At 43.3% G+C, this 72,089-nt stretch overlaps 1 protein-coding gene across 1 annotated transcript; it reads right to left on the reverse strand.

Moving 5' to 3' along the window:
- Nucleotides 1–13,999: 13,999 nt before the first annotated feature.
- LOC139554802 (teashirt homolog 1-like) lies at nt 14,000–49,916 on the reverse strand. The gene is made up of 2 exons (XM_071367955.1): nt 48,920–49,916; nt 14,000–21,037 (listed from the first exon to the last, which is right to left on the reverse strand). Exons 1-2 carry the CDS (start codon nt 48,957–48,959, stop codon nt 17,631–17,633), a joined length of 3,447 nt encoding a protein of 1,148 aa, XP_071224056.1. The 5' UTR covers nt 48,960–49,916; the 3' UTR covers nt 14,000–17,630.
- Nucleotides 49,917–72,089: the final 22,173 nt, after the last annotated feature.

Consider the following 72,089-nt stretch of genomic DNA (forward strand, 5'->3'; position numbering starts at 1 on the left):
ATTATGTGGATATATTGAAGCAACATCTCAAGACATCAGTCAGGAAGTTAAAGCTTGGTCGCAAATGGGTCTTCCAAATGGACAATGACCCCAAGCATACTTCCAAAGTTATGGCAAAATGGCTTAAGGACGACAAAGTCAAGGTATTGGAGTGGCCATTACAAAGCCCTGACCTCAATCCTATAGAAAATTTGTGGGCAGAACTGAAAAAGTGTGTGCGAGCATGGAGGTCTACAAACCTGACTCAGTTACACCAGCTCTGTCAGGAGGAATGGGCCAAAATTCACCCAGCTTATTCTGGGAAGCTTGTGGAAGGCTACCCGAAACGTTTGACCCAAGTTAAACAATTGCAAGGCAATGCTACCAAATACTAATTGAGTGTATGTAAACTTTTGACCCACTGGGAATGTGATGAAAGAAATAAAAGATTAAATAAATCATTCTCTCTACTATTATTCTGACATTTCACAATCTTAAAATAAAGTGGTGATCCTAACTGACCAAAGATGGGGAATTTTTACAAGGATTAAATGTCAGGAATTGTGAAAAACTGAGTTTAAATGTATTTGGCTAAGGTATATGTAAACCTCCGATTTCAACTATATAACATCCCATTACTTAAATACACATCCAATTCTAGTTTTTCTCGTATTGGTGTTGTGTGGCACTTGGTGAAAAAATTGATTTGTTGGCTCTCCAAAATGTGGCTTGTGTGTGTATAAATAACAGAAGTGACTCGCCTATCAGTGATGTGTGTGTTAGCGGTGAGAGCGGTATGTGTGTGTATGAGTGTGTGTGGGGGGTGAAACGTGTGGATTTTCCCACCGCAGTGCTGTCTCGTTCCCCTCGTTCCCGGTGACAGGTCTGATCAGAAAGTGATGACAGCCTATGATTGTCAAACAGCCTGTCGCTGAGTGGCAGATTGGCTTTGGCATACGCTAACACTCTCCCTCACTCCCCCCTCCCTTTGCCCCCTTCTCCCTGTTCTTGTCACATCTCTGTTTCCTGGCAGTCGGGGCTTAACTTGGAGTGAAAGTAAAAAAAAAACTAAAAAAAACAGACACAGGCAGTGAGCATACCACCAGGGGACCTCAATCTCGGTGTGTTGTTGTGCTAAGGGAGTCATATTCAATGTTGCACGTCAAGGTTCCCACTGTTAGGTGAAATGAAAGCCATCGAAGATAGTGACAATGTGGGAGTCGCAGCTCGGGCTGAAGAAAGAGAGCCGGGTTTGGCGAGTGCCTTGCTCAACTCAAATAAAGGCCTACACCCATCACACTCAATGACTTGACAGGTAGGATATTTCCAGCACATTCTGATAGTCAGTAAAGAGTGTCAAACAGAGTGCATTTCCAGATGATGCACTTCCAGAGATGTCCACTGTAAAAATATAAATAAATAATACTGTATAGATATTATATATTAAAATAAATATTGAAATATTATAATAAGTGACCATGCTTAAGTGAATAATAACTTTGCCATCCCTAATTTCATTATTTACTGTACCTCGCTACAGCAATCAACCCGGTGTATTAGAACTCAGGATAAGACCCAGACGCAGACAGCTAGAATCACAGATGTTTATTGACCAAACAGGGGGCAGGCAAAATACAGGTCAAGGGCAGGCAGAGGTCCGTAATTCAGGGCAGAGTCAGGCAGGTACAGAACGGCAGGCAGCCTCGGGGTCAGGGCAGGCAGAATGGTCAGAACCGGGGAAACTAGGAAACAGAAACTTGAGGAAACAGGAATACAGGAAAGCACGCTGGTAAGTCCTGACAAGACAAGACGAACTGCCAACAGACGAACATAGCACACGGGTATACATGCACAGGGGATAATGGGGAAGATGGGCGATGCCTGGAGGGGGGTGGAGACAAGCACAAAGACAGGTGAAACCGATCAGGATGTGACATTGTGTGCAGTATGGCAATGTCAACAACAATATATGGTTTAAATCTACTATACTATCACAGAGGGCTCAACTTAATAAAAATGAGCTAGTCTTTGCTTCATGTAGAACTGGCCTTTGCATTGCTTCTAGTTATAACCAGGACACAGTGGCTTCACCATCCAACCAGCTACAAGGAGAATGATGGATATATTGGAATGTATCCTTCAGAAGGACCTAAGCCCCACCCCTAACCCTAACACTGACGATAGGAGAATCTCAATTGGTTTTGCTCGGCTTCTCACGCCCTCTCTTCTGTCCTCTCCTTGCCTCTTTTTGAAAAAGGCGAAAGGTAATCGAGGAGAGGTGGCGAGGAGAGGAAATGTAGAAACAATTGCGCTTGTATGAACTGAAACTATCCTTCTCCACTCATCAAGCAAATGACATTTACAGAGGAATCCCAAAATATATTTTTAAAGTGGTCAAATAAAATGTAGCTGGTTGTGCCAGGCATTTTATAGATAGAAGACAAGTAACATATCGTTTTTAAATTAGTGGATGCTTTTCTCCTCTGAGAAAACAACAGCTGATTTAAATGGGGTGTGGTGGATTTCGAAACGCTTCCGTGATAGGGAGTCGATAGAATACCGATGAGGTTCCTCGGCGGGGAGGAGGCTATCGAGGAGAAGAGGACACTCTTCCATTCACCTATTAACGAATTGACACTCTCCCCGACCACTCGGGTCACGGAGGAGAGGAGGACGGAGTGAAGGAGAGGACAGATTTTTGCCCAGTTGAGAATCTCAGCATCTACGAGACTGAGCCATGCCCACCACCCCTCTGATTGGTCCTCTGGTCAACTGGGACTCTATGGATGCATCTCTATAGTCAGAAGGGGTTTACTCTACTCTACTCATCTCCTCTCCTTATCTCCTGTTCTTGATCGTCACTGATCTGAAAACAGAAAGATGTGTTGTCTGCTCTTTCATTTCAGCACAGATGAAAAAGCACAATTAATAGAATTAAAATACTTAAATATTTGTTATCAAGCACTTCGAAACAAGGACTTAAAATCAGCTGATGCTCCCCTGGCTATTTACAGGGGAGCATCCCTGATTTGATTAATCCATTCTGCTGTAATAATATTCAAGCTCACAAAAAATATGATCACCTGGGAATCTGTTTGAAATAAAAAAAAGTATGTGTGACAAAGTATTCTCAAAGTGTGACAAGCTATAGGCCTCTGTCCCTCGCAAACTTTGTTGAAGTCAGCTCTGCTGCTTCAGTCGCAAGATCTGGGACACGGCAAACTCTCGGTGGAGATGTTAGGTAAGATGAAAGTGACAAGCCAGCATCCATCTTCAACTTGTCTATTTATATGTATATTCATATTCATGAGCTATCGGACCATCGCGCCACCATGCATTTAGCGTTATTGTTAAAGGTGAACTTCAGCCTCCCTCCTGGCAGCTGACAGAGAACAATGACTCTAACTGAGTGACAAAATACCGGCAGGCCTGCGTGCTAAATCATCCACCCTGACTTAGGTGCCTCAGAAGCAGAGGAATCTCATCTGGGGGACTTGTAAAAAATGACTCTCCCCTTCACTTTGGGCATTAAGTGTATTGTTTGTTCCCTTATTAATACATCTCTTTAAGATATATACTGTATGTATAGTAGTTACTGTAGAACAGTAGGCTGAGTTCCGAGGATATGTCCGTTAATTTACGGTCTTCCCGTTTTAACAGACCATGTGACTCCTGCAAACTTTTATCATTGTGTCAGTGTAGAGAGGTCCACGGGCTCGTGTTGGAACTTTTGGCGCGAGGGGGGGAAATGCACTCTTCATAAGCAGGAGAAGGCCGTTAACCTTTAAGCGAATGGATAATTCTAAACAGCACTGTAAAATTAATAGACTCTAAACATCAGCGTCGAAAGCAAGCAGCCTTGTCCACCACTCCATAATCCGTACAGCCGTATATCAGTGGCTCAACGCGTCCATTCATGACAGTTATGGGACATATGCTCTTAAAAAATAAACCATGACAGGACAAAGTGTTTATAGTCGTCTCTTCACACAACATCATGTGCTACGGAGTGAGCTGTGAATGATTGCCCTGTCTCTTAAAGTAAGCTATTACATTGTGTACTGGGATTCAATGAGAAGAGGTGAGTCAGGCACAGTAAGTTACAGTTCGTTTAACTAAACCACTAACATTTTCCATTAATATGGGAAAAGCACAATAATAAGGAAGTTGCCCTTCCCTTCTTTTCGGTTCAAAGGTCACCCCCTGAATTGTAATGGTGATCTTAGTTCTCATCATACACTCCGCTTGTTACCTTTGATGAGGTCATAACGAAGCCTCTCCAGTGCCCACAAAATACCCCTTCCCCCTCTAGAGTCTTGTTACTACATCAGATAGAGGGGAGCCAGCCATGTACGTGACCCCAGACATACATTATGCATAGATAGACTGATGGATGAGGATGGAGAAGAAACAGTGTGCCTTCAAAGTGACATGGCGGCAGGGATGTCAATGATGTCGGCAGCACCAGCGGCAGGGATACATATCAACATTGCTCCATCAATTTCAAATCAATGGGACATGTTTGTACATACTGTGAGTGCATCTGGTAGGATACAAGTGAGGTTCAGCCTGGTTCTCAGTATGGATGTATGACAATGTATCACCATTTTAGTTAACTTTTTGTGTGTGTGTGTGTGTGTGTGTGTGTGTGTGTGTGTGTGTGTGTGTGTGTGTGTGTGTGTGTGTGTGTGTGTGTGTGTGTGTGTGTGTGTGTGTGTGTGTGTGTGTGTGTGTGTGTGTGTGTGTGAATGCTGCACTAAATGGTGGGGGACAATTAAGTGAATGCGATTGTCGCGGTCATGACCAGTGAATGCTATGAACATGAGACGGATTGGGACTGCAGACTATTGCTGTTCCGATAGGGAAACATATTGCCAATTTGATCAGTCAAAGTGATTGTTGACTCTTAAGAAGGACACTGCAGTTATGGAAAGTGTGTATGACTACCTATCTGGGTTTGTATACGACCATCCATTGAAGAAGGAAGTTCTATCCGCCATCATCCCCCTGGAGTCCCTTCCCCGCGAGATTTCATCTGACAGCATTGCTGTACATAGAAACGCCTTCACCTCTCAGCATTATGCGGATGCATCGTCCGTGGTTCGAGTGAGCCTCGTTCGACAAGTGTCAGCAGCTTGCAGGTTTTTGGCTAATGATGCCGCACTGGCTAGCCCGCTGCCCCTCCGTAGGCTCCCGCAACCAAGAAACGTCCATCTCACTGATTAAAAACAAAACCAACCCCCACAAAAAAAGCAGGAGGGAACATGAACCACTGTCAAGTCAGACTTGACGAGGACACAAGATCTGTGTCACCTGAATTTACAGGCATAATTATGACAGCCAAGTTGTGATCGCCCGTCTAGGACGTGTCACTTTTTGGAGTTTGCGCATATTCTCATGCAAATGATGTCAGGAATCAGGATTGGACAGAATGTGAATGAAACTCTAGACGTTACGGGACCCACCACAATGTCCAAGGCTTATATACCAACCATGTGACAGCAGTTTCTCTTGTACCTCGGGGGGTTGGAAAACACATAGACATTCAAATCGGGCAACCTGTGCCAGGAATAGTCCCACATAACAAGGGAATGTCGACAGAATAATATTATGAACCTCAGACTACGAGAAAGTACGAGCCATCTCTTTTCCTCAGGCCCTAAAGGCTAAATCTACATTTCCTATACACAAATGGGGAAAGATAACTCTGTTATTACGGATGTACACAGGCAACTTTTTTCCTCTTATCAATTTAAGATTTGATTGCTAGAGGAATCCCACTGCAGCAGTAGTAGCTTTTGTTGCCCGTGGAGGCCCTATGCAATTACAGACTGAGGAAATATTATTCAGCCCGGGTGCAATTCAATCATTTAGTCTCGAACGCATGGAAATATATACCGATCTAACCACAATGCATGTGGACTGAGGGAAGAATACATAAATTAGACATAACAAATGTATTTCTACTCATTGTTTGTACATGAGACGGTATATCCCGTCAGTCAGAAATAATAATGGCTTATTCAGTCACTTCTAGGTAAACTAAGACAAAATAAAGGTAAAATAAAAAGTAAAGCTACTCAACGATGAAGAGGTATGCTTTCAGTTGCTTCCAACAGTGACTGATGCCAAAGCGAAGATGCCGTCGTCTGTCATCACCGCACACCTGCGGGTCCTCATAGAAGACGGGCATCATCAAGAAAAGCGTCTGATAGATTTCGAAAACACGGTTTGGCAGCAATCATTATTCTCCAAAGAGATTATTTTGTCACATCTCCATTCTTCATGAGCGTTAGACTCACCCTGATGAATAGCGGCTGCGCTCTATCTCTGAACACGGCTTACTTTTGACAGGGACACAACACTTTACAAGATGGCTCTCGAGTGACTGGGACGATTTCAGCAGGGGAAGATGTGTCAACTAGCATTGGAATTAACTCTCTGTCCGACATGAAGGGTCTTTTTGAGTTTTGAGTTTTGATTTCCTATCTTCAGGCCTAGAGGCCAGGAACTGGCAATGGATAGATCAGCCATATTCAATAGCGGTTCGAATCCGAACCCAGAACAGGGTCATTACAGACCACCGGTTCCAAAAAAAAAAAAAATGAGGGAAGAAAGATGGTGGTTTGTTACTATGGCAATAAATTACAATATCCATCCGGACCTTTGCCATGTATGTTTGACTGGGCCTTCTCAAATAGTAGTTGAGTACCCCTGGGATAGATGACAGAAGTAGAAAGATGTTAGCAACTAATCGTCTAGAATATGATAGGACCATAGCAACAATGCAGAGTGCGCGATGGTGTACATTTTAGGACATCCGTACTCTCTATGACACAAGTCCCTACTGAGATATAGGTGAGGTACATGTTGTTTAACACTGTGGTAAGGATTGTAATTCTTATGTACTTCTAAAGTCTTGCAGGTGATGAGAGCACAAAAATATAAGATGAGTGACATGGGGTTGTTGACATTATTTACAGTTTCCTTTTGTATTCATTTTGTAAGGAGGAAATGAATGTACAATGATATGCCTGCCACAAGTCTCAATCCTTTACATTCCCTGTCCAATTGTCTGGCCACCAATACATCATGGAAACGTGATATTTAAAATAAAATAAAAAGTCTAATTTGCAGTACACTGCAGTGCTCGGACTCAAGATTTTTCATTTTGATTATTGTAAGTCGTAAAAACAAATATAATTCATGATGCCTTCTGCTGTAAACACCCTTTTTTAAAACATCATATTTATGCTGTGGCCTTGTAGGGTAATGTTGATGACATCTAGCCAATTTATTTATCTGTTTTATTTTACAGCAACAACAAACAAATGGAATCGCAAGAGAACAAACATTGTCTGACTGACAGTCGTATTGAGGGGCTGTGTTTGTGTGATGACAGCTCTTCCACAAGACGAGCAAAGGACATCTAGGAAAACCTCTATTCATATTTCCTGTGGTTAAAAGCCATGCTGGTGCATGTGTAAACATCAGGATAGTTTCATTGTTAATTCTGTGATTTTGCTTTTCTATCATGTACGTGTGCCACAGGAGGTTGGTGGCACCTTAGTTGGGGAGGACGGGCTCGTGGTAATGACTGGAGTGGAATCAGTGGAATGGTATGAAATACCATTGGACCAAGTTTGGTAAACCCTGGACTAAACCACTTGACCAGCAACTTCTTGTTTAAAGGGAACTTGATAAGTGGACCGACCACATTTCAGAATTTCTCCAATATATTTGTTCCATTTAAGAATATTTCCACTTGTTTGTACCTACTGAACAAACCCCCAGATGTTAGTTTTCCAAAGCAGGGTTTACCCCAATGTTTATGTCTCATGTTGCCTCACAACTTTTCTTCTGTGACTTAAATCCCTTAGTACGTGTTTGTTTTCTTTTATGACTTCCAGGTACTGAACACAAGCTGCTAGGCACCCCGGTTCCTCATTGTTTTGTACGAAGCGCCTCAGGCGAATGTACAAGAGATGTGTGGGGTGGCAGTACTGTGTGTCATCTTAAATACCGTCCGGAAGAAACCTGCCATGCCCCCTTTATCAAGTCCCCAGGTGGCTCAGAAAAATTGGAGGCTTAATTTTATAATACACCTGAAACTGTTAAGTCCCTCACAAATCCTGATTTTAATGACAATACCCCTTATTCTCTGTATTTCGGTGAGAGAAGTGACTAAGCCTACTGTATATTCCCATTTCCTCTGGTAACTTAAATTTGAAGCTATTCCTACTAGGATTAAATGTGCTGAGCGTCAAGTCTTTGAGTTCTGATTTTCCCAAGTAGTCAGATGTTATTGACAAAGAAACTCATCTCTCACTGTAATATACAATGTTTATGTTACCAGTTCCATCTAACTCAATCATTGGATTGGGCAGAGGAATATTAGACATTGCAATCATCAAAATAACAAGTTTATTTCTCCACCAGTCAGACTGTGGTAAATGTGATACTATTTAACCAATGATTTGCCGCATATGACATACATAACACTTTTGACTATGTTATGACATCTGTCATTACCAATCCATGACATTCAACAGAGATTCGTAATATTATTCGATTGACAACTGTGTTTGTCCGTTCAAGTAAAAGAGCGTTTGAGATGATCGTGCACTCAATGCATATTTGCTCTCATACCCATTATTGTTATTTTTTCTGTGGCCCTGTGTCCATGACACATAATTTGTCCGTAATTGAGTTGACAGAAGTAAACGTTGGATTCCTGAAAGGAAACTGACATTTATCAAATAAGCGGGAGGCCCACGAATCCCCCCGGAATCCATTTGGGGATCGCACGAGGCAAGCCATGCACATCTGCTTAAACTGTACCTATCTCCCAATGTTGCTGTCTGCTCCACAGGTAGCTGCATTGTGGCGTTACTTACGATTACAGTGATTTACATAGTCTAAGTACTAGAACCATGCTAAGATCCTTAACAAGAGGGAGGCCATCACTAGAACCAACAAAGTGCTATCTGCTATGAGAAGATAGAGAAGATTAGCCCTTTCCAGCAGTCAATGACCAAAAGCGCCCTCTTTTGCCTCATGGGTTATGTTAATATTTTGTATAATTTCATAATTAATAAAGATGTTTATATATATATTTTTATATATTTCAGTCCTCTGTGATGTATATAAAGTGTATTATTGGTATGCAAACTCAAATTGTTATACATTTAAACTCTATATCTGACATGGTACAGGTGTCTTCTTTTTTTAACCCTCTTAAGGGTAAAAAATGACCCGCCACTATGTAAAACATCAGAGAAAACCCACCAACATTATATTTTTTCAACTTGAAATTTTATGACTTTTCCTAGTGACCCCAACATTAGAAAATAAGAAACATGGCCTTTGTTCATATTTCCATGACAGCTGTACACAACCAGGGTACAAAGATTGTCTTTGGGTCAAAATCATTTACACACCACAAAAACCACAAAGACACACACACAATGAGAAATTGAGATTTTGTGTGCTACTGATTGAACTCAGCAAGCAGCTCCTGAAGAGGAAGATCACCATGGCTGGCACAGTTAGAAAGAAAAAGCCTGAGCTCCCCCCTGCACTCTTCACAACAAAGGGGAGAGAGGCCTTCTCATCAAAGTTTGCCTTCACCCCCACCACCACTCTAGTTTCTTACCTCCCAAAGAGGAACAAGAATGTGGTCCTCCTGAGCACACTGCACAAAACGGCTGAGATCAGTCATCGTGAGGACAGGAAGCCAGCCATCATCCTGGACTACAACCACAACAAAGGAGACGTGGACAACCTGGACAGCTGTAGGATGATGACTGCCCGCTGGCCCCTGGTCATCTTCCATAACATAATTGATGTGTCCTCATTCAATTCCTTCATGATATGGAACAAGATCAACCCTACCTGGATGCCTGATAAGCGGAACAAGAGGAGGGTGTTCCTGGAGCAACTGGAAAAGGCATTGTAGCCCCACACATTCAAAGAAGGGAGCGCCTCCCTCGCACAGCAGCCTCTGCAGCGCTTGTGAAAGCTGTTCAGGGGGCTGAATCTTGTCCTGATCCACCTGAGGCTGCAGCTGGGGCAGGCAAGAGGAGGAAATGCCAATTTCCCCCCCAAAGAAGGACTGTAAAACAAATACTATGTGCTGCAAATGTCAGAAATACATCTGCAAAGTCCATGCACACACACTTGCATATTGTCCTACATGTGCTAATTAGAGTTGATTGATTTATGTTCTTCACATTTTTGTTTTGTATCTATTATCTTATTTTATTCTTATTTATTGCTGTTGTTTATACACCTCGTGGGTGGGGGCAATGGTTAAAAAAAATGGGATAAGACTAGTATTTCTAGTTGAATTCCTCATTGTACAGTATATAAGAATAAATCACAATGTTGCCAAAAAAGTTCAAGACTTGTTTCCCTTCAATAAAATGCATTCAAAGCTACTTTCTGCACATTTCTGCTACTTGCTTAGGCTATACAAGTGCTATCTCTTGCTAAAAAAATGAAAGTTTACACCTATGCAGTACCTTTAGCAATAATAATGATAATAATATTAAACCTAAAACAATTATGACAGGTGTGTTATAATAAAAATTAGTGGTGTCCACTGATTAAATGCAGTCTTTCTGCATTGTGAAGAGGGACAACTCCTCATCCGAGGAGGAGGAATTAGACAGCCATTACAGAACCACCCACCAAACAAGGATCAAGCAGCGTGAGAGGAACCAGCAGCAGCGGCCAAAAAAACAGGACTCGTGGACTTGGGAGGAGATTCTGGACGGAAAGGGACCCTGGGCTCAGACAGGGGAATATCGCCGCTCTTTTGAAGAGAGGGAGGCAGCTAAAGCCCAGGAGCGGTGGTATGAGGAGGCAGCAAGGAGACGTGGCTGGAAACCCGAAAAGAAACCACAAAAATGTCTTCGGAGGGGGCTAAAAGGGAGTGTGGCGAAGTCAGGTAGGAGACCTGCACCTACTCCCTGTACTTACCGTGGAGAGCGAGAGTACGGGCAGACACCGTGTTACGCAGTAGAGCGCATGGTGTCTCCTGTACGTGTTCAGAGCCCGGTGCGGTACATACCAGCTCCTCGTATCGGCCGGGCCAGATTGAGGATTGAGCCGGATGTCATGAAGCCGGCCCAACGCATCTGGCCACCAGTGTGTCTCCTCGGGCCGGCTTACATGGCACCAGCCTTACGCATGGTGTCCCCGGTTCGCCTACATAGCCCGGTGCAGGTTATTCCACCTCCCCGCACTGGTCGGGCGACGGGGAGCATACAACCAGGTAAGGTTGGGCAGGCTCAATGCTCAAGGGAGCCAGTACGCCTGCACGGTCCGGTATTTCCGGCGCCACCTCCCCACCCCAGCCCAGTACCACCAGTGCCTACACCACGCAGCAGGCTTCCTGTGCGTCTCCAGAGCCCTGTTCCTCCTCCACGCACTAGCCCTGTGGTGCGTGTCTCCAGCCCATTACCACCAGTGCCTACACCACGCACCAAGCCTCCTGTGCGTCTCCAGAGTCCTGTACGCACTGTTCCTTCTCCCCGCACTAGCCTGATGGTGCGTGTCCTTAGCCCGGTACCTCCAGTTCCGGTACCACGCACCAGGCCTATAGTACGCCTTGAGAGTCCAGTGTGCCCTGTTGTTGTTCCCCGCACTAGCCTGATGGTGCGTGTCCTTAGCCCGGTACCTCCAGTTCCGGTACCACGCACCAGGCCTACAGTGCGCCTCAGCCGGCCAGAGTCTGCCGTCTGCCCAGGGCTATCTGAGCCATCCGTCTGCCCAGCGCCATCTGAGCCATCCGTCTGCCCAGCGCCATCTGAGCCATCCGTCTGCCCAGCGCCATCTGAACCATCCGTCTGCCCAGCGCCATCTGAGCCATCCGTCTGCCCAGCGCCATCTGAGCCATCCGTCTGCCCAGCGCCATCTGAGCCATCCGTCTGCCCCGAGCCATCTGAGCCGTCCGTCTGTCCCGAGACATTAGAGCCGCCCGTCTGTCCCGAGCCGTCAGAGCCGTTCGTCAGTCAGGAGCCGCTAGAGCCGCCAGTCAGCCAGGATCCGTCAGAGCCGCCAGTCAGCCAGGATCTGCCAGAGCTGCCAATCAGCCAGGATCTGCCAGAGCCGCCAATCAGCCAGGATCCGCCAGAGCCGCCAATCAGCCAGGATCCGCCAGAGCCTCCAATCAGCCAGGATCCGCCAGAGCCGCCAATCAGCCAGGATCCGCCAGAGCCGCCAATCAGCCAGGATCCGCCAGTCAGCCAGGATCCGCCAGAGCCGCCAGTCAGCCAGGATCTGCCAGAGCCGCCAGCGAGCCATGAGCAGCCAGAGCCGTCAGCGAGCCATGAGCAGCCAGAGCCGTCAGCGAGCCATGAGCAGCCAGAGCCGTCAGCGAGCCATGAGCAGCCAGAGCCGTCAGCGAGCCATGAGCAGCCAGAGCCGTCAGCGAGCCATGAGTAGCCAGAGCCGTCAGCGAGCCATGAGCAGCCAGAGCCGTCAGCGAGCCATGAGCAGCCAGAGCCGTCAGCCAGTCCGGAGCTCCCGTCCCTCAGTCCGGAGCTCCCGTCCCTCAGTCCGGAGCTCCCATCCCTCAGTCCGTAGCTGCCCTACAGTCCGGAGCTGCCCTACAGTCCGGAGCTGCCCTACAGTCCGGAGCTGCCACTCAGTCCGGAGCTGCCACTCAGTCCGGAGCTGCCACTCAGTCCGGAGCTGCCACTCAGTCCGGAGTTGCCACTCAGTCCGGAGCTGCCACTCAGTCCAGAGCTGCCACTAGTCCTGAGCTACCTCTCTGTCCTGAGCTACCCCTCTGTCCTGAGCTACTTCTCTGTCCTGAGCTACCTCTCTGTCCTGGGTTGTCTATATTTAGGAGGGGCCTTGGTGAGGGTTCCTGGACCATGGTTGGGGGCGAGGGTCGCCACTCACGGGACGCTAAGGAGGGGGACAAAGACAATGGTGGAGTAGTGTCCTCGTCCTGCGCCGGAGCCGCCACCGCGGAGAGATGCCCACCCAGACCCTCCCCTTGAGTTTTAGGGGTGCGACCGGAGTTCGCACCTTGAGGGGGGGGTTATGTCACGTTCCTGACCTGTTTTCTCTTGTTTTTGTATGTGTTTAGTTGGTCAGGGCGTGAGTTGGGATGGGCATTCTATGTTTTGTGTTTCTATGTTGGGTGCAATGTGTTGCCTGATATGGTTCTCAATTAGGGGGCAGGTGTTTTACGTTTCCTCTGATTGAGAACCATATTAAGGGAGGCTGTTCACACTGTTTGTTTGTGGGTGGTTGTCTCCTGTGTCCGTATATGTTACCACACGGGACTGTTTCGTTTTGTCGTTCGTGTATGTAGTCTGTTCCTGTTCGTGCGTTCTTCGTATATTGTAAGTTCTCAAGTCCAGGTCTGTCTACATCGTTTATTTGTTTTGTAGTTTGTTAAAGTGTTTTCTTGTTTCGTCTTTACTTTAATAAACATCATTATGTCCACATTCAACGCTGCATTTTGGTCCGACCCTTACTCCTCCTCCTCATCCGAGGAGGAGGAATTAGACAGCCGTTACAACATAACCATATGTGTGAGGTGTATACTTTTGTTTCAAAGTAGATTTAAGACTACTAAGAATACCTCTGTGTGACCCTAATTTAGCCCACTGCAGTAAAAGGTTAACAGGCGCTATGATGCTAAAATCACTAGTATGTCGAACCCATTGTCATTTCAAATATCTTCAAAGTGCAGCTTGTTTTTTGTTGGTCCAGGAGACAAATTCCCTCGTTGCTGTGACTCTATTAATGCTCATTGGTGTGTGTCTTTAAGAGGCTAACACAAAATATACAATGTGAAATAGTCAATATGAGTGTCTCTAATCAGTGATAGACAAACTACATACGAAAGGTCATGTCTTGACCACTTAAAATACATTTTTGCTGAGGGTCTGGTTACCTTCAAGCCGAGAATTGATATATCCATTAAGAGTAAATCAATATTTTCCTGATGCTACATTGCCTTGTTAAAAAAATCTCCAAGATAAATAACAAAGCAGAATACAGGTTTAAAGTTTATTTTACAATTGCAGAAACAAAACAATACTTTCGTGATTTAGAGGATAGAATTTTGAACAGTATTAATGATACAACATTGAAATGTATAATTTCTTGTGCATTGCATGTTTATTTTGACATACAGTACCATGCACCAGAAGAGATGCCTGCGTAGTTATATTTAATTATGTAAACCACACTGAAGGACCTACTTTTCATTGAAAAAAAGGACATGTTCTGGCTCTACAGTATATATACAGTATACAGTGCCATCGGAAACTAATCAGACCCCTTGACTTTTTCCATTTTTTTTTTTACGTTACAGCCTTATCCTAAAATGGATTAAATAAATACAAATCCTCAGCAATCTACACACAACACTCCATAATGACAAAGCAAAAACAGGTTTTTCAATTTTTTTGCAAATTTAAAAATAAAAAGCTGAAATACCTTATTTACATAAGTATTCAGACCCTTTCCTATGAGAATTGAGCTCAGGTTTATCCTGTTTCCATTGATCATCCTTGAGATGTTTCTACAACTTGGAGTCCACCTGTGTAAAATTCAATTGATTGGACATGATTTGGAAAGGCACACACCTGTCTATATAAGGGCCCACAGAGCAAAAACCAAACCATGAGGTCGAAGGAATTGTCCGTAGAGCTCCGAGACAGGATTGTGTCGAGGCACAGATCTGGGGAAAGGTACCAAAAAAATTATGTAGCATTGAAGGTCCCCAAGAACAAAATGGCCTCCATCATTCTTAAATGGAATAAGTTTGGAATCGCCAAGACTCTTCCTAGAGCTGGCCACCCGGCCAAACTGAGTAATCGAGGGAGAAGGGCCTTGGTCATGGAGGTGACCAAGAACCCGACAGAGCTCCAGAGTTCCTCTGTGGAGATTGGAGAACCTTCCAGAAGGACAACCATCTCTAAAGCACTCCACCAATCAGGCCTTTATGGTAGTGGCTAGACGGAAGCCACTCCTCAGTAAAAGGCACATGACAGTCCGCTTGGAGTTTCCCAAAAGGCACCTAAAGATTCTCAGACTATGAGAAACAAGATTATCTGGTCTTGATGAAACTAAGATTGAACTCTTTGGCCTGAATGCCAAGCATCACTTCTGGAGTAAACCTGGTACCATATTTCAGCAGCAGGGACTGGGAGACTAGTCAGGATCGAGACAAAGATGAATGGAGCAAAGTACAGAGAGATCATTGATGAAAACCTGCTCCAGAGCGCTCAGGACCTCAGACTGGGGCGAAGGTTCACCTTCCAACAGGACAACGACCCTAAGCACACAGCCAGACAACGCAGGAGTGGCATTGGGACAATTCTCTGAATGTCCTTGAGTGGCCCAGCCAGAGCCCGTACTTGAACCCGATCAAACATCTCTGGAGACCCGAAAATAGCTGCACAGCAACGCTCCCCATCTAACCTGACAGAGCTTGAGATGATCTGCAGAGAAGAATGGGAGAAACTCCCAAAATACAGGTGTGAAAAGCTTGTAGCATCATACACAAGAAGATTCTAGGTTCTAGATTCTGTAATTGCTGCCAAAGGTACTTCAACAAAGTACTGAGTAAAGGGTCTGAATACTTATGTAAATGGGATATTTCAGTTTATTTGTAATAAATTAGCAACATTTTATAAAATCCTGTTTTGCTTTGTAATCATGGGGTATTATATGTAGATTGATGAGTGGGGAAAAAACAATTTAATACATTTTAAAATAAGGCTGTAACCTACCAAAATGTGGAAAAAGTCAAGGGGTCTGAATACTTTCTGAAGGCACTGTATATACTATTTATACCTATATATAGTTAATTGTATATTTTTTCCATATTTCTCTATAAAATGACAATATAAAAATGCACACAGTACAAATGTTGAGCTGCAGCAAATAGCAAGATATGACATACATTTACACACGCTTGCTGATCATTTATGTATGTATCCTTTTAAAACTTAATTTACAAGTTGAAACTGAAACTGCACATAATACAAAGAAACGTGGTATCAAAGCAAATATTTCAATACCAGCATTAAATAATACTTGATTAGTGAAACAAATACTGTATGCAGAGAAAAGCTAAACAAATGAGTATTCTGTTCTTTCTGTAGTTTGCCATTTGACCTACACGTCATCCTTTAAAATGTTATATCCCTTACGCAATGTTGAGGTGATCAGGAGAAGAGAGTCTAAATGTCTAAATGTCATCTTGCCATGGAGTTTATTTTAACAACCCTAATGTATACCTCATCATAGTACCCCAAAAGCACTCATGTAAAGTGCAGAAATCCTAATTCATTTTTGATTAGTTGTAAACAACTAAACACCTTCATATCGATCATATATTTGCAGAATTTGTGGTTTTGTTCAACATTTCTTTTAAATGTTAGTTTCATCTTAAAGGGATACTTTGTGATTTTGGAAATTATGCCCTTTATCTATACTGAACGAAAATATAAACGCAACATAAAGCAACATGCAACAATTTAAAAGATTTTACTGAGTTACAGTTCATATACGGAAATCAGTCAATTTAAATAAATTCATTAGGCCCTAATCTATGGATTTCACACGACTAGGCATGGGTGGGCTACTTGGAAGCCAGGCCCAGCCATCCAGAATGAGTTTTTCCTCACAAAAGGGCTTTATTACAGACAGAAATACCCCTCCCAGACGATCACACAGGTGAAGCTGTATGTGGAGGTCCTAGGCTGGCGTTGTTACACTTTGTCTGTGGTTGTGAGGCCAGTTGGACAAATTGCTAAATTCTCTAAAACAACATTGGAGGTTGGCTTATGGTGGAGAAATTAACATTAAATTATCTGGCAACAGCTCTGGTGGACATTCCTGCAGTCAGCATGCCAATTGCACACTCCCTCAAAACTTTGGACATCTGTGGCATTATGTGATAAAATGGCACATTTTAGAGTGGCCTTTTATTGCCCCCACCACAAGGTGCACCTGTGTAATGATCATGCTGTTTAATCAGCTTCTTGATATGCCACACCTGTTAGGTAGATGGATTATCTTGGCAAAGGAGAAATGCTCACTAACCGGGATGTAAACAAATGTGCGCACAACATTTTTGAAATTAATATTTTTGTGCGTATGGAACATTTCATGGATCTTTTATTTCAGCTCATGAAACATGGGACCAACACTTTACATGTCGCGTTTATATTTTTGTTTAGTGTACTTCCCCAGTCAGATGAACTAGCATGCTAGCAGATACTCACAGACCTCCAGTCATTGCGCTAACGCTAGGTAGCATTGGCTCGAGAAACTACCTCAAACTTCCTTCATACTGGACACAGAAGCATAAAAATGGTATCCACGAGTTCATCGAACTCTGGGGAAGTAGATAAGTAGCCTCATTGCCAAAATCCCAAAGTATCCCTTTAATTCACTGAAAAACATGCACAGACAAAAGATCATATAAATAATCTGCAAAATGTGTGTTCAATTTCAAAATTAAATAAAATCCAAAACAGAACATGGCCCAGTTTTAATGACAGCAGTTACTTCGGACTGATTCCAAAGTCTCAGTTAAGATGCAGTGCAGTATTGAGATATAGTGCAACGATTCAGTAATCAGTCATATCATCAGCTTTTGTCCAGCTTAATTATGCTTTATCAAACTTTTCTAGTTCAGTGACAAAGATCAGGTGGTCCTCCGGAGACTTGCCATGCGTTTTGCTAAGGTGCAGTTTGACTGCATGCTTGCTGACAAAGGTCCGATTGCACAGCTTGCACTGAAATACAGAGCATGAGTCTTCCTCATTAAGTCCCAGGGAACTGAACGTTTTCTCCGTTATCATTCTGGTAACTGCCTGCTGCTCTCTAAGGTGATCTATGGAAAGCTTGGAGAGGTCCTTCATGCTGAAGCCTAAGTGGGACTCCAAATGGTTTATGTAAGAGGAAGGAGTCCTAAACTGAGAGGCACAGTCACTGCACAGAAACAGGGTCTGGCCCGAGTCAATGTTTTTCAGGAATTTTGTCCCGCCTGTCCGCCTCAGCTGGTACTTGACATTGGCCAGCCAATGGGAGATCGTGGTCATGGAGAGACCAGTGAACTTGCAGATATGGACCCGCTCCTGGGGGCCGAGGTCAGTCATGACGAACTTGCCGTCAGACGTCTCCTGGAGACAGGAGGTAAACTGGGCCTGAAGGATGAGGAGGTGCTGAGGATTCCAGTTGGACTGCCGGCCTTTCCTTTTCTGGAATGCAGAGAGCTCCTCCAAGCCATCCTCGAAGGCGCTGTTGTCCGCGTCAGATTTCTCAGAGATGGAGGATGGGGTGGACGATTTCGGTGTCAGACGGCCGGTCAGGTTCTTGACCATGTCGGAGATGTCCATCAAAGCATTTTCCCGTAAAGGGGACGAGAGAGATTCAGACAAGCTTGAGAGAATAGGCCTGTTGCTGTTATTGGTATTACAGTTGTTATTGTTGTTCGGCGTAGTGGAGGTGCTGTTAGCGGTGCGTCCATTCGTGTTTTTGGATTTTGTCAAGTCCATGGGCTGGTCATCATTGTCATAGAATCGATTGATTGACTCAACTTGCTTGACCTGATTGGAGTTGTTCATGGGCTTCTCCATCATGTTGTTACTGATCTTGTACAGCATTGCCAGAGGGTCTAGAAAGGGGGTGGCTGTCTTTGAGGCCTTTCCCAAGTGATTGTTCATGATGGACTGCAACGCACTGAGAGGGTTGACAAAAGACTGCTCAGGTGAATGATCCGTGATGATTCCCAAGCTGTTACAGCCATTGCCGACTACCGTTTTTGGCACATCTGTTCCGTTCTTCATCGGCGGATCCGCTCTGCTGTCTTTTGCCTCTCCCTCTCTGCTTCTAGGCTCGCTCTTATCCTCTACATCAATGTTTTTCACCGGATTGTTAAAGCTATCCGGCATGGGTGACCCCTTCCTCTCCTTGGACAGTGGGGACGATGACTTGGTAGAGCTCACTTTGAATTTATTTTCTGAGGCCTTCTCGTCCTTCTCCTTCTTCACAGAGACCTTCCCTGTGACTTTTTCCACCAGCTCCTCCATGGCAAGCACATTGTTCTTGTGTCTTGGAGGTGGGGAATGACTGACCGGTGAATGGATCAGATTGCTGGAGTCAGAGGCCATCACCTTCAAGCTGCTAGTGCTGAACAATGGTTGAACCACCTGGACACTCTGCATTGAGGACTTCAGAGACCCCTGGAGCTGGTAGGCAGCGTGGATGCTAGGGTAGCCAGCACCACCCCAGGTGGGCGTCCCAGTCTGGGCCTTGCTGATTGCACTTGACACTGTGAACTCTAAGGACTTCAGGATATCCAGACCTCCTTTGGGAGTCTCTTCCAGGTCTTCCTCTGTGAGATACTTGTAATGTCCAGCCTTGCCAGCTTTCTCACTTTTCTCAGTCAGATCCTCTTTCTCTTCTTTGATCTTATTCTCTGGTTCACTCATCTCCATTTTCTCATGTTCCTCCCTTTTCTCTTCAGTGTGGGAGGAGTGCAGGAGAGGAGAATCGGGCTGTGACTTCACATTGGGAGCAGGCAGTCGTGTAGAGGTCGGCGGGAGAGGAATGGACTGTATCTTTTCCTCAACCAGGGGGTCAAACACCAACTGCTTCCCCTTTTTGGACGCTGTGTTGGTCACTTTCAAAAAGTGTCCTGTGACCATCATGTGGGCTGTCAGTTGTTGCAGGGTGTCGTGGGAACTCCCGCACTCCATGCATTTGAGGATCTGGGCCTTGCGAGCCTCAAACTGCCAGGTGTAACTGGCGCCATTTTGGTAGCCGTAGCGGTTATTCGCTGTGACATAGGGGTTAACCAGTTTCTGGTCTTTCGTGGTCTCCCCGAGGTGTACACCAGGTGTGTTGTGGACAGACTCTGGAGAGCACGGTGACACCAAGTCATGAAATGCTCTTTTTCTGGTAGGTGGCACCAGCTTTGAGGTGAGGGCTGGCATGGGTTCTTTGAGAGGCACTTTCTGGTAGTGTTTTGTTTTGATCATGTGGACGCTCAGGTCCTGCAGGGATTCAAAGGAGTGGCCGCAGTACATGCACTTGAGAACCTTTTGAGCGTCCTCCTTGCCTTCCATCTCCATGAGGGAGCGCTTACGTGGCTTGGACCACCTCTTTCCCCGCTCCTCCTCCTTGTCCTTGTTGTCATCACGGTAGTGGCCTGACTCATTCATGTGTACCGTGAGCCCCACCAGCGTGTCATAGGCTCCGCTGCAGTCCTTGCACCGGAACTTGCTGGCACCGGTGAACACCGGGCCGTAGAGCTTGTTGTGCTGCCGGTACAGCTGCACAGTGCTGAAGAGGCTCGGCTCGGGGAGGAGATTATATGGTGTATGCTGCAGGGTTTTGGCCAAAGCCGCTTGGTGCCAGTCGTAGGTCACTCCACCGGTGCTGCCAGTGCTGACACCAGTGCCATTGTTGTTAGTGTTAGCGGTACTTCTAGCGGTAGTGTTGCTGGTAGTGTTGGTAGGGGCAGAGGTGTTGCTGCTGCTGTTGGTGTGGTTATTATTGTTCACAAGTCTGATAGTATTACTGTTGGCGATACCATTGCTCCCCTTGTGGCTGCTTCCATTGCTGTTGCTGATCACACTGATGACCTTGTTGCTGTTGCTGTTACTTCTTAGCATGTCCTTGGTGATGCTGGACCAAGAGGCGTCCGAGATCAGGTTTGCATAGACGGCTTTCATCTGCGCCAGGCTGTCCTGCAGAGACAGGCCATTGGGGATCTTTAGGTGGTCTTCTCCTCCTCTGACTGCCTCCTCCTTATCCAGTCCGTCCTTGGAGCGAGTGCTCTGGAAGTCGGTAAGCTGGTCGCTGGTATCGCTGAGAGGAGAGGCATAGCCGGCGTCGGGGTTGGTGCCATTGCTGAACGGGGAGTTCTGGAAGCTGAATTGGTCCCCGGCATCGTCATCCTCGTTACAGAGGTACTCGCCGTCCTGTCCATCCAAGGAGAGCCCATCATCTTGCAGGTGCTCCTCATCGATCTTGTCATCAGCCTTAAACTCGTCCTCGTCCCCATAAGCTGAGAAACACAAGATGAGAGAAAAAAGGGACATCAGGCAACTCATTGGGGCAGAACATTCCTAGTGGCACCACTCAAATTGGTCAGATGTGTCCACCTGATGTGTATAAAGATTCTCGATGTTTGTATCCCATAATGTGTGTTTAATGTGTGTATACCACGCATCCATGCGTGTATCTCTGAATGTGTAAAGAGTGGGTGAGTGTCATGATTCTTAAGAGATTTTTGTCAATAGTCCTGGCGGAGGACACAGCTTTGCAATTACAAAGTGGCAAACATCGATATCTTGACTATGATAGATAGTCCCCTTCACTGTGCGGCCTAACGAAGGTATTGAACATTGCGGCTCAGCAAGGGTAAAGGAGAACACAGATGAGCAAGATAAATATTTCCCCTTGAGTTCAAAAACTAGGGACACAAGCAAAATTCTACATGATGGAAAACCAGTTCCCAAAGCAGAAGATGTATATTAATCACTTCTGTCCACTTGACAAAAAAGGTCAGTAGCCTACATACAGTATGTTAGAACTCTCATGTTTGTTGCTTTGTTTGTCTTAACTTCAAGTTATCATACACTATATATTATTGATGTACACTGTTGAATACAAATATACAGAAGAAAGTTCACAGTCCTAAATCCTATCCTTCAAATGATTAGACTGCCCAGGAAAAAGGTTACAACAACAGCCACAAGCCAGTTCATGTACTAAAATGGCTTCCTCTTCTAGTTGGAGGGCACTGACTCTCTGACTTTGATCCAGTCTCTGCTACCACTGTGCCACTCACACCCTGCCCGTCAAGTGTGCAATAAGTGGGTGAGCATGCCAGGCCCTCGGCCGTGCTGGCATAGAGTTGGCAGAGGCAGTGGACTCCTCACAGCGTGGCGCGTGGAAATCGCCGGTGGAAATGACATGACATGTTGTCACCATCCATGCTGTACTAGTTCTCAGGGAGCGGAGTGTGGCGGCTTCCGGGGGGGAGGGGAAACAGAATATTACCCGTAGAGGATGAGGGCGTGACTTTTGAGTATACTTTCTCTTTCTCCACACAGACTCTTACATCAAGGTTCATCTACATACTATTTTGAAGTACACTATAAAAAAAAAAAAATCTGAATTGAGGAAAAACGACACCAATTGTTTTTTCTTCAACACCAAAAAAATCATGCAGTCCTTATGTGGCCTTTCATCAGATAAAGCAGAGATAATAGGTAACAACAGCATGGCTATGGTATGTGTCTAACGAAACTGCCTTTTCCTCTAGCATTTACACTTCTAAGTGTTGTCAGCCTCGAAAAGGGAATAACGGAACTCTTTGTCAGGGCACAACAAGATAGAAAAGACACGGCATTTATTTAATGACCATTAAGGAAAGTGAATGAAAGCCACGTGACTGAGCACTTAACAAGGCACTACCTGTGTTGATCAGCTGCCTGGGTGGTTATCTTTAATGGAGGACAACATGAGATTGCAACCCCTGTAGCCATGCAGGAATCATGGCAGACATTTTACTTTGAGAATAAGCCTATAACCAGCGTCAACCGTCTAGAAATCCAGGCCCTCTGGACATTGAGACAAAGTCAGACTTCAACTGTCTCTAAACTGCACTAAGTAGCGAATAAAAAATTGTAGAGGAACAAATTTCCAACAATCAAATGTGTTCCAATTTCACAATACTATGTCACGTTTCACTTGATATGAAAATGTGCTGTATCTACATTACGTACGTTCCATATTGTAATGGTAATCGTAAAGGAGAAATACTGTAAATAGAGAAAAGGACAGAGAGAGCGAGGGGGAAAGAGCGAGTGAAAGCGATACAGAGACAGACAGATGGAGACAGTGCTCGGGCAGTTCACTCTATCCTTCCCCATAAGATGCTTGTCCAAGGTGCCAGTATCAGTCTCTAGCGAGGAGGCAGATGTGCTGTCAGCTCCTGAACTGTGCATGCCGCTCAGGCCCATAATCGGAGAAGACATAATACCTGATGTTTGTGAGCTGCCATTTACTGCTGCCTGAGAGAAGCTGGAGGGCCATAAGCAACTGTGACTACTGTGTGTGTTTGTGTGAGTGTGTGTGTGTGTGTCTCTGTCTGCGTGTGTGCTGGTACAAATGTGTATGAACATCCAACTCTAGCGTGTACCATATATACACAAAAGGTAATACTACTTTTCTCACATAATACCTGGAATCTATCTGTCCGGTACTACAACTAGGCTTATCCCAGAGCCCCACATCACACCCTTTCACATATAATCCAATTAAGTTTTTAGGGATAGGGGGCAGCATTTTCCCTTTGGATGAATAGCGTGCCCAGAGTGAACTGCCTCCTACTCTGTCCCAGATGCTAATATATGCATATTATTATTACTATTGGATATAAAACACTCTGAAGTTTTTAAAACTGTTTGAATGATGTCTGTGAGTATAACAGAACTCATATGGCAGGCAAAAGCCTGAGAAGAAATTCAAACAGGAAATGGGAATTCTGAGGCTGGTCGATGTTCAACTCATCGCCTATTGAAATCCCAGTGGGATATGGATCTGTTTACACTTCCTACGGCTTCCACTAGATGTCAACAGTCTGCAGAACGTTGAATGAAGCTTCTACTGTGATGTTGAGCCGGATGGGAGCTGTTTGAGTCAGTGGTCTGGCAGAGAGCCAGGTCCTGGTCACGCGCATTCCACATGATATCGACTTGCGTTCCATTACTTCTATAGACACAAAGAAATTCTCCGGTTGGAACGTTATTGAATATTTATGATAACAACATCCTAAAGATTAATTCTATACTTAGTTTGACAAGTTTATTCAACCTGTAATATAACTTTTGGAAGTTTTCGTCCGACGTTTGCCTGGACCTGCACGAGCGTTTGGATTTGTGTACTAAATGTGCTAACAAAAGTAGCTACTTGGACATAAATAATGGACATTATCGAACAAAACAACAATTTATTGTGGAACTAGGATTCCTGGGAGTGCATTCTGATGAAGATCATCAAAGGTAAGGGAATATTCATAGTGTCATTTCTGATTTCTGTTGATGCCAACATGGCGGAGAATTTTATTTCTTTTCTGAGCGCCGTCTCAGATTATTGCATGGTTTGCTTTTTTTGAAATCTGACACAGCGGTTGAATTAAGAACAAGTGTATCTTTAATTCTATGGAAGACATGTATCTTTCATCAAAGTTTATGAGTATTTCTGTTATTTGATGTGGCTCTCTGCAATTTCTTCGGATATTTTGGAGGCATTTCTGAACATGGCGCCAATGTAAACTGAGATTTTTGGATATAAATATGCACATTATCGAACAAAACATACATGTATTGTGTAACATGATGTCCTATGAGTGTCATCTGATGAAGATCATCAAAGGTTAGTGATTCATTTTATCTATATTTCTGCTTTTTGTGACTCCTATCTTTGGCTGGGAAAATGGCTGTGTGTTTTTTGGACTTGACGGTGATCTAACATAATCATATGTTGTGTTTTCGCTGTAAAGCATTTTTAAATCGGACACAATGGGTAGATTAACAAGATAATAATCTTTCATTTCCTGTATTGGACTTGTTAATGTGTGAAAGTTACATATTTCAAAAAAATATTTTTGAATTTCCTGCGCTGCCTTTTCAGTGGAATGTTGTCGAGGGGTTCCGCTAGCGGAACGTGTGTCCTAGAAAGGTTAAAGAACTGACCACAACAAAAAATTTCAAAAGTCCATCCATTGTCAAGAGCATTCCGTATTTCACTTCATTGGAGCGTTTGGTTGAGTACCTCAAAGCACTGACAACTCTCCCATCACTCTTACTCTCTCACTGTCTCCAAATAGCTCATCACACTAAGCAACACACCAAAAAAAATCAATTAGCGTCTCCACTATAATTACCCTTAGCTCTGACTGAGCAGAGTGGGTAAAGAGGGAACGCCTTGACAGAAGAGACAGACAAGAGAACCTGACACTTCTAAAAACAATGGCAGTCTTTTCCTGCACACACACACCTACACCTCAGCCTATATCCCCCCCCCCCTCCCCCATACTAGAGGTCGACCGATTAATCGGAATGGCCGATTAATTAGGGCCGATTTCAAGTTTTCATAACAATCGGAAATCTGTATTTTTGGACACCGATTTGGCCGATTATTATTATTATTATTTTTATACCTGTATTTAACTAGGCAAGTCAGTTAAGAACACATTCTTATTTTCAATGATGGCCTCGGAACGGTGGGTTAACTGCCTTGTTCAGGGGCAGAACGACAGATTTTTACCTTGTCAGCTAGGGGATTCAATCTTACAACCTTACGGTTAACTAGTCCAACGCTCTAACCACCTGTCTCTCATTGCACTCCACGAGGAGCCTGCCTGTTACGCGAATGCAGTAAGAAGCCAAGGTAAGTTGCTAGCTAGCATTAAACTTATCTTCTAAAAAACAATCAATCAATCATAATCACTAGTTAACTACACATGGTTGATGATATTACTAGTTTATCTAGCATGTCCTGCGTTGCATATAATCGATGCGGTGCGCATTCGCAAAAAAGGTACCTAACCATAAACATCAATGCCTTTCTTAAAATCAATACACAGAAGTATATATTTTTAAACCTGCCTATTTAGTTAATATTGCCTGCTAACATGATTTTCTTTGTGTCACTTCACTTGCAACAGAATCAGGGTATATGCAGCAGTTAGGGCAGCCTGGCTCGTTGCAAACTGTGTGAAGACTATTTCTTCCTAACAAAGACAGCCAACTTCGCCAAACGGGGGATGATTTAACAAAAGCGCATTTGCGAAAAAAGCACAATCGTTGCATGACTGTACCTAACCATAAACCTCAATCCCTTTCTTAAAATCAATACACAGAAGTATATATTTTTAAACCTGTATATTTAGCTAAAAGAAATCCAGGTTAGCAGGCAATATTAACCAGGTGAAATTGTGTCACTTCTCTTGCGTTCATTGCACGCAGAGTCAGGGTATATGCAACAGTTTGGGCCGCCTGGCTCGTTGCAAACTAATTTGCCAGAATCTTTGGTAATTATGACATAACATTGAAGGTTGTGCAATGTAACAGGAATATTTAGACTTATGGATGCCACCCGTTAGATAAAATACAGAACGGTTCCGTATTTCACTGAAAGAATGAATGTTTTGTTTTCGAGATGATAGTTTCCGGATTCGACCATATTAATGACCTAAGGCTCGTATTTCTGTGTGTTATTATGTTATAATTAAGTCTATGATTTGATAGAGCAGTCTGACTGAGCGATGGTAGGCACCAGCAGGCTCGTAAGCATTCATTCAAACAACACGTTTGTGCGTTTTGCCAGCAGCTCTGCTGTTTATGACTTCAAGCCTATCAACTCCCGAGATTAGGCTGGTGTAACCGATGTGAAATGGCTAGCTAGTTAGCGGGGTGCGCGCCAATAGCGTTTCAAACTTCACTCGCTCTGAGACTTGGAGTAGTTGTTCCCCTTGCTCTGCATGGGTAACGCTGCTTCGAGGGTGGCTGTTGTTGATGTGTTCCTCGTTTGAGCCCAGGTAGGAGCGAGGAGAGGGACGGAAGCTATACTGTTACACTGGCAATACTAAAGTGCCTATAAGAACATCCAATAGTCAAAGGTATATGAAATACAAATGGTATAGAGAGAAATAGTCCTATAATTCCTATAATAACTAAAACCTAAAAATTCTTACCTGGGAATATTGAAGACTCATGTTAAAAGGAACCACCAGCTTTCATATGTTCTCATGTTCTGAGCAAGGAACTTAAACGTTAGCTTTCTTACATGGCACATATTGCACTTTTACTTTCTTCTCCAACACTTTGTTTTTGCATTATTTAAACCAAATTGAACATGTTTCATTATTTATTTGAGGCTAAATTGATTTCATTTATGTATTATATTACGTTATATATATGTTCATTCAGTATTGTTGTAATTGTCATTATTACAAATAAATAAATAAAATCGGCCAATTAATCGGTATCTGCTTTTTTTGGTCCTCCAATAATCGGTATCGACGTTGAAAAATCATAAATCGGTCGACCTCTTCCCCATACATACACACACTCCAAACACGTACCTCCCCCGACATCCCCAGACTGCTGCCTCCACCTCAGAACCCAACAGTGTCAAATCATGTGTCAGTGTGAGGGTGGTGGGTGTCAGTGTCCACAAACAAGCCTTTTCTTTCAGCGAAAGAAAAAAACAACATAAAAGTCCATTTTTTGGGCTTTTTCTCTCCCTCCTTTTTTGCCATCTGTGTAAAAAATAAATAAATAAAAAAGCTCCTGGTGTCACCGGTGGCTAATAAGGCAATCAGTGATGGGGAGATGCTGACAAGGCACGTTGAGCCGCCCGCTTTCAAGCCTCACTCAGAACGGAGAGAGGGGGAGAGAAAGGGGGGAAGGATTCAAATAGGGGGAGGGGAGAACGTCTGTTGTGGTTGTCAGTCAACAAAAGAGAAAAAGAAAAATAAGCCCACTTTGTGCTGTCACGGAGAATGGAAGAGGAAAATAAGTTTGTAAAGACAAAAAAAGGAAAGACGATTTGTTTAGGTGTTAGCTGACAGAGGTGTGAACAGGAGAGTTTTGAGTTTGTCTTTGGGTGGGTCAGATGTGAAATCGACAGTAACCTGAGGCAGCGAGATAAAAATGAAAGGTGTGCATTTGTGTGCGTGTATGTGAGTGAGCGTGGGTGGGTATGTAAGTATCTATGTGTATCTATCCACCTGGTGTGCTAGGGAGATATTCTGTATGTATCCATCAGGTCTGTCCCTGTTTGTTTGTGTGTCTCAGTACGTCAGTGTCAATGACGTGTGCGTGTTAGTATGTGAGTGTGCAAATGTGTGTGTGTCAAACACAGAGGGGACGTGTGACAGCTGTGGAGAGGAAAGGGAGAGCGAGGCCATCTGCATCCAGAGACGAGCCTGTCACTTTGGCACGGGCTTCCTCCAGACAGGTGACACCTCGGCAGGACACTACCGGGCCTTTACTGTCACTGTCACACACACACACACACACACACACACACACCCCTAAGTTTACAGTACATAGACAAAAACAGACAGACATTCTCACAGTCACGCACACGCAAACATGTACAAGCCTTCTCTATGCCAAGCTCAAATCTGTTTTATAAACTGGGTAGTTTGAGCCTTGAAAGCTGATTGGCTGACAGGCGTGGTATATCAGACCGTATACCACAGATATGACAAAACACTTATTTTACTGCACAAATTATGTTGGTAACTAGTTTATAATAGCAATAAGGCACCTCAGGGGTTTTTGATATATGGCCAATGTACCACGCCTAAGGGCTGTGTCCAGGCACTAAGAACAGCCTTTAGCCGTGGTATATTGGCCATATACCACACCTCCTCGTGCCTTATTGTTTAAATATAATACTGCATTCATCAAAGAAATTGTTATCTGTCATGGATAAACATAAAAAAAAACATTGTCCTCTTACAGTACTGTTTATATATTGTCTATATGGCACAGTGGTTGTGATAGTATGCACAGTGAATTCCCAACTAGCTGTGCTTTCACTCACATGCCCTAATGTGTTGACACGCTCAAAACATTGCATCGGAACAACTCGAGAATCAACTGGCGAGACAGGCCCCTCTGCTTCAAAACAAATTAGACGAAAATTAAGTTTTGCTTTCCCGAGAGAGAGCCGGCAGTTTCTCTCTATATAACGTCTGAAAAATGGAGTCACTTCATATATATTTTTCCTGGCTCGTTTCTCTTGCGCAAATCTGTCACTTAAACCCATAACACTATCTATCTGTCACGGGGCGCAGGGGTTACACCATTTGGCTGGTGTCAAACTTAACCAAAGCTATCGTGAGGGAAACAATGTGAGACAGGGAGCGAGAGCAGTTGAGCGAGAAGCAGCACCACCGAATTGCAACTCACACACATGATACACACACACACCCCTCCATATTTATTTACGCTGTCTCAGAGAAGAGGGCCAATCCCGGCAGTCATTTGCGGTGCTAATGTCCAATTCCGCCTGCTCTCACTCCGCTGATTTAGCCCGTGTCGGGCTCTCTGCTATTCCAGACCGGCAACCGAGTCGCCGTTTAGACGCCCTTCAAAATGGGGGCCGAAACGTGGCCAGTCTTATCCTCTCTCTCTCTCTCCGCTTTGCTTTGTCACCGGCCCCTCCGCTCGCTGCCACTTAGCTGTGATGGCTTTGGACAGGCCTGATCAGTGTGTGTCATTTGACCTGCAGGAAGTGTGCATGTGTGTGTGTGCGCGCGAGAGGGGGACAGTGGGACTGGCTGTAAATAAAATGACATTATTATTTCCTCTGTCCTATCATGTAGAAAAGCCAATTATGGTAATGCACTGCACGTCAGGGGGCATGTATTTTCCTCCCTCTCTCCTTCTCGCTCTTTCTTCTTCTCTGGGACAGCCACTGCTGCACAGGCCTGGGTGGCGTGATGCTGTCTGTTCCAAGCGCTCGCTTGCGAAAGCAAGCTGGCGTTAAGGCCTACTGCCTACGTTCGCTAAGGCTAACCGAGGAAAAACTGCCAGACCTTTTCATTTACGTCTGTGTGTAAAAGGGTCGACAGCATAGTTTTAATTTCGAGATGATTCTCATAGTCGTTCCCTTTGTTCAACAAAAAAAAGAAAGCCACAGAGCCTCCTATTTCTTGGGCATCTTATTTACTGTAATGGTGAGGACCTCTGTTTTTTTAGTACTTCTCTCATGACTGCTGTTGGTGTACAATCTCCTTTAACATTATTCGGCTAGCAAAGTTTGACAGCTTTTTTTGCGATTTCAAACCAAATTTGAAATTTGCCCCCTCAATATGCCCAGGAACAAACTATACCAGGAAAGAGCACTCCGTTTTTACCCATCTTTTTCCATCATACAATCCTTGCTTAGGGAGTTACCCATTCACCGATTAGCATTATTGTTGTGATTATGTCCACTGCCTTTTTTGTCTCAAGACAGATCAAACTTAATCCCAGCCTAAACAAAAGCGGGGGCCTTTGAAGTTCTGAGGCTTGTTTTACATGGATCCCGCCCAGTATAAAGTGACATTGATTTTGTTTGCCGTGGATCTTGTGGAGTGGTCGCTCTAAATTAATATCTGATTTCCCCCTCAACTGCCTGCTTATAAAAATCTGCTCACAGTTCCCAGCCCCCCCTTCCTCCTGCCCATGTGGAATAATTGACCATATGGCACAATACCTGCAGGGCCTCCAATAGCTGGTGTACCGTTCCAGCAGGCCGTGCAAATTCATCTCCTCGGCTTTCCAAAACTTCCGGAGGTGGAAGAAAACCATGTTTGCTGCGCAACTGAGTGCTCATGTCTACTTTCGACAAGATATATGAAATGTAGGATAAATGGAATTCAAATGCGTTGGAGGTATGACATTTTTCTGATCTTATGCTCGATTGGAGACAGTTCTTTATCTGTCATAATGAGTGATTGTAATTTATTTTCTATTCAATTCACTAAAATGTTCATAATTTAAGGCAAATTTGTATTCATACATAACATTTCTGCCTATTTTTTGTAAATGGATATTAAAGATACAAAAGGTGTATGAAGATAATTTGATGTGATACACCTGTAGCATGGTATCAAATGAATAATGCATTTGTACCTTCTCATTCACGTTTCTCTCTCTCTCTCTCTCTCTCTCCATCTCACACACACTCCAATGTAAACCCTACTTCGTCCTATAATATATATATTTGTTAAGGTTGTGTAGCACACTTTCCCTGTCATCTGCAGTACACTAACTTGCTGGCCACAACCAAATTATGTTAATGACCTGCTAAAATGGGTCATATAGACAGAGCATTTTACATTAGCTTCAAATAATAGGGGGGGGGGAGGGGGGGGGGGTCGCTAAGGGGAGGTGACGAGACTATTGGGTTGTGGAGGGGGGAGTTCTGTCAGTTCACTCTTATATCCCTGTCCAGAAGAGGGAGATAAGTCCGACATGAGTTATCCTGACCACCATGACAACGTTACTCACAGCAACATGAACAAGTACGTTTTCCATCACAAGCTCTTAATCATGGGAAAAAGTTCACCTTGACCACCACGGTTTCATTATTTGAAAACGCAACAACTGTGCTAAACTCTTAACCTAGGCACCAAGGTAATACTAGGCCTAACTACTAACACATTTCCAATACACATCCAAACCACGCAGCATTGACAATCCCAGACGCTGCGAGAACTTTGGCGCTTTGGCGTGATCGTTGAATAATTGATAGGCTCAATTAGCACATTACTCACAGTTAAAAGGATACAGACTGGTGTGTAGATGCACAGTGAAAACAAAAGTATTAGTTCACCAGAAGAGGAATGTCACCTTCTGACTCTCTGTTCATTCACTCTCTCAAAAACTGCACCCTTACACATTTGGTGTAGATTTCCACTGAATGGTATTGAAAACATACAATTTTGTATGAAATACAAAAATACATTTTCTCTACAATGTCAACCCACAGGGGGACCCTATCAGAAAATATCCTCAAACAACAATACTTGTGTAGAGAAAACTTAACACCACTATTATGTACACAGGGTTCTGAGTTGTCATGTTGCCTGTTATGTACAAACAAACTTTTCAGGTAACACTCAACAGTGTACTGTTTATGAAAATGTTAACATTTCTCAAATAGTAGTGTAGACGGAATACTGTTTAAACTGTTTTCAGATATTAAATGTAACACTTTGTGTTATATTGTACTATACATAATATTTTCCTCATACAGACAAATTAACATTCAACCGTAATTATGTTTAGTAGTGTTTTCAAAGATTGACACACACGTTCCAAAACCTGTTTCCAGAAAATGTCACTATCCTTTTCTACATTGTCAGTGTATCATATTGCCTCAACGGCAAGGTTACTCTAACTCTGCTACAGCACCAGTCATATTGAACAAAAATTTGTCAGAGACAACAACCAACAATGAGTAAAAAATGTTTTTATTTTTTATTTTAAAACACATAGTGCATTCGGAAAGTATTCAGACCCCATAACTTTTCCCACATTTTATTACGTCACAACCTTATTCTAAAATGTATTAAATTGTTTTTCCCCCCTCATCAATCTACACACAATACCCCATAATGACAAAGCAAAACCATACATTTTTCTATTTGCTAACTTAAAAATACAAAACTGAAATATGACATTTACATAAATATTCAGACCCTTTACTCTGTACTTTGTTGAAGGACCTTTGGAAGAGATTACAGCCTCGAGTCTTCTTGGGTATGACGCTACCAGATTGACACACCTGTATTTGGGGAGTTTCTCCCATTCCTCTCTGCAGCTCTGTCCGGTTGGATGGGGAGTGCCGCTGCACAGCTATTTTCAGGTCTCTGCAGAGATGTTCGATCAGGTTCAAGGCAGGGCTCTGGCAGGGCCACTCAAGGACATTCAGAGACTTGTCCCGAAGCCACTCCTGCGTTGTCTTGGCTGTGTGCTTAAGGTTGTTGTCCTGTTGGAAGGTGAACCTTCACCCCAGTCTGTGGTCCTGAGCGCTCTGGAGTAGGTTTTCATCAATGATCTCTCTGTACTTTGCTTTATTCATCTTTCCCTCGATCCTGACCAGTCTCCCAGTCCCTGCAGCTGAAAAACATCCAACCTCTATGATGCTGCCACCACCATGCTTCACCGTAGGGATGGTGCCAGGTTTCCTCCAGACGTGACGCTTGGCATTCAGGCCAAAGAGTTCAATCTTGGTTTGATGACTGGTCTGAGAGTCCTTTATGTGCCTTTTGGCAAACTAAATGGGCTGTCATGTGCGTTTTACTGAAGAGTGGCTTCCATCTGGCCACTCTACCATAAAGGCCTGATATATGGTAGAATGTCTTTCTGGAAGGTTTTCCTATCTCCACAGAGGAACAATGGAGCTCTGTCAGAGTGACCATTGGTTTCTTGGTCAGCTCCCTGACCAAGGTCCTTCTCCCCCGATTGCTCAGTTTGGCCGGGCGGCCAGCTCTAGGACGTGTCTTGTTGGTTCCAAACTTCTTCCATTTAAGAGTGGATGCCTTCAATGCTGCAGAAATGTTTTGGTACTATTCCCTAGATCTGTGCCTCGACACAATCCTGTCTCAGAGCTCTATGGACAATTCCTTCGACCTCATGGCTTAGTTTTTGCTCTGACATGAACTGTAAACTGTGGGACTTTGTATAGACAGGTGTGTGCCTTTCCAAATCATGTCCAATCAAATGAATTTACCACAGGGGGACTCGAATCAAGTTGTCGAAACAGCTAAAGGATGATCAATGGAAACAGCACGCACCTGAGCTCAATTTCGAGTCTTATAGCAAAGGGTCTGAATACTTATGTAAATAAGTTATTTCTGTTTTTATTTTTGTTGATGTTTGTAAATGTTGATCTTGGGGCCTCCCGAGTGGCACAACGGTCTAGGACACTGCATCGCGGTGCTTGAGGCGTCACTACAGACCCGGGTTCGATCCCAGGCTGTGTCACTACCGGCCGTGACCAGGAGTCTCATAGGCCGGTGCACAATAGGCCCAGCGTCGTCCGAGTTAGGGGAGGGTTTGGCCGGGGGGCTTCACTTGGCTTATCGTGCTCTAGCGACTCCTTATGGCGGGCCAGGTAACTGCAGGCTGATCTCATGTCGTCAGTTGAACTTTGTTTCCTCCGACACATGGGTGCGGCTGGCTTCCGGGTTAAGCCGGCAGGGTGTTAAGGAGCGTGGTTTGGCGGGTCATGTTTCGGAGAACGCATGACTCGAACTTCGCCTCATCCGAGCCAGTTGGGGAGTTGCAGCAATGAGACAATATCGTAATTGGATATGACGAAATTGGGGAGGGGGGTAAAAATGTTGATCCTAGGTAAATATAACTCTATAATTGTCCATAACAAAATAACGATTTAACAGCATACCTGTTAGTTAATTTACATGAAGACATTGTGGGTTAGTAACTGCATATTATAATTTTCTTTAAACTAACAACAAGCAGTGTGAAACCTTAAAGTTATTTGATTTATTCTTTGCTGAATCAGTTAACTATAAACAAACAATTTTGAATTTCACAAATAAACTTCTGATAATCAGTCATTTTACTCCCCTGCTCTTCGCTCCTGCATTGCAGTACAGTCTCTCTCTTTCTTCCCTGTTCTCCCTCTCTCCCCTCCCTCTCTGTTTGTCCATGTTCCCTGGGAGCCAGCTTTGAGCAGCCATAGCGACGGTTGCAGTCAATAAATCACCTTTCCCCCCCACTGTCAACTCCAGGCTGCTCAGAGATGAGACAATGGCCATTATATCATAAGCACTGCAGAGCCAACCCCCATCTGGCTGGCTGCTTCTGTTGAAACCTATGTAACTACCAAGTCGCAACATTTCGCTAATCTTAGCTGATGTTACAGAACATAAGAGACTAGTATAGCCTCTGCTCCCATTATTGCTGCTTCTCGAAATAATGCAACCAAAAAGTCCTAACGTTTTGCTAATGTTAGCTGAGCGTTAGTGTAGCCTCACTCCCACCTGGTTAAGCTTTGGGAGAAACCGCCTGGAAGGTTTAGCTATTACAGTTAGTGAAGCCTCTGCGTCACATGGTTATTTCTGAAGAGCTACATTGAAAAGCGTATGGTTTTGGAAAGGTTAAAGTCAACATTGGAGTGCTTCTGGTGCCAATATAAGCACTCAGGCTTCGCTTAGTGTAGGACATTTTAATTCATACACAACAGGTTCTAGGATAAGCATTTTAATAGACCAGCTGCATTGACAATCTTTCCTAATTCCCTGATGTCTTTAGCAATGGTAGGGTTAAATTGAATCATCATTGTATCACTATCTAACCTCTTCATTCCGCAGGCATTGTTTGACTTCAAGGAATTCCTGGGAGCTTGACGAAATTCAGTCCTTACTGTTTCTATCTATCCTCGTCTTTTCTCTGCACTGACCAAACCAAAAAACAGATTAAAACAAACTGAAATCAACATGTACAAGAGTTCTCTGGGAAAAAGAACAAAACAAAAAAATGGGGCCTGTCCCTTTAAATCTCCCCCTGAAGTCACCTGTGTACTGCCCCCTGACAGTGGAATTTCCCTGGCCCAAACAACAGCTGCTCCCATCGCCTAGCAACAACGGGTTGATGGATGACCCCAAAGACGATAATTACCATAAATCACTCTCTTTCTGCAGAGGACAGGAGAGAAAATGGCAAGGGAGAGAAAACAAAAGTATTGCTCAGATACACCTTTCCATGACCCCTGTTGCATCAGTCACACTTTATTTGGTGAACATTTCCCATGAGGGAGAAAAGTTAGTATGAGGCTCCCTAATTGGATAATCACTGGTTGCTGCCCAATCGGATTGGCCGTAAAAAAAACCTCCGCAGCAAATCAAAAGTGACATTAATAGTTGTTTTGGACTGATCGTTTGCTAGAGTTTCTCAGGAGTCAGAGACAGTGTTTTTTTTCAATGGTTACATTCAGTGAATAGAGTCTAAAATGAAACCGGATAAAATGAATTTTAAAAAACTACACAGGAGAAGGAAAGACAAAAGAAAACAAAGTGGATTGTGAAGGGAGAAAGGCAGTGCAGGGGAGTGAATAGTTGTGTAAGTGAGTGAGTGAGTGAGTGAGTGAGTGAGTGAGTGAGTGAGTGAGTGAGTGAGTGAGTGAGTGAAGGCCATGACCTCACCAGTTATGTCTGGTTGCACAATAACCCATCAATCAACCCTTCCCTGTACCCTCAGCCTTCCCCTCTATTCACATGGGCCGTCCGCTTTGTACACCGCTGAGGAACAACATGCACACACACAAGACACACACACATTCTTCCCTGAAACTGACCCCTTGTCTCTGCGGGGAAAACCCACAGCCTGTGGATGAGTCAGATCAGAGGAAAGACACGCACGCACATACACACACACACACACACACGCACGTACATACACACACACGCGCGTACGGACACACTGATTGCCAAATCCAATTCGCTGATCATATGAGAACATCGTCTTCATTCCACAAAACAATGTCAACTCCATTCACATCAATGCAAACAACGTGACAGAAAATATACCTTGTTACATCATTGCATTAATCTGTGTTGTCAAGCTACTTCATTTAAACAGTTTAAATGAAGTGTTACTGGAAAGTTAAGCGTTGAAAAATAAAAACAAAACGGGGTCAAGAAAGAGTAACAATTCTGTCAGCCCACGTGGGAGTGTTTGTGTGTGTGTGGGGGGGCGTGAGGCCTATTCCTGATGGCCGTGACAGTGAACTGACAAAAGAGGGAGGCAGTGGGGGAACGAGAGAGAGCCCCTGAAGGAGGAGACGCACTAAATCACAAACTGGCCTCTCACAGAAGAAACCACGTCACTGGGGATCAATGCCTACATCTCTGATTGTGTGTTTGTGTGTGTGTCATGTGTGTTCACAGTGGTGTGTGTGCGCGCGTGCGCCTGTGTTGAGATTTCCCAGGGTAGGGACATGACTCTTAGTAAACCATCCATAACAGCTTAGAAGAGAGGGAGGAAGGAGGAGGAGGAAGAGAAAAAAGAGAAATAGGAGGGAGAAAGAGAGAAGCATTAAGTGAAGGAGGGAGCATGGTGAGTGATGGACAGACAGAGAGAAGGAAACCATCGCTCAACACAACATAATATCGTACTGAGGGTAGACTATGGAGTGCTCGAACATTTTAGAAATGGAGACGAAAGAGAACCTTACCGCCCTGGCAATTAAACTTTTGCACAGCTTCTCAAAGTGCCCACCAACCGTGCCACATACATACCGCGCCACGCGGACACACACACACACACACACACCTAACACACTCACACTGTGCCACCCATGAACACATACACCCAGACGGTGTCCACGAATATCGCAACGATATCCACTGCCCCCCTACCGTGATAAATGACACTATAACTCTGATATCCGCAATCAATCTCTGCTTTAAAGACACATCCATCGGCAGCAATGTTGATGGGGGTGGTGGGAGGATATAAGAGACAGGGGGGAGACGAGGTAAAATGGAGAAGCGTGACTGCTGGGTTGACCTCGGAAAAAGTCGGGAAGGGCGATGTTTGTGTGTGTGTGCAGGGAGGGCAGTAGTGAGTGATGCCTGTCAGCTTGCATGTGGCATCCAAAATAAATGAGGCTCATGAAGACAAATGAAAAGGGGGCCAGGCGAGTGACTTGGTGGGAGGGATGGAGGGAAGGAAAGAGGGAGGAGAAGTCGCAGGGGGAGAGGCGGGAGGAGGGGCGGGGTTATGGATGGGTGCTTGGGAAAGAGAGAAGAAACGAGAGAAAGAAGGGATAGAGGGATACGTAGAGGATAGAATGAACAGAGACTTACTCACTGTGTCCTTGTGTATTCTATCTGTGTATCGTACAGACAACCCTTTCTGAGCTCTCCCTCTTTCGCTCGGTCTCTCTCCCTCGTTCTCGGGCAGTGTCATGTGCGGTCCAGTCTGTGTAGTTTCCCAAGGCCTGGCCCCTCTATGATAAATGACACGTGTCATTCTGTCAGCCCCTGCCACCGCAGCTGGGAGGCCCCTTAGTGATGTATGACCCAGCCATGCTGGGCTAAAGGAAATCAGGGCCTTTTTGGCAACAAGCACCAAGAGAGCACAGCCCTTTATACACGACCCTGTGTGTGTGTGTTCACAAACTTTGCATAGAGATATTTGAGAACACACACCTACGTAGGAATGCGCTCACACACACACACATAATGAAAAGTTCCACTGGTTCCATTAAACCCTATCAAATCTCCCTCCATCCACCCCAGAGACACCGACTTAATTTAATATGCTGAATATCTCTAAATGGGACTGTTCATTTTACATCTCCTCAAGGGGGAGTGTGAGTGCATGTGGGTGTGTGTCTACCTTGCGTTTGCGTGCTCGTGTGTGTGTGGTGCATCAGAAGCTGTCAGACACACTAGCAGAGGGAGACAAATCATCTTCATGGTCTTTCCAGCTGTTTCCCAAATTTGGTGTGAGGGGGAGAGAGTGAAAAGGCTTCACTTTGAGTTGCGTTGCTTGACGCTTCCCAGAGCCAGATAGCTGACAAACCGTGCCAAGGGGAATGGGACACTGTGGTACCACACACACACCTGGTCCGTCAACACCCTGCGCAAGCTGGAATAGGAACCGAGCCAGCATCGAAGCAATACATAGTACACACACAGAAGACTGAACAAAAGTACAAAAACTATAACAGACTTTGTTTCGATAGAATATATTATTGCGTAATTCATAATTGTAAACAGTGAAAAAAAATGCCTTATTGCACCATAACATACAATCTGGTCTACCTGGCAGATCTAAAAGATATCCAAACGAAGGACCAACGAAAAACAAAATATTTCACTGACAGAAGTCTTTCATCAACCATGTACTGTAGACACATCCACCCACACCTGCCATTTTCTCAGATGTCTGAAAAATGTGTTTCTTAAAAAACAAAACAGCAAGTTGGCAGACAAAAACACACACACATACAATACACACACAAGGGATGGGTGTTGTGTGGGACCAGGGCGGTAGTGGGGGTCGTGAACTTTGGATGACCTCATTTGATTGGCCACTGGGCCGAGCTGAGACTCCCGGGGGAAAAGGGAGAGAGAGAGAGAAAAAAAAGAGAGTCATTAAGGAGTGAGTGATGAGTGGCAGGCATGGCTGACCTCTCTCTCTCACTACTTCTTTGTTGCATGTTTCTTTCTCTCTATCCTTCATGCTCTTTCTGTCTCTCTCCCCTATGCCACTCTCCCACCCAACCTGCCCCCCTCCTTCCCTCACCGTTTGTCGCTCCTCCTCTTTTACATTCTTTGTGCCCTCCCCTCTTTTCTTCCTCTTTACCACTCCACCTCTGGCCTTTTCTCTCCCCCTCTCACATCATGCTGTCTCCCTCTTTTTCTCAGTACCTTTTTCCTCACCGTCTGCCCCAAGACTTAGACACTCTATCCCTCTGTACAGTAACGCACGCACACTCGCACGTGGCTAATGGCCCTTCCACTATTGGCAATGAACAGACATCTCTAATTCTCGATTACCAGGTTATCAGTGTAATGATCAAGTGCGATTGAACATCAATCTGTAGAGCAGTGAAACCACACACTTACATAGTGTGTGTTTGAGCTCCACTACATTCCATGGAGAGAGCAGAATCAACGATCACAAATCACCTTGGATCACATTATGTGATCAAAGGGATCCCCTCAAAGTCACACTAATCATTGGATAAATTTACATTTGTTGAAATTCAACCAAAAACAACTAATTAACATCTATAGTCAACAATTAGCATTTTAACCTCTGAACCTGTGACCTCAAAAGGCAGACAGATACTCAAGGTGTCAACAACGAACTGGGTCAATGATTGATGGATGATTGACAGTGATCTGGAAAACATGGATGTTTAAGTCAGCCACAATAGTTAGCTAATGTTCAACTTAGCTAATCATTGCCTGACTCTAGCTGTCTCACTCTCTGTGTCAGACAGACATAATTCAATCATTGCAGATGGCTTGATTAGTTTCCCCCGCTGTGGGAAAGACGAACAGACAGCAGGATTATGAAACAGAGGGATGAACAGACAGGCAACTTGAATGAGAGTCAGAATAACGGACAAACACGTCTTCAGACAGACTGTATGAGAGATTGAGTGACAAGGCAGACATGAGAAAGAGAGACGGAAAGAAGGACCATACGAGAGATCCACTGAAAAGGCATACAGACAATTTGAAAGTCTGAGAGTCAGACACAAAAACAAGTCTTCAGACTGACTTTATGAGAGACCAGGTGACAGGGCAGTCATGAGACAGACAGAGAGGGGGTCTGGGGGCACCCCACCGTTTCCTAAGAAAGACGACTTAAGAGCCGAGCTTAGAGCCCCCCAGTGACTGACACTGTCTGAGTCCGCGTCGGATCAAATAAAGCTTTCGGGCAATTTTGGGGCCACATGTGGCGTCGAATAAACCAGACAACACACACACACTATACAGTAAATTCCTTCCCCAAAACCTACGGAGAATCTACACCTAGTATGTATGGCGCATCATGACTATTAAGAGTGCTATGCAAAGGAAATGCACATATACACATGGGTTTGCCAGAGTACAGCATAGGAAACACTCTCTCCTTTTGTCTTCTAGTTCATATTTTTCAAAACAGGCTTGCTGGCTCTGTCCGGTTACACCGGAGAGGGAAGGGGATAAATAAAGAGAGAATAGTGAGAGAGTATGAAAGAGTAGACAAAACGAGAGAATATGAAAGAGGACAGAGGTAAAGAGATCGGAAGAGATGGATGAATAGAGAGATAGCAATAAAGATGAGAGAGAGACAGAGAGACCGTGACAGAGAGAGATTGAGTAAGGAGAGAAAAATGGAAAGAGAGAGAGGTGAGGATTCAGCAAAAACCCAGGCGTCTGGTCCAGTCTCAAGGACAAACTGTCATCTGTGGGCCGTATCCATTCCCAGATGCAGTATCTTATCTACAGAGCCCAGTAAACTGTTGTCCAAAAAAAAAAATGATATTCATTGCTTTTCAAAGACACTTATCGGTTAAATAAACACTCCTTGGAGATAGAAATTCCCAGCGAAATTCCCCTCCCGACACACAGTCTCATGTGCTGAGGCCAGCTTTTATCCATCACCTCACAGTAAAAACAGCACCAATTTTTATTTGTCTTATGTCGTGATATACTGAGAACACAGACTTAAGAGTCGTGGATTTACAGTGCTTTCGGAAAGTATTCACACCCCTTCACTTTTTCCACATTTTGGTAGGTTACAGCCTTATTATAAAATGTATTAAAATTGTTTTTCCGCCTCATAAATCTATAAATACCCCAGAAGGACAAAGCAAAAACAGGATTTTAGAATTTGATAATTTATTAAAAACAAAAACAGACATATCAAATTTACATAAGTATTCAGATTCCTTACTCAGTACTTTGTTGAAGCACCTTTGGCAGCGATTACAGCCTTGAGTATTCTTGGGTATGACGCTACAAGCTTGGCACGCCTATATTTGGGGAGCTTTTCCTATTCTTCTTTGCAGATCCTCTCAAGCTCTGTCAGGTTGGATGGGGAGGATTGCTGCACAGCTATTTTCGAGTCTCTCCAGAGATGTTCGATCGGGTTCAAGTACAGGCTCTGGCTGGGCCACTGAAGGACATTCAGAGTCTTGTCCAGAAGCCACTCCTGCGTTGTCTTTGCTGTGTGCTTAGGGTCGTTGTCCTGTTGGAAGGTGAACCTTCGCCCCAGTCTGATGTCCTGAGCGCTCTGGAGCAGGTTTTCATCAAGGATCTCTCTGTTCATTGCGCCGCTCATCTTTGCCTCGATCCTGACTAGTCTCCCAGTCCCTGCCTCTGAAAAACATCCCCACAGCATGATGCTGCCACCACAACACTTCACCGTAGCGATGGTGCCAGGTTCCTCCAGAAGTGACGCTTGGCATTCAGGTCTTTAGGTGCCTTTTGGCAAACTCCAAGCGGGCTGTCATGAGCCTTTTACTGAGGAGTGGCTTCCGTCTGGCCACTCTACCATAAAGGCCTGATTGGTGGAGTGTTGCAGAGATGGTTGTCCTTCAGGAAGGTTCTCCATCTCCAGAGGAACTCTAGAGCTCTGTCAGAGTGACCATTGGGCTCTTGGTCACCTCCCTGACGAAGGCCCTTCTCCTCCGATTGTTCAGTTTGGCCGAGCGGCCAGGTATAGGAAGAGTCTTGGTGGTTCCAAACGTCTTCCATTTAAAAATGTAGGCCACTGTGTTTTGGGGGACTTTCAATGCTGCAGCAATTTTTTTGGTACCCTTCCCCAGATCTGTGCCTCGACACAATCATATCTATGAGCTCTATGGACAAGTCCTTCGAACTCATGGCTCTGACATGCACTGTCAACTGTGGGACCTTATATAGACCAGTGTGGCCTTTCCAAATCATGTCCAATCAATTGAATTTACCACAGGTAGACTCCAAACAAGTTGTAGAAACAGGATGCAATAAAAACAGGATGCACCTGAGCTCAATTTCGAATCTCATAGCAAAGGGTCTGAATACTTATGTAAATAAGATATTTAAGTTTTTTATTTAACAAATTTGCAAAAAAAAATCTAAAAACCTGTTTTTGCTTTGTCATTATGGGGTATTGTGTGTAGATTGCTGAGTATTTTTATTTAATCCATTTTAGAATAAGGCTGTAACGTAACAAAATGTGGAAAAAGTCAAGGCGTCTGAATACTTTCCGAAAGCACTGTATATCGAAATGCCATGAATGAAGGGACAAAAAGATGAGGAGCATCGCAATGTAAAAATCTCGACTCTAACCCTACAAGTAAGTTAGGGAAAACAAAACAAGGGCTTGACACATTTCAAATTAAACTTTTACAAGATGATACAACAACGTCTTGTAAAGTGGCACATATTACTTTTCAGTTAAATGTGTTGTTGTTCGTGGATGTTTCTCCAAGTATGGCAGTTCAGTCACAGATGCGTATGGCTTATCGATGCTCCTGTTGTGTCTAGAAAGCCTTATAGACTGAAGTCAGTGTTACAAGCCACTGATTAGGGGTTCAACATACTATTTTCACTGGGGCTGGCTAACAGAAATGCACTCAGACAAAGTATTTTGGTACTGGTCTGTGGGACTAAAAGCAATTTTAAATGGAGATTCTCAATTGAGAATGCTTTTTATTCGAGGAATAGACTTAATCTGGGTCTGGGATAAAATTAACCTTGCTGACACAACAATGTCCTCTGAGTGATAGGAAGAGAATCTGATATTTGATCAACGCAGACGTCAAATGAATCCGAAGAATGTCCTGGCACAATTTACTTGGAACACTAAACTCCAACACCCATCCATCCTTAGTATTTGCGTGCTCTAAGCATGGGGAAACTGATGCCGATGTCATGAAAATTGTCAAGTGTCAATTGGCCGTTCGTGACAGGTGACTTGATTCTATGTTAGCATGATTCAACTAGCTAATATGGAACAATGTTGCCACCGTTAAGTAGACGTTAATACACGCTACCCTATCAAAAGCCTCCATCCAGAGTACAAGTGCACACAATGAAACTACTATCTGAAATGGACCTGTATTTCATTCTCCCCCCTCCCTCAGCTTGCCCAAGGGTCTTAAGGCTCCTCAGCATCAAATGTAGGGCCTGTGATATGATAGAGAGTGATTGTTCTAAACCCTGCTGCCTCTAAGGAACTATATATCCACCTAGCAACAGCTGTAGGACAGTGTGTGTGTGTGTGTGTGTGTGTGTGTGTGTGTGAACGTCCATGTGTGTGTGTTGATGTCCAACATATATCCACCTGGCAACAGGGCAGGTGTGTGTGTGTGTGTGTGGTGCAGACATCTAATTAAAGGCTAATAACACCGCGTCGGGAGTTACTGTCCCTCGTAAATCAATGGGCAAAATAATTGCTAATACACTGGTTATCGATTAGCGCAGCTAGCTGCCGCCCAACGGCTCATTTTCAATGGGGGGAGGGAGGGCTGCGACTGTGGCTACATGCTAACACAGCGACAAGGGTAAAATGTTATTTCTCTCTCTCACACACACAACACAGCTGGGCTGGGGGGGGGGGGGGGGGGGTGTAGTAGAAATGACTGGGGACCTTGGCAGTAATTCTTAATTGACACCTGTCAGGGTAATGGCAGCAGTCACAGCTGCTGGGGGAGAATTTCTCCCCACTCCTGTTCATCTGTCACTTTTAATACCTTTTCCTCGCAGCCCCCCCCCTTTCTTCTTTCTTCCCTCCACTCACCGTTAAATGCACTCTACCACATTAGTGTTCAAACCTTCTGTTATGGAAATAAACAAAGAAATAATAAAGATGCTTTTTATTTGTATGATTTAGTTTAGTTTTGTACAGATAGGCTCAGACAGGAAGTAGGAAACAGGAAGTTGGGGAGGAGCTACACAAAGTTCCAGAATGTTGATTTTTTTCTGAAAGGCAGTTACAAAGTTGGACATCAGAGAGTTGCATTTAGTTTATTTTTAATTGGTCATTCAGATTAAATATAATCAATGCTAAATATGGTCACAAATAATATTGGCTTAAATGTATTGGCTGAAAGTCACTGTCCAAAATATAAAATAGAATATTGGCCTTGCGCCACATGCACTAAACAGGCTCTTCACAGTCCTATCAATCTTTTCCTCATAAAACTGTAACGGTTTGTTAAAACAAAAGAAAAATGAAGAGAGGTCAAACTCACATACTGTAATTCAGTACACAGCGAAATTCAGTACACAGCGAAATGAGCTAATGGACAGAGGACTGCCTAACATCATACACCCGCCACAAAAATCCCACGTGTCTGGCACTTATCAGTTAACACCCGGACGACTCTGACACAGGTCCACACTCTCACTCACACACAGAAGCCTTGACATAAACTCAGAGACGACTGGAGTGAAAGCCTATAAATGACCCCTATCCTCTGAGGTCAAAGGAAACATAAGAAAGGCGGAAAAACAATGACACACACATTGCTTTGTAACAATAACACACAACTTCCACCAAAACACACACGCAGAGCGTGGGCTTAGATGGAACCCGTTCAGACAGGGACTCCCCAGAGTACACATTGACCTCAAGAGTGTACTCTGGACTTCCACTCTCCCTCCTCTCTGGGTCATGACTCGCTCTTTCTTTCTTCTTTTCATTTTATCGTCTCGCTCTCCGTCTCTGTCTCACGCTGATAGAAACGAGTGGACAGATGAGATGTCAAGCCACACAGAGGGAGGGGGAGATGAAGAGGAAAGACAGCTGCTCTGTTCTCCTTGGATACTATGGTTTAGAATTCACGTACTGGAAGACTAAACTGCAGGATTGTAGCAAGTTCTTCATTGTTGTAGGTGTGGAGGTTGTGGAAAGATATATATGTGTGTGTGTGAGAAAGCTCGTTAAACCCAGGGATAGTTTTACCTCGGCGGCGCTGCTCCTGAGGCGGACGCCTTCACACCGCCACTCTCTTGGCGCTCTTTTAATCCAGGCATATTTTCACCACCCTTTCTTTTCCATAAGAGCAGTCATCGATCTTCATTTGTCACTTAACCTCCACGTAGATGAGGAACGGGAGTATGTGTGTGGAGGGGTGGGTGTATATATATATGTGTGTGTGTGTGTGTGTGTGTGTGTGTGTGTGTGTGTGTGTGTGTGTGTGTGTGTGTGTGTGTGTGTGTGTGTGTGTGTGTGTGTGTGTGTGTAACTCTTTGACTTCCTATAGGCCTACTGGCTGCGACCCCATATGCAAATTGCAACTATTTGCGTTGAGAAATAAGGGGGCAAACATGACTATCGACTACTAGAGTCAATGTCGACTGTTAATGACACTTTGCATATCCTCGACTATAGCTAGGGTAAAGAGACAGTGGCTGCTACACACAGACACACAGACTCACACATACTGTACCACAGCTTAGTTTAAGAGATCTGACAACCTGCAGTGCTACCAAACGTTTGGTCTGAAAACACAGGAAGAGAAACACCATGCAACACAATCTCTGTCCGTAATGGAACACCCACTTCATAACAAACTGTACAGATGGAAGATAGAAATCAAGCAGCGTGATGCAGGACAATATGCAATACAACATATCCAATGTACTTATGCCTGAACCAGCACATCTTATAACCCTGTTATAGGACACCTGTACAAAACTCATGGAAACTCGGCTAAGATCCGCCATTATCTAGCAGTGTTCGTTTGCCTCGGCGACTTCAACTTGATTAGCCAGATAGTTCATTTGTCACCTAGCTGCAGCCCCCCACCCTGCACCCCTTCGAAAGAATTGAGTTAATACTGCAACTGGAGGTGTGTGTGTGTGTGTGTGTGCTAGCAAATGTACCTTGTGTGTGGGGACCTGAGCTAATATCAACTTGATTACATCAAGCCAGCTGCGGAACTTGACACCTTGCTGAATTTGTCAGCATTAATCGGCGGGGCCCTGTCGCTAGATCCGTCAGCATCCCAGATAATTATGGAGTCGGGCTAACGATGCTGCTAGCTGCCGCCCGCTTGTCGTCGTACGAAGGGAGGAAGCTTGACTTATTTTTCCCTCCCTCCCTCCCTCCCTCGGGTGATAATTAAGAGACTGAGACTCCTTTTCATGTAGCAGGCAGGGTTTGGTTGGGGAGAAAAGGAGGCATTGATCGACGTCACAGAAAAGGTGTGTTTTCATTGGTCGCCGTTTCTTGTTTTGGTGTCATTGAGGTGATGATTAAGTATCTGAATATTATGGAGTTTTTCCTGGGTAGGCCTTACCGTGACATTTTACAGTGTAGAGGTATAGAAGAAAATTGTCCTGAAATCAACACTTATTACAATAAGTGACAAGGGTATTTGTACTACAAGACAAGGCCTCAATTTCATAACCTCCTTGGAGAGAATCTTGGCATTCTGCACTCTTGTGGTACAATATTTTTTATAACATATCTAAGCAGCATTTGCAGGTCAAAGGTTATGTCACTCATAAGCTCTAGTATGAAAATAACAAAGCTTCTCTGGGCCCATTTGTTCAGAAACTATTATATAATGACACTCGCGCTACATAGGCTACCAATTTTTTTACCTCTGGCTTGAAAATGTATCAAGTACAGTAAGCCTACCCTGGACTTGCAGGTCACTCCAAATAAGAGTGATAAAACACACCCAAAATGAACACGAAGCACCCTCCGGAGATCAAACGTCAACAAATGACTGCAGCAAAAGTCGATGCTGCTCGGATTGCACCGCATTGAACGGAACTGCCAAAACGAACAGATGCAGCCATGTTGTTACAAATGGAGGGGAGATTATGTATAGTTACTGGCCATACTAGACACAAGGTACAGCGGCATCCAAGGGGCTAGAAACCACCACTAAAGCATGGACCTCTATTTTAAAACAGTGATATTCAATCGCTTTTCAGCAAAACAAAGCTAGTTGTTTTCACATTCTTATTTTCCTGACTGCAGTGTATGTTTAAGTCAAGATTTTTATTTAACTTACAATACATGTTTTGGGTTTGTGTGTAAGTGGTGGGGTAGTGGTGCTTTTTTCAGTAATGAAGAAGTCTCTCTGTCACACACACTCAAACAAACTAGTTTTTGTCACAGTGTTTTGATGGAGACCACCATGTGTCACACACTGGAAATAATGGAAAGACGATGCCTGCCAAGTTGTGATTGACCATTACTGCCAGTGATGTATGTTCCCGTCACAAATCAGACAATTAAATCAATATTCAAAAGCTGGATGGGAGTCGAGCAGGGAGCTGATGGCTTGGTTGAGTGCACAAGCTGCTGGGTCAGATAATTCAGCAGCATTGTGTACATTTTGTACTAGGCTAAAGCATACAATATAGTCCCCTTCAAGTGTACACATTGGATATGTGCATACTATGTTGAAGTGCATTGCAGTTTACCGGTCCCAAATAATGTTTTTGCACCGGGTAATTGAATGCTCTGATTTAGTACATGCATTCACGACAGTCTCAAGCCATTGTATTTATTAGGAGTTGACTGTAGCCTACATGCTTAGTGACAAAACCCCTTCCCTGACGCCCTTTTCATTCGTAACCATTTTTTCACTAGTTTATCCATATCACCTATTTATACCAGAATATCCTCACATTTATATTTCTGCATTCAAGCTGAATTCACAACCCCACCGAGTTCAAAGTAACTCCTTCCCAACCTGCTTAACTTCACATTTCCAAAGTCTGTTTAATATTCTAGAAGTGTTTTGTTCAGCAGCAGTCGTTAATGCCTGAACTTCAAAGGCAGATTTCTCATTAGGGGATTGGTGGAAATCCTTGTCAATCATTCCATGTTATAAGAGACAAAGAAAAAACGTCTCCAAAATGACAGGCTCAACTCTGGTCATCTTTCATGATACTTCATGAAAACTCCTATGTGTGTCAAATACATTTTTGTGCACCTCCCCAAAAATAGAGAAAAAAATGCACTATCAAAGCGAAAAAATATTTTTTTAATGTGTGCATACTGCATAGTCTATATCCTAGAATAGAATCTAGGCTACTCTGAAAAAAGCTATTTCTATTGTGGGTTGAATATAGCATTGCATTGGTACAGAGTAGCCTAGTAAGTCTGGGGGAAAGTTAAAGTTGCTTCTTTGAGAAGGATATTGTCGACGTACTGTAGGTACTCTTAAGAGTATTTGAGTGTTACTTTCTGATCTTGACACGCCCCAGCACCCTCCCTCCGCCTCATCCCTTGTCCCTCCCCCCCTGGTCATTAATCGCAAAGTATTTACCCCGCTTGGGAACTTTTCTTTCAATTTGTCTTTTCTCCTGCTTCTCGACAGGGGAAAAAGTTGTCCATTGAGTGGCTCAAGCTGTCAAGCGCATGCGTGTTTCCATAGTGAATGATTTACTGACGCTTAACAGGAATGAATAGATCAAAGGTAGTCGCATGACAGGCGATCAATCAGGCATCAAATCAAGGATGGCAATCCCCGAGTGTAACGCAGAGACTTAAAATACGCGCCAGCGACTAGGTTTTCATGGGTACTTAAAGCCGAAGATATGCTACTAGATCAAACACACGTCCAATTGCATTAGGTATATTATATGTGTATACAACTTCAATAGGCCTATGGGTTTTGACAACCTATATGTGAATATGAACCTGTGACAAAAAAAAAGGAAAGTATTTGAATTAGGCCTGAATACTTTTCTGGACCAAAAAAATATGTTATGTTCACCTCCTTTTGATTGTAGCTAAATATGTATAACATAGTAGGCTATATTTATGTTTCGAATGTGTGTCTACTTAGGGCTATTTGAAATAAGGATGGGAAAATGTGTACTTGAGAGGATTTTATGGGAGGGAATTGGGGAAATAGACTTCAGAGTTGGGCTTACCTACGGACCGCCTTGGCGCTTGCTGCTTTCTCCTCGGCATGCTGCTGGTAGACTTTCCGCTTGACTTTCATGCAGAGACCAAAATAAAAGACGACCCTAGAGGAAACCAGTGCGACGAAACCAAATAAAATAACGTCGTTTTGTCCTTCTCTTCGATAGAATCGGAATAGAAATGTAGAATCCCGTTCTTTGACTGGCAAAGGAAGTCTAAGCGTCAGTGAAAGTATTATTATTTTTAAACATCTTTCAGCGATTGTTTGTCAAATGTGAAGAAACAAATAGCCTATCCCTAAACAAAATGATGTTTCTCTGGAAATGTTGAGTTGAAAACAGTTTTTATAAGACCTCTGTTTTACGTTTCAGTCTAGCAGTGGAGAACATGGACAGCCGCCAAAGCTTCTTCAGTCCGCGGAGCTTCCATTAAAAAAAGGATTCCACCCCCGGAACGACACTTTATAACAGATTTTCGCGTTGAAAGTAAAAGTCTTTCAATGTATCAAACTTCCACGGCGATGGATAACGTTCCAAACTGTATTTCCGCACAGGTGCTGTTCCGTTGTTCAATCTCTGCAAGTAGACACAAAATGGGATAGAAGGAGATTGACATTAGAGGGTTATGTCAATCAGTCCGTGTCAGTCATATCACCACAGCATTACAGATCAAATGGCTATGCCGCCAATAGGCTACTCTCCGTCTCCTCGCGCAAACTAAACACCCACAGCTAGGCTCGGATAGCCTATTCCGACGAAGCTCACAAAAATGATGCCCTTTCGGCTTTCATGTGGACAGTTGGTGTATTACTGCTCCAAAGACTTTTCATAAACAAACGAAACGCCAACAGCTACTCCACGAAACGATACGAATGTGGATGTATTGCTTATTTTTAACTCCACATAGTGAAGCTGGAGTCTCGTCTCCGCAGTGAGAAATATGTATCGCACATGCGGGGGATGCGCGACTGATCAGACAGGCTCAACTGATCGACAGACACATCGCGTTGCCTTTCCTGCCTCTCTGTTACTCCACCCCTCTGGAAGCGTCACTCTTACAGTCAGAGCCCACCTGTCAATCTTTTTAATTGTTCTGTTGTTTTCTCTCTATTCTTTTCTATAATAGGATTATAAAACACCGCATGTCCAATGCAATGCTCTGGAAAAAATCTTCTCCACGTCCATGCATTATGATAGTTGGTTTCACCAAATTAGTTTTGAGCGTATGAGACTACACGTACTGTATGTCTTATGCTACTGTCCTCATGTTACACGGACTGCAAAATGGAGAGAAATGATCATCACAAAACACAGAAAAGAACACTGACGGGATATTCTGTATGTGTTCTGATATTCAATTCTCTTCTGAAATGCATTCTTTCATTAACTTTTTTAGACCATATATTAGATTGCAAAGCTTCTGTATCTTGAAAAAAAAAAATCTATACAGGCAGCAGTTGGGAGGAGTTGTTTTTTTGTACCTCTTCATTGACACCTCTAAAAAAGGGGGCATTGAAGTTGCAGATTGATTCGCTACACCTTGCTGGGAAGTGACTACTTTGCATGGGAAGGGGCGGGGCATCGAGTGCACAAGTCCACTGTGACTGAAACAGTGCACTGCTCTCCATCCCTGCGCATTTATTTTTAAATCCATTTCATTCACTATGTTATTAACATGTCAATACAACAACTTATTCTGCCCGACTGCATTGAGGCAGAGTAGCTATTTGGTCAATAACTCAGATAGCCAAGCTGTTGAACGTATTCTAAACCTAGGACATCAAGAGAACCCCAATTGACCGTGAAGTTGAGTTTTTCTTCTATTTTTTAATGGGATGCTCTTTTATTTTGGCTACATGTGTTACCTAAAGCACGTTTGGTGGTGCTAAGTAGGCTAGCGTATAACTTCGGTAGCATTGAAGCTGTGTTACGTTGCTCAGCGGTAGATACGCACCGTTCCACCCACCACCCCATACATCAGATATTTTGGAGATTTTCCATCACCACCATGGCTGCCGCTTCTTGCTAATGCACCAACTCATCCACATTCTCGGGCGCACGACTGCATTTTTGCGAGACGGATTAATTTCCCAACGCCCAGGCGGCCGGCAGACGAACCTTGTTTAACTGACCCTGGTGAGTTTTCGGAATTTGCACCATATGTTAACCTCTCTATCTGTTCATGCCACTCCGCACTTCATTTTTTTTATGTTAGATATTTTTCTCAAGTCAAAAGGTAACAGATGATGAACCAATAGGCTATCGTTAGGATTTTACCCACTCAAATAAATCCTTACCTCTCAGTGCGCGCGACATACTTGAGACATTGCCAGCATGCTATCAAATTTATCATCTATGCAGAATGGTTGTCGGAGGGGGCTAATAATGTGGCAATATTTCCAAGTACCGCCCCAACATCTGTCTATCTATCCATTCCTCCATCTACCTCGACATGCCTGTCGCGATTGATGTTTCTTACGTCACTAATCTTCAATCAGAAAGTGCATCGTGGAAGTAGAGCTGGCAAGGACATGCGAGGGTTTTATGCACTTTATGGACAGAGCACTGTGTTACAGGAGCTTTTTCATAGTGAATAGGCCTACTGAGTTTTTAAAGATGATAAGACTTCTCTAGCTGCGTTTACAATTGTAAGTGTTCAGTTTGAATATTGGAATTTAATTGGTCTTGAAAGGTTTTGTGTCAGATAATTTCATATTCTTAAGCTACATTATTTTCCACAGATATTGCTATTATTATTAATATTGTTGTTATTATTATTAGTGTCATTATTATTATTATTACAGTTAATTTAACATAGGATACCAATGAGATTTGTTAGGCTAAGACTTATAACAAAACCAGAAAAACGTTTTGGTCAACTTTGTCAAAAACAATGAATATATGTTTTGTGCAGATTGATACCTTATTGAATTCTATACATTAGATCCAATGTTGAACTTTGAGACCTTTTATCCTGCCTTAGTTGTGCGCCCTTGTGCATCTTGTTTGGTCTTGTTGATTTGATCATTTCTTTCTATAAGCCATTGCTGGCATCTTTGGTGTAATTTAGGTATAGACCAGTTAACAGAATTTAGAAATTAGGCTATTAGAAAAATGACAAACTATTCATCCAAAACTGTGTAGAATGGAGTGTATTGCATTTATTGTAGGTCCTAAGTTGTTGCCTGTTATTCACTATTGAATGCTCTAATGATTACAGAAAACCACATCAAAATATTTTTCTCAAGGCAAACACCTGCTCAGGAGAACTTTACGACTACATCATAAAGGTTCATATTGAATGAAAAGACTTCTAGACCATACTTTCCAGCACCGGCCTCAATAAGGACGCAGTTCAACTTGAACTCAAAGGGATTGTCATTTGACATTCCTGATTTAACTTGCACACAATATTCCTGCTAAAGAATTTGTTTAATTCAGAGTTCATAGTGTTTTTGTCATCTAAAAAGCCCTGAGTGTAAAACATTTTCACTATGCATTGTGTTGTACAGTGATCCCTCGCCACTTCGCGGTTCACTTATCGCGGATTCGCTATTTCGCGGATTTTCATAATGCATTTTTTATTTTTTTTTGGTGCATTGTGCTCTGCATTCTGATTCGCTAAAAACTCACTCCCGCTTCTTGTATCAAAACATGCTACGAATTGTGCTATAATTTTGTCGTCTCGTGCAGTTATGTGTACGTACATAAAACAGCTTGGCAAATTTACATTAAGTTGGCCAGGAAGGAAGGAAGGACTAACGCTTGGTCGCTTAGCAACCATGGTGCGAATGGCCACTGAACTTAAGCGAGTAGCTGAGGAATGGGACCCTTTGATGAGCCGTTCATTACAGTTCTCCAACGTAATCGATGGTGGCATGTCGGTGTACAAGGATCTTTTTGCAAAGAAGAAAAAAAGAGCGACAACAGCTGCCTATCACTATGTTCTTCTCCCGAACAAACACACCTGCACCGCGGGCTTCAGAAGAAGAGAACACTGCAGAGCGCAGTCAGGATGCAGCGGCCCAGTCTGAAGAGCAGTGAAACGGCCTACACGTGAGTCACTGTATTTGTATACATGTAATAGTTGCTAATTGTAAAAAAAAAAAAAAAAATTCTATTTCGCGGATTTCACTTATCGCGGGTCATTTTCGGAACGTAACCCCCGCGATAAACGAGGGATTACTGTATTTACAATAAGATGTAATGGGGAAAATAATTAGGTCATCCTCATGTCTGTTTTTAACCTTTTGTATTTGCTAAATGAATAATTTTTGAGAAAATGAACACTTTCATAATATGCATGGTATTGAAAATGTGGTAAAATGGTTATGCGATAATGATCATATGGACTGAAATCTGACTTTGAGGGTATATTGTCGGCTTATATTTTAATTGAGGGTATATTGTAGGCCTACATTTGTTTCTTATGGAATTTAGATACACATATTATGTGTAATGTGATATTATCCAGATTTTTACACACCAAAGATCACATTGTGCTGTTTGCTTTCTTGTCAGCCCAAGGGAAGGCAGTCTCATGCAACTCACACATACACACATGCCTTCACATTGCAGACGGATGCAGGCTCGCAAACACATACACTGGCCTGCAAACTCACACCTACACATACAAACATACACACACACACACACAAACTCACACACATGTGGTTTTATCAGTGTGTTGTGGCCCCATAAACTTACATTGTAACTATAATTGTTGCTGAATGTCCCTGATGACTCAACGCAAGCCCTATCACATAGGGTTAAACTGGAAAACAAGATGGTGGTTTCTCTGTACGTCCCCCGTGCACATGCATAACCTGTCGTAATGTGTAAGTCAATGTTAACAGCAGAGTATTTTCTGTAGTGTCCACCACTATTCACAATTTGCTGGTCTTTTATGTATTAGTGAAAGGAAGAAACATAGGTAAGGACGCATTACTCCTAACACATTATAGTTTATTGCCCGTGTGAATGTAATTACATATTGGGTATACCTTATCTTAGGTATTTCAAAGAAGATTCCACAATACCATAGTGCCAAGGCCATGAAATCTACAGGACACAAAAAAAGCCGAATTTGAAGCCAGCATTTGTATTAACTTTGAATAGAACTAAAAGCAGCCATCCTGATAACTTTACACCACACAATTCATGCTATGGTGAACATTGGAAAGTAACTGCATTTTTTTTGAAAGAACAGTGCGATCATAAGAGAGAGTGGCTGAATGCAGAGTCGGACGGCACCATGGTATGACACTAGTGAGAGCATGGCTACCATTGTCAGTAACAGCAAGGAGCGTAAACCGGGAGGCCAGACCATAACTCACTGGGCATTGGATCCACTTCCGCGCTCCCTGGAATTTTCTGGAAATTGTGTTGCAGTTCCCTGGAAGTGGGTGTCTGAGGAAAAGTATGGCATATCCAGTGACAAGATTGAAGGGAAAATGGGGAGTTTTTTTTTAGATGTGTAGTTCCAGGTGCTCGTGCATTTGAAATGTTTTTCTTCTTCTTCCTCTTTTTCTCTCCTTCCTTACAGCCAGTCATAATGAATCAGTGCATTATGGTCCAAAAAAGCTTCCAAGCTACCAAATCCTAGGACGCCATCACACATGTCCACACACATGTCAAGATCTTACACATTCGCAAACAATAACATGGCATAGTGCCATTTCCCCCCCTCTGCGCATATCAAGTACCTTTTCATACTGACACAATGACAACACGATGACGAGTCACCCTCGTTTTGTGTCACCGCCGTCTCCCTTTTTATCTACGTTGAAAAACACTCCCCTCAGTACATGTGAACATGTTCGTGTAGTTGGCATGTACTGTATATTTGCACACATTATGTTCTTCTTTCTTGTTCTTTCTTTTTTTAGATTGGTTGACGTGAACACGCACGGATTGTATGGATGGTGTACAGTGATACCAGTGAGAATGGAACTACTATTTCACCCCTGCTTCTAAATACTACATTGGCTGAAGGCCCAGTGCTAGAAGGTGAGGGAACATTCCAAAAGTAGTGTACTGTTTACTTATACAAACAACCTCATCCCAAACATTTATGTGATATGCAGTATACACAAAATGTACCTGTATATAGACAAAACATTTGTACCCTTTTATTGATGAAGTAAGGATAAGATATTTAGCTAGAGATAGATTACTCTCTACCCAAACTTTACTGCCCTTAATGTAAGCTGGAAATGGGTAAGATGGCAACAATGGAATATCCAAAAACTAAAAGTAATGAAAGTTAGAAATTACTTTTATAGGCCAACAATTGAAGAAAATATGTTACATACATTAGCCAATGTATTTATTTTGTCACTGATTGACACTTGATTAACGCATTTAGTTTTTCCATTTTATCTTCCAATATAATAATTATTAAATGTAAAGTTTGGATACAAAGTGCTATGCCTACATGCATTTTTTATTAACTACTACATTTTTTATCAAAGCTTCAGATAAAATGTTTGAGTGTGATGCCTCTTTTGACCTGCTATCACACAGCCTCATCAGTCACACTAAGAAATATTTAATCAGACAAATACAGTTGAATGCAAACATGCTGTTGGCACAATAAAGAGAAAGACCTTTAACTGCCTGGTTATATGTGTACCATTATTACTATTACTATCACCATTATCATTGTTTAAGGCATCACCTCAAGCAAACAGAGACCCTCCAGCCATAACACACCAATGCAACGGTCACTGATAGAATTATAGAATCAAGGTTTTTTTAGTGTGGGGGATAAATTCCATGTCGCTTCAACTCCATAATATAATTGGACATGCCATTCGAATGTGATGATGCTCATAACGTTGCAATGTACTGTAACTTGTCCTAATTACAGCCTGACTCATTGGTCAGAGTACTATTGGTCCATAGCTATACTCTTGATTCACCATTGTTACATTGATTACTTACTGACTCAATCAGTAATCAAATGGTATAAGTACTATTTACAATTGAAGTACTATTAACTACGTATAATGTTATGGTGAAATGACTTTGTGCCTGAGGAAGAACTGTAAGCTTGTCAGCTCAAGATTGCAGTTCTTCCACGGGCACAAAGTCTTTTCACCATAACATACTTCTACTAAACTTCTAATAAAATATAGCCATTCACTTATTAAGTCTCTTTTTGCTCTCATTGTCATTCAAGTAACAAGACACTCTTCTAATCGGAGAGATTTGTGGCTTACGATAAACCTCCTCTATATGGTACATAATCTTCAATCAATGATGGGTCAAATGAAATCCCATGCATCCATTGACAGCATGAATATAAGCATATATGATTAAAAAACAATAAAGAAGTGGCGTTTACTTTGACACAAGGTATATCTCCCCATCTATCAGATAAGGACGTATAATTAAAATGTCACCTAGCCTAGAAGAACAAGAGCTTTGATAGAGCTTTATACCCACAACTCAATTACTTCTGTAGTTTTTCAACAAATGCTGATGAAGAAACGTATCTGAAGTAGAGACGCGAGAGATGACACACTATGCCGTAATTTTGACAACGCAATTAAAGGTTCATAATCTCTGCCGGGGTCTTTTGATTACCCCAATTTGGACGCCCCAAGATGATGAAACGTCCCATGGACGTTATTTGAGGATGACAGATGCACAGCAAGTTCATTAAGAGCGATACTAGTACGTAGCTAAATTAAAATGGTGTTGAGCATGCTATGGATATGTGGACATGTACAGTATAAGATCTACAGATATCGATTCACTCATAATTAAATTGCTCTGCTATAGCCAAAGCCTAGCCTTTTTGGGGCCCTAGGTGAGTTTTGATTGGGGGGACCCCAACCTCGCATTTAGAAATTGTATCCAGCAGAGCTGGTTAGGCTGTTTTCACGCTATTCAGAGGTAAACAAATCATCGGCCAGAGCGTCAAGTGTTTGCTTCGAGAGGGAAACGAGATGGGTGGGGCTAAAGCGAGGCTGAATGGATGTAGACAAAGAAGAGCTCTTCACTAGATACCAAAACATTCAAAGGCAATTTTCTCAAAAGTGAGTTTACAAGCTGATCAACTTTCAAAGCAGAATTACTTTCCCATTGTTCCTCAAATGCAGTGTATGATATACCATTTTGTAGCTTTGAGTCTTTACTTTTATCTAATGTAAAAAACACAATTTCAAATTTTGCTACATAAGTCCGAATCCAGGTGGTGAGTCACATATTGCCATGGGTGCGTATTTGTATTGTTTTGCAATATTATAACTAATTTCATTCTTCTCATTTTGCTATGGGGTGGAGAGAAAGATTTGCAGTAACAAAATCAATGGTGGCCACCTGGAGGTCACAGCCCCTGGCCACGTGCCCTTAGTGCCCAGTCGGTAATTCAGCCATGATTACTACAAGTTTAAATAGCTGGGTAGACTAACTTACCATTCTAAAAAAAAATTAGCTGGCATGGGATAATTGAATGACTGTCAGTAACTGAAATAGCAAGAGGAAAACTGCTGATGGACAAGCAAATTTCAGGATATTACACCTTGTGTATTCTACTATTCTAATGCTCAACAGTAAGTTGAGACCCCGACTGAGATTTATTTATTTTTATGGTCGGGGGCCCAAGGTGATTGCCTATGTCACTTATGCCCAGGGTCGGCCCTGGCTATAGCTATGCTATTACAATTGAATTGATCCAAAAAAGAATGACTTTTATTAAAGAAATTTAGATGATTGACTAAGATAATTAAAAACAATATTGCTCGTTGTTAAGATGTAATGGTTAGACTGTGAAGCCTAATTGTTTGAAGGTAAAAATTCACACAGAGAGAACACAAACAAAATCAAGTCTCTGGTGATTGCTTGTGCGTCTTCAAATTGTTGGGCTGATTAAATTGATGTGTTGGTTAGTAATAATTACACCACAATAATAAAACATTTACTGTGTCATTATTCCATGTCAACTTCAAACATTTTAATGTTTGCCATGTTTTATGCTATAGTCCTATTTACAGTTTGCATTTAGCTTTGTTGTAGGCCTACTTACCTTTTGTTTTCATCATTGTTGTCCTTTTTGTCCCTAACAATTTTTCTACTTTGTTTAATTTAATCATTGTTTGAAAGCAAGATCTCTGCAATTCTACACATTTTGCCATGGTGCGGAAAGAATATGTTGCAATTTTATAACTAATTTCATGCAATTCTACTCGTTTTGCCATAAGGCGGAGAGAAAGATTTGCAGTTTAAAAGCAAATTTACTCAAATTCTACACATTTTGCCATGGGGTGGAGATATATTTTTGTAGTTTCAAAGCAAATTTCCTGAAATTTGCTATTTTATGACATTACTTATGCCATGTTAATTTGATATCTGAGTGAGAGTTACTAACAAAATCAATGGGGGCCACCTGGAGGCCAGGGCTCCTGGGCATGTGCTCTTCGTGTCCAGACGGTAATTTGGCCATGATTACTACAAGTTTAGATGGCTGGGTAGACTAACTTACCATTCTATTTTTAGATTTTATTGCTGACATGGGCTAATTGAGTGATTGTCAGTGACTGACATAACAAGAGGAAAACTGCCTTTGGACAAGCAAATTTTTAAATTGCACCTTGTGTATTTTACTAATCTAACGCTCAACAGTAAGTTGAGACACTGACTGATTTTTATTTGTTTTTTTGTCCGGGGGCCCTCAGCAGCTGGTAGCCCTAAGCGATTGCTTATTGTCACGCCCTGATCTGTTTCACCTGTCTTTGTGATTGTCTCCACCCACCTCCAGGTGTCACCCGTTTTCCCCATTAGTCCCTGTGTATTTATTCCAGTGTTTCCTGTTTGTCTGTTGCCAGTTCGTCTTGTCTTGTCATGTTTATGATCTTTTGCCTGTCCACGACCATTCTCTTGCCTTGGATTATAATAAATATCAGAGACCCGAACCATCTGCCTCCAGTGTCTGCATCTGGGTCTCGCCCTGTGCCCTTATATTACGAACTGGCCATGACAGACCCAGCAGACTTGGACCAGCTCCGCCACGCTGTCTCCCTGCAGGGAGCCACCATTGGGAGGCATGAGGAGCTACGGCTGGACCTTTTGGAAGGGCTTCGTTCCCTGACGAAACGCCACAACCAAGGGTTCAAGGCTATTATGGAGCAAATCAGGGTGTTGGTTCATAGGGAGCCCACCACCTCTGAGACCTCCCAACCACCCAGTATCCTTTTTACTATTAGTGGTAAAAAGAACCCCACTTACCTCCTCTGGAGTGTTATTCTGGGGATCCAGGAACCTGCCGGGGTTTTCTTTCTCAGTGCTCCCTCATTTTTGAGCTGCAGCCATCTTCGTTCCCCTCGGATCGGTCAAAGATAGCGTATATTATTATGCTAATGCCGGGAATGGCGCTCTCCTGGGCTACGGCAGTTTGGGAGCAACATTCGGCTAAGACTTCATGGCAGAGGTGAGGAAGGTTTTTGATTCCCCGGTATCCGGAGGAGAGGCGGCCCGAAAACTACTTGAATTACGTCAAGACTCCAGTAGTGTGGCAGACTACGATGTAGACTTTTGCATGTTGGCCACCGAGAGTGCCTGGAATCCAGAGTGCCTATTCGATACCTTCCTTCATGGATTATCAGAGGTGATAAAAGATGAGCTGCTCGGGAGTTACCGGTGGACCTCGATTCCCTCATCGCCCTCACCATTAGGATTGATGGACGTCTACGGGAACGCAGGAGTGAGAGGAGGTCCGGCCTAGGTCACACTCGTCCATCCGCTGCGGCTCGCTCACCTCCGAAGGAATCCGGAAGTCCCTGAAGGCTGTTTTTCCGAGAGGATCCGAGGCCACCCAAGCTCCCTCCAGAATCATTGACGACGGGTGAGTCAGATACACCGGAACCTATGCAACTGGGAAGAGCTAGATTATCGCCTAGGGAATGTTCACGCAGGCTAAGCTCCAATAGTTGTCTGTATTGTGGTGTTGTAGGGCATTACATAGCCACCTGCCCAGTGAAGAGACCTGAATCCTTAGTAGGTACAAGTACACTCGTGAGACTGACTGGGAACCCTCTAATTCCCATTACCCAAACTCCTTTTGATGTGATCTTGCTGTGGGGAGACCAGTCTAAGTCTCCCAGGGTGCACATTGACTCTGGGGCAGATGAGAGTTTCATGGACGCTACCCTGGTATCGGAACTAAGTATCCCTACTCAACTCTCCGTTCCCATGGATGCCAGGGCACTGGACAGCCGCTCCATTGGAAGAGTCACGCACAACACAGTTCCCATTAATATGCGGGTATCTGGAAACCACAGTGAGTCAATACAGCTTCTCCTCATTGAGTCTCCCCACATTCCTATTGTTTTGGGATTTCCTTAGCTCCAGAAGCACAACCCCAATATTGACTGGACCACAGGTTCAACCCTGGGTTGGAGCCCGTTCTGCCTTTCACATTGCTTGAAGGTGGCACAGCCTTCCCCGGAACGTCTGCCTCCAGGGTTGCGTACGACCTCGAATCTCTCTGCCGTTCCCGCAGAGTACCATGACCTCCTGGAGATTTTCAGCAAGGCTCGTGCTACCTCCTTTCCTCCACATCGTCCTTATGATTGTGCTATTGGTCTCCTCCCGGGCACCACACCGCCTCGAGGCCGGATATATTCCCTGTCTGGTATGAGTGGCAGACGGCTTTCAACACTGCCTGTGGACACTATGAGTGCCTGGTTATGCCGTTTGAACTCACCAACTCACCCGCTGTCTTCCAGGCCCTGGTCAACGATGTGCTCCGGGACATGTAAATCGTTTTGTTTTTGTCTACCTCGACGACATCCTGGTTTTCTCTCGTTCTGCCCAGGAACACACTCTCCTTGTTCGACAGCTCCTTCAGTGCCTCCTGGAAAATCAGTTGTTTGTAAAAGCTGAGAAGTGCGAGTTCCACCGCTCCACTATCTTGTTTCTTGGATACATCATCGATGAAGGGAATGTTCAGATGGATCCTGATCTGCTGGGTTTGGCAGATGCCAGGAGAATGCTACCTGCCCAATGCATAGTGCCAACTGTAAAGTTTGGTGGAGGAATAATGGTCTAGGGCTGTTTTTCATGGTTCAGGCCCCTTAGTTCCAGTGAAGGGAAATCGTAACGCCACAGCATACAATAAAATTCTAGACGATTCTGTGCCTCCAACCTTGTGGCAACAGTTTGAGGAAGGCCCTTTCCTGTTTCAGCATGACAATGCACAAAGCGAGGTCCATACAGAAATGTTTTGTCGAGATCGGTGTGGAAGAACTTGACAGGCTTGCACAGAGCCCTGACCTCAACCCTATCAAACAGCTTTGGGATAAATTGGAACGTAGACTGCGAGCCAGGTCTAATCGCCCAACATCAGTGCCCGACCTCACTAATGCTCTTGAGGCTGAATGGAAGCAAGTCCCCGCAGCAATGTTCCAACATCTAGTGGAAATCCTTCCCAGAAGAGTGGAGGCTGTTATAGCAGCAAAGGGGGGACCAATTCCATATTAATGCCCATGATTTTGGAATGAGATGTTTGACGAGCAGGTGTTCAAATACTTTTGACCATGTAGTATGTCTTAAAGCATAATTGAGAAATAATTATTTGAAGTTGGAATATTTTTGAAATTTCGGCCTTAACCAGTCCTCATTTAAGACTATAATGTTTAATTTGTAGGTGCTACAAAGCAAACATTGGTGTTATACAAAGCTTCAATGATTGACCTCTAATATGAGTATTATTTTGATTTAAGTTAAAATAATCTGACATTAATTTATGAATATTGATAATATAAACATGAATATTGAACATTTACATTTTTTGATTTAGCTATTTTTTATATACAGTATCTTGTTGAACATAATATACTCTACAACCAAATCAAAGTGGTATGTCTGCAACTTTTAGAGTTATAATCCAATTTGTTTGCATTACCAACAGAGTGAATGTGAAAATGGATTCAAAATGGTTGCACTCTGGCTGTTGATTTGCAGGGTGTGCAATGATAAAAGGAGGGCTGTGACTAGTTAAATCACAGATCATCCATTATATTGACCAGATACTCTAGTGGCCACTCTAACAATGAATAGATGTGTTAAAAAATGGGAGGCAAGATCAGGTTGGACCCTTGTAGCCAATGAGAGGACAGATACTTGTGTGACCGACAGGCACAATGGTTTCCACTAGTTACCACAGCCACAAAGTAAAAATTCATGAAAACAAGAAATTGCTTTTTTGTCTTCATTTTAGGTTAGGGTTAGACATAAGGTTAGCAGAGTGGTTAGGGTTAGGTTTAAAATATAATTTGAAGAAGAAACATTTTGGAAATAGGTGGAGTGTATGACTTTGTGGCTGGGGTAACTAGTGACGACCAGGCACAACTCCAAAATAAAGTGTTTTTTTCTCAAAGTTGCAGGGATGTCACTTGTTGTACTTATATCAGTACACTCGTAACAACCTAATCATTACGAAACTTCTATTCGATCAATTAATCCACACGTAGCAAATAAACCACAAAACATTTTTTATAACCAAATACAGTACAAAACTCTCATTGTCCTCCATACAAAAACGCCTTGCTTGGTGAGTGAAAACAAAATGAAAAAATGCCACCTGCTGGAGAACACCCATTTTGGGCCCAGTTTTCCCTCGCTTCGCCTCTTCCTCTCTGGTTACAGTGCCTACTATGCACATTTCTCTATATAAAATGGACCATAACTTTAAAACTAGCAGAGATCCCACTCTAGATCTTTGATATGCCCGTAGAGTAAATTATGTTAGAGTTTTGTGAGGAATCACCCCATTCGAAAAATGTACTACTCATACAGTATTTTTCCTGAAGGTATTTTTTCATTGTGGATTTGTAGAGGGTGGGAAAGTAGCTAGTCCATCCACATCTGCACTCAGCACTTTGACTTTTGCATACTTGCAATTATTCTGAATAAACAGATTTTGATCAAAAATGCACAATCACGCTGAAGAACCTGTGCATACAGATGTAAGATCTTAATTTGAGACAGTTTGTTACAACAGTAAAATAATCATGCAGCGACAGGAAATATGAATTATTATGTGGATTTGTTGTAGAGGGTTGATTTTTCGTTAGGACAAAAAAAAAAAGAGGGGTCCCAATACACAGTAGGGGCCTATATGCAGAAGGGGCCCCCAATAGTCAGAGGTGTACTATATGCAGAGGAGGCCCCCGATACACAGAGATGGCCCCCGATAACCAGATGGGGCCCCAAATACCCAGATGGGGCCCCCGATACGCAGAGGAGGCCTATACGCAGAGGGGGCCCCGATAGCCAGAGGGGGCCTATATGCAGAGGGGGCCCCTGATACCCAGAGGAGGCCCCCGATACCCAGAGGGGGCTCCCGATACGCAGAGGTGGCCCCAATACGCAGAGGTGGCCCCGATACGCTGAGGGGGCCTGTATGCAGAGTGGGCCCCGATACCCAGAGAGGGCTCCAAATACCCAGAGGGGGCCTATACGCAGAGTGGGCCCGATACCCAGAGGGGGCCACAAATATGCAGAGGGGGCCTGTATGCAGAGTGGGCCCCGATACCCAGAGAGGGCTCCAAATACCCAGAGGGGTCCCCTGATACCCAGAGTGGGCCCCAAATACGCAGAGGGGGCCTATAGGCAGAGGGGGCCCCAATACCCAGAGGGGGCCTATATGCAGAGGAGGCACCCGATACCCAACGAGGGCCTCAAATACCCATAGGGGGCCCACGATACGCAGAGATGGCCCTCGATACGCAGAGGGGGCCTATATGCAGAGGGGGCCCCAATACCCAAAGGGGGGCACCTGATACCCAGAGGGGGCCTCGATACCCAGAGAGGGACCAAAATACACAGAGGGGGCCCCAATACCCAGAGGGGGCCTATATGCAGAGGAGGCCCCCGATACCCAGAGATGGCCTCCAATACCCAGAGGGGGTACCCAGAGGTAAGAATAACAGTCTTTAAGGCTGGGGCATGAGTCACCTATACTAATGTGGGCCGCTTCCTAAACACACTCACTCACTCACTCAAACAGTTGTGTCTCAGGACAGACCAGGGCTCTGGAACAACCTTCAGAAAACCTTTATAGCACCGCTGAATTAAGTGACATATTTCACTTTTCAAAATACCAGCCATTGACATGCATACCCTTTGAAGAACCCTTTTTGGTTCCCGGTAGAACCCTTTTGGGTTCCATCTAAACCTCTTTTCACAGAAGGTTCCACATGGAACCCAAAAGCATTGTTTGTACCTGGAACCAAAAACGGTTCTACCTGGAACCAAAAGGGTTCTCTTATGGGGACAGCCGAATAACCCTTTTGGAACCCTTTTTTCTAAGAGTGTACTTTCCTCTCCTCCTCTGATCCTTTTGTTGTTTTTGACACAAGCACTCCACTGCCAATTAGCATTTTCTGGCCGTTAATTAGAAAAGTCAAGCAGTGAAATGTTTGCCTTTGTCAGCTCAGCTAGACAGTACTACATTTTCTCAAACAGACAAAACAGCACTGCATCAGTAATATTGACTGTCTCGTGGCATAGTCCAAACGTTTTTTTTATTGCTTACACTTAACCAAAATCTCATAATGTATTCCTAAACTTAACCGTCGAGGTTAGTTTCAGTTTCACCTTTGCGCAGTTTGATTGACAGCTAACATACAAAAAATATGCCATAATAATAACGGCAACACTGCTGTAATCTACCAACTACAGCACAGATGGCTCCACATGCAATTAATAAAAGGGCTAGCCATGCCATATCTCTGTTGCTTTAGTTATGGCGAGGTGTATATTTGGAGATTGAACATGCCAGTAATATTGAATGGTCAGTCTTATAAGAATGAGTGACTCGTACCTGATAAAACATTTGAATCTGACTGCAGTTGATAATCTTGATAATCTTAATTTAATTTCTTTGGGATTCGGTTGAACAATTATGTATCGCTACTATTGATGTTCCAAATTGACAACCCTTAACAGGTTATTGTCTTTTATGTCTGTATTCTATATTGGTCGTCCCATGTAGTTTGAGGAACGTTTTCATGAATGGGAACCTCTTAATTAGGTCTTCTGTACCTCCCTAGTCATATTGAGGGATGGACCTCACAACGTTCATTAATGATAATCAGCAGGAGTGATCACATGGCTACAAACCCAGTCTCTGAGGACCTGACACTTGAAAAGAAGCCTTAAATCACAGAGGGATTCTTAATTGCAAAAATATACCAGCCACCTCACTAACAAGTTAATTGGAAAAACCTTTAAAAGGTTCCTCAAGGCCGATTCTCAAGGATTTGTTGGAGATCCTCTTTAACTTCAAACCGTTAACTTAATTTTTTGTCATTGTGTTTTACAGTCACAGTTTAGGGTAAGATGTAGTTTGTAGTGGATAAGACCTCTTACCCCAAATATTATTTTAGAGGGGGAAAGCTGGGGCCTATTAAGAAGGGTTGCACCCTTCTGAACAGGCCCCAGTACTACAGACTTATGGAGGATACCAGCCTGCTGTGAAGCTTGAGCCTGAGGGTGTCTTAAAATGTGCACCTTACTGTTCTAATGGACTTCACGGACATTTCCTTTGAAGCTGTTGTTGGTATTTTGGGTGTTATTGTAAAGTCTTTGTGCTGCATTACAACTTGTAGGCCTGCTCAAGAGCAACAGTCATATTTTTGAAGGGACACTGATGACTTGTGATTCATTGAATGTAACTAAATACAGTACCTGAAAAGCACTGAAATATCCTAAAACTATTATTGGCCAAACCCCTGGTTGGTAGCATATGTATTATACATCTTCAAGTTTCTGAATCATACTAGATTTATAACCTACAAAATCAATCAGTCTCTCATTGCTAAAATGGCTCTCTTGCTCTCCCTCTCTCTCTTTCTCTTTTGCTTTGGTACAGGTCAAACGATGAAGTAATTTTTCTGTGCTCTCACATGCCCCTGCTAGACACACGCACACACCTGACCTAATTGCTCAATCTTACTAAACTAATTAATCACAGTAGTCTAATCACAGTGACAAGGTTAGGTGGGTGACATTCTCCAAAATCTCCCCCTTTCCCCCTTAAATCCCTTCTGCAACACTCACTCTCTCTCGGGTCACTTTTATCAAAAATGATTGAAAACATATCTACAGATGTCGGCTCTTAATCGACTCTACGGGGTTCACAGTATCGCACTTCTCATGTAGCCTACTTTTGGCCAGCTAATAGCCTAACCACTGATCAAGCAACATTATGGACTAAACGTTCAAATTATTTTGCTGTGACAATATAGGTCAAATTAAGATCCTACATATATACGCATATGACTGTGCCCTACCAGTTTTTGAAAGCTAGTAAAGTCACCCCACAGAGGTGAGACTGGGCATACTATGTGTGTGTGTATGAATGTGTGTGTGTGGGGGGGGATATGGGCGTGGTCAGACTGCTCCATTAATCAAAAAGAATGACACCACGTTGTCCCCGATAGGACGGCTTCACGAGCATAAGGGAGGAGGATGGGGAGGGGCAGCCAACTTTATTAATCAAGCACTCTGATTAATTGTTATGAAGTGTCACCCATAAATTTCTCCTTTGGATTTAATAATCCTCGAGGAAGATTTAACAATCTCCGCCGCAATTTTGAGTTTTATTGAGGGCTGTGTGAGGAGAGGGAGAGGGAGAGGGAGGCAGCGGTGACACAAATAGCTTCTCAGTGGACCGTTCTTCTCAGCTTGACAGTTATGAAATACAATTATCAGTGAGATCTGCTTAAGAATTCATCAGTGGCGCCCCTGTCTTTCCAAGGAGAGTGAAGGTGGGAAAACTACTACATACAAAGGAAGTCTTAACTGATAAGACATTAAGATATCTCATTCTCCCCACCCCCCACAGTCCTTAAACTATAATTTCAATATCTTTAAGGTTTCTTCTCTCTGGGCTTGTAAAGTTGCTGTTAAGGTATATATATGTGCCTTTGAATGGATTCCCGTGCATTATATTAACGCATAAATCATTCGGTAATCAGGGAAGATGGCGAATGGCACGTCAAATGCAAATCACCAGGATGGGCATCATTTGTTTGAAATGTATTTCTTCTGCTTTCCATTAAGGTCAATAATAGTTGTTAATCTTGCCGTGCAAGGGAAATATACTGTCATCTAATCGTGCAATGCTCTGTCAGGTCTCGTGGTGACAAAATCATGAAACGCAAGTGCTTTCAATCAGTTGCCATTTCGAGAGAAAAAAATGTCATGATGTAGGTTGACTGTATGCAATTATCATTCCGTTCATATTATTATACAGTATTGTTGTGTTTTGCATGTTTGGTATGCATACTTTGAGTACATATATCTCAGGCCCGAAGAACAAGAGCTGACACTCATTGATGAGTTACTGAGTAATATATTCAGGTTCATAAGCACCACTGATCAATCTGATTGGTTGTTATGAGCTGAGGACCTGCACATATAATGGTAATCCTTAAATATGAATTTTGAGCGCCGTGAGAATAAAGTTGCTCCAAGCCTATAGCCCAATGTAGCCAAAGCCTTTTCTGAATAGGGTTGGTGAAGTATAACTCAAATGGGGAACCATGAGGTAAGAATGGTGGAGAACCTTGGCCCAACTCAAAGCATAGCTTAACCAAAGCCCATTAGCCATAGACTATCCCACTATACTGTACCTATGAATTGTATCTCCCCAGTAAATATCTATATCTCATAGCCTTAGCCTAGCTAAATCAAATAACATCATATAGGCTAAGCCATCTTAAACAGCAATAGTCCTACACCAGTCCTGTTTGGCTCCATATCTATATATCTCCCCACTGCAATCTATACATTATAGCCTTCGCCTAGCTAAATCAAAAACATTGCCCATCTTAGTCGTACCTCAGCACACACACACACACACACACACACACACACACACTACCCCCTCTCCCTGTCTTGTCTGCCCCAGTGGTCAAGGACACCCATATCAGCAGGCGTCAAGGGAGGCCCCATCCATCAGAGTGGAGTATGGGTAATGGAAGCACCCCATGACAATGATCATCAGCACCGCAAACAATGGTCCATAAACATCCTCTGACAAGTGGTCAACACAGGGGAGGGAGGGAGTATGTGTGTTTTATAGAGAGAGAGAATGTATGTGTTTGTGTGTATGTGAGAGAGAGAGAGAGTGTGTGTTGCTGTGTGTGTTTGAGAGAGAGTGACAGAGATGATAGTGAGTAGGGAGTAGCCAAGCAGAGACGGAGAGAAAGGGAAATAAATATTGAGGTAGACAGTTGGATAGGGAGGGGGATGAATTAATTCCTAATCAACATACTTACACAACTGGGAAATCGCCACAACATCGAATCACACAACAAAACAACACGCTTTCTCTCAAAGCTCTCTGTCCTGTTCTCTTTGTTTCGTGTATTATTCAGAAGGATCCAGGACCTCACTCTTACTTCTCAAAAAAGAAGAATTCCAGTTTGAGGACGTTGTTCGCCCATCAGCAAATGATGCCCAATTAGGAGAAAGCTGAGTATTTCAAAGTAAGAAGGAAGTGTGTTTTTATTCGCCGAGTAGAGCTGTTGTTATTTCCCAGTCACATTTTTTGTCAGGTGTTTTCTACCCCCCCCCCCCAACCCCCATCAATTTAATTAGCCAACATTTGTCTCGGCTTTCCCCTGCTCTCTGTTTATCCAAAACATCAGGAGTGACACTGGCCAATTAGTACAGTGAAATTGTTTATCCCTCTGCTGGGCCCTGCGCTGGAGTATTTTCTCTTAACACAAGGGAAGGAGGGGGTGTTGGCTATAAAAAATGAAATAATACAATTAAACACAGGGAGTTGTCATTTTGTATTTTATTTCTCAACTGAATACAAGCTTGACTGTGGATGCTTTACATTGTGTTGAACGTTGATGAACAAGTCCTCTTTACCTTTCATTGTGATTCTGTATGTTGTCTGTGTGTTGCAAACTGCCAAAATTGACCATAGGTTTTCTCGTTTTATGGCCATATATAGGAATCCTAGAAATAAATTCAAGAGAGGATTCAATAATTGGCTTGGATGTGCTACTAATGATTTTCTGCAATACAAATAAATGATAAAGTTTCAGATTTCGTTTTTTGTCCATTTTGTGTTTATTTCTTCTCATACACTTCTATTTGAAGGCAAAGGTAAAAGCTGAAAACGACCATAATTTATAGTGTTCAAATTAAGACAGCCATTAAGAATGTCTTCAAAACATCTTTGGATGCTGTTGTTAAGCGCAGATGACATCTTCTGGAATTTTGCTAGTAGCTACATGATTGATGTGCTGAATGCCGTTTTGATGCTTTGAAGGCTGGAGGTTTTGAAGAATATGATTGTGAAGTGTCGGCATATGCTTAGCGAGATAAGTCCTTTGACACCCAGACATCACAGCGAGGGAATCTATTGGAGTTGCTTCCTCGAGTGTCCACGCCGAGTGCTTTTCAAGAACGTTTACGTGACTGTCAAGGCCACGTGCCATTTCTAAAACTGATACATACACACACATGCACATCTTGTTCACAGACAGAAAGAGAGACAGGCGGAGACAGCTGTCATAAAAAAAGGAACACAAACACATGTATAAAAAAAATGTATTCAACTGAAAAAGATCTGAAAAGAAAGTACTGAAAGGGCTGCTCCATTCAATCAATCAAAGCTGGTTACTAGACTTCCTAAAGATAATCCCTATTCTGCTACATTAACACATTTTAGATTGATTTAATCAATTTAACAATGTTTACTCTGATCAAATGAAATGTACTTCACTAGTTACGTTTCAAGCATATTCCCTGTTGCAATTGAAGTACCGTATCTTGTTTTTGTCCATACAGGCATTATGACTGAATAGGGCCCAACTCTGCTTGGCTCTCTGACTTGAATGGAAATAATACAGCAGCTAAAACAAAGAAGCAACAACTCTCTGTGCAAGTTTGTCACTGTACGACCAACCCAGGATGTAAACCACTGTACACGACAACACACACACACTGCCAAAGCCATCTGATTGTGTTGTGTCTATGTCTTTTCTCCTCTGTGGTGGATAGGGGACGGGGAATGAAGGTGGGACTCTGGCCTGTGCTATGAGAAAGGTCATGTGACATGACAAGGGCAAGACAAAAAACGTGACAGATCCAAAAAGAACAGGCATAAAGAGATTGTAACCATAGATATAGAATCGAATAATTCCAATGATATGGTTGTAACATGCTCGGAACATCACATTCTCCATAAAACAATGTTAATATGAAATAATTGAATAAATGTACTATACAAAAAAATGGCACATTTATCCAAGTACTGTATCCCTCCCCTTGCAATTCCCTGTCAGCCATTTTGTTTTATTTTAGTGTACGTTTGAACAATGATAACGAGTGGTGAATGCTGGGAACTAAAAAGATACAAAAGCTCAGAACAAGAACAGCTTGCGACTGCATTGCCTTTATGTTGGCAGAGAACTACAGTACCACCCCTTGGCGACAGGAGGCACCTCCATCGAGCTTTGGAGGCCCCATGACTTTTAGCTCGGGGCACAACATCACAATCACAGCAACTCATGTCACGCTAGGGGGCCAATCCAGGGCGCTCACAGTCAACAGGAATAATGTAAGTATATATAAAAAGGCACAGTGTCTTTTTTTGTGTGATATTGTTTTCAAAATAGGTGAAGGAGCTCAATAGAAACAATGATGGAATATATAAAACGAATACCTTGATAACAGTTGTAGGGTTTTTTGTGGGTAAATCTATGAATTCAGCCTGCTATCTTCCAACTCAATTGAAGCGCACTGAGCTAAAGCCTAGGCAAGTCCTAAGGTCTCAGGCAAGGTTACTCATCATGCAAGCCCGGTTCACTGAACCAGTTCCGTCACAACTGTGACAGCACTACGGATATTCATTGGCTGCAAATTGAAGTTGAAGTTGAACATAAATAATCCTATCGCCTTTGACATAAATTCTGGTCCCGATTGAAAACCACTGGCTAACGCAATCTCGGAAAAGAAATTGAAGGCAGGTGGTGGTTGGCCTTTGACACGCATACACACACAAACACACACACAAAACGAAGGGTTAAGCATTTTACTGCCTCACTCCGGTCCTAGACTCGTTCCACCGCAGTAGATGGGAGTGTTAACTGTTGACACTGACACAAGGAAATCAAAAATGTCAGAGGGTGAAAAATAAAGGCGTCAGAAAAACAAAACCATCATTCAGCTCTCTGACATTCTGTAGGGCTTGACCTAGGGCTGTTGTGGTGACCGTTTTACTGCCACACTAGCGGTCACGAGTCATGAAGGCAGTCCAATTCCACGTCACGGTAATTAGGCTTCTCCAAGCTTTGATGCTGCTGATGGTCATTAGTAGCCTACCAAACTTGCTGACTGCCTGGTACTCAGCACTCTATTGTTCCTCTAATCACTCTGACATCAATGCAAATGTGATTAAAAATCTAATCAAACACTTCGTCAGAGCTCATGTTGCGCAACATTTCTAATAGTCTATGCAATTGCGGGAGAAAACAGAGTGATGGCCGCCAATAAAAGAGGAGGATCCTATCAGCTTTCTATGGGCTAGGTCTACTATATTTATTTCTCAATGGTCCTAATATTAAGCACATTGCTTATGTTTACAACAGGAGTATAGCCTTCCTGACTGGCATGAAAATAAACCACTGGGAAAAGCGTCCTCCATTTGCTATTCGAGTGCATAGATGACATGTACACTGCTCAAAAAAATAAAGGGAACACTTAAACAACACAATGTAACTCCAAGTCAATCACACTTCTGTGAAATCAAACTGTCCACTTCGGAAGCAACACTGATTGACAATAAATTTCACATGCTGTTGTGCAAATGGAATAGACAAAAGGTGGAAATTATAGGCAATTAGCAAGACACCCCCAATAAAGGAGTGGTTCTGCAGGTGGTGACCACAGACCACTTCTCAGTTCCTATGCTTCCTGGCTGATGTTTTGGTCACTTTTGAATGCTGGCGGTGCTTTCACTCTAGTGGTAGCATGAGACGGAGTCTACAACCCACACAAGTGGCTCAGGTAGTGCAGCTCATCCAGGATGGCACATCAATGCGAGCTGTGGCAAGAAGGTTTGCTGTGTCTGTCAGCGTAGTGTCCAGAGCATGGAGGCGCTACCAGGAGACAGGCCAGTACATCAGGAGACGTGGAGGAGACC

Source organism: Salvelinus alpinus, chromosome 26 (assembly GCF_045679555.1).
Source record: "Salvelinus alpinus chromosome 26, SLU_Salpinus.1, whole genome shotgun sequence".
Classification (NCBI taxonomy): domain Eukaryota; kingdom Metazoa; phylum Chordata; class Actinopteri; order Salmoniformes; family Salmonidae; genus Salvelinus; species Salvelinus alpinus.

Coding starts and splice junctions, on each gene's coding strand:
- LOC139554802 (XM_071367955.1), bottom strand. CDS start 48,959: ATGCCGAGGAGAAAGCAGCAAGCGCCAAGGCGGTCCGTAG. Junction 21,038..48,919: donor AGCGCCAAGGCGGTCCGTAG/GTAAGCCCAACT, acceptor TGTGTTTCTCAG/CTTATGGGGACGAGGACGAG.